General features: G+C 40.6%; 1 protein-coding gene across 2 annotated transcripts; it reads right to left on the bottom strand.

Annotated features, from left to right (window-relative positions):
• Positions 1–2,041: 2,041 nt before the first annotated feature.
• Positions 2,042–58,748, bottom strand: cdin1 (CDAN1 interacting nuclease 1). 2 transcript variants are annotated; one of them, XM_053335601.1, is made up of 12 exons: positions 58,709–58,742; positions 58,307–58,437; positions 48,552–48,597; positions 47,250–47,314; positions 46,365–46,425; positions 40,912–40,984; positions 33,922–34,001; positions 33,186–33,235; positions 31,355–31,422; positions 29,795–29,860; positions 29,455–29,560; positions 2,042–3,279 (listed from the first exon to the last, which is right to left on the bottom strand). In XM_053335601.1, exons 1-12 carry the CDS (start codon positions 58,709–58,711, stop codon positions 3,144–3,146), a joined length of 885 nt encoding a protein of 294 aa, XP_053191576.1. In that variant the 5' UTR covers positions 58,712–58,742; the 3' UTR covers positions 2,042–3,143. The 2 variants fall into 2 exon arrangements, with proteins under 2 accessions (XP_053191576.1, XP_053191577.1); XM_053335602.1 differs by lacking the exon at positions 48,552–48,597 and having other exon boundaries at positions 58,709–58,748.
• Between the last annotated feature and the right edge of the window lie 1,190 nt (positions 58,749–59,938).

The raw sequence follows: 59,938 nt of genomic DNA, 5'->3' as shown, positions 1-59,938 counted from the left end.
TGTACATCTGAGTCGGTAGTAGACTTCCAATAGCCTGCGGGCGTAGGCCAGACAGAGTAGATGCTGTGAACTGGATCAAACTAATCTGACACATGGGAGTCACAGATTTAAGAATTGTAAGACATATTACAATACTAGACAAATGTGTTACTAAATCGTTTTCAATGTAATTTCTTGGCAATATTGTAGCATAAAAATATCAATAGAGGCCTACACCATTTTTTTCTCCTTTACACAAAATGGAATGTCATTAATCCTCACATATTACATTATATCAAAAAAATACTGTATCTCAAATTCTTGCTGAATGCCTCTTACGGGTCAAATTTCTTCAGAACACTGGTGTTCCTGGCCCCAGGAAGTGACCTCTCCAAACAGGCCTTATTTGAGAGAGCACTTGAGTGCCCCATTGTTGTGACAAGAACAATGAATCTAAAAAGAGGTGGGAGACAAGGGCAAGGAAAACACAAAATAAAGACGTCTAGCTCTTAAAATCATCAGGTGGGAGCTATTTTTCTATATTTGCACTCACATCATGGAAATCTTGTCAGCTGACACTGATATCGGCACTCGCCTTTGAAGTGGGTTTAAAAAAAGCTGTATTTAGTTTGCATTGTGTGCAAAACCTAATTTATAGGAGTTGACCCTGGCTCCTCTTTTGTGCGACAGCCATCTTGGAAAACAATGGCAGGAAGGCTTGAAACTTGAGAGGAACTGAATCTGCTGTTTTCCATTTTTTTCTGTTCTTATTCAACAGAGAATTTTCCCTCCCAGAGTAAAATAGCTCTGTTTTTGTGTCCAACAGGAGCCATAAACTGATGTCTAAGCATTCCATGGCCAGGCAATAGGGCTGAGTTTAACTGGACACATGGGGACAGTTGTTTTGTACCACATGGAGCAGGGGGGCCTGATAGAGGAAGCCATGGCCGCCTGGCGACCCCACAGTGACCCAATGGCCTCCTCATGGAGGGATCAAGGCCTAGATGGGAGCCGGCTAAGGGTTAGAGGTTTAAGGGTAACAAATCAAGCAACACTTTAGTGGTATTTAACCCCCCACATACCATATCTTTCTAACTGCATGAGTGGTGCATGACTGTGTTGAACCAACATAGAAGTGCCTATTTTTAATCTATATGGGGGAGTTCTCTTTTGTAATAGAAATGGAATGGGTCAGGTTTGGGAGTGATTTCACCATAATGAAACAAGAGAACAGCTCTTCATTCGTATCATGCTGTACTTTCCACCCAAGGTCTTCTTGGATTCATCTCTGCAGAGCAACAGGTAAGTGCTGATGGTCAGTTATGAAGCCTCTGTACTGACAGGTCTGTGATATTGAGAAACAAATACAAATTCTCTTCTTTCCTCAGTTTTGATACTGCTACAGTTAAAATGAACAATACCTGTGTAAAGTGATTTTCTGAGGTGGCTCTTCATTCTTTCACTTTCTTACCTCTTATCATTTTGTGTGTCATAAAGAGGAGGACAGGACAGGGACCCCCTATAGGCAGTGCATATCTGCCTCTAAAAGCATCACTCAACTTTATGTCCACCTCTGGTTCCCGAAGCCTGGCTGTGTTTCTTCCATTAGTATCTGCTCATAAAAGAAACTGGGGTTGTAAAGATGTGCAACAGACAACTGCTGGACAGTCACACACCTTTACATGGAAATCAGGTGTTACTACAAACCTGCAATGGACATGGCTAAAGTTAAAGAAGTGTATCAGCAGCATGTAAAGTTTATGTTGTTGAAATTCATGACAAGAAAATATTCTTAACAATTCATCAAAATTTATTAATAATAAACATGTGTAAAAATACACTGTACAATACACAATGAAAGGCAGATGGAACATAACAAGGACTGAATGACTTTTTTTTTTTTTTTTTTTTACAGTTCCACAGTGCATGCAGGGGGTGACATAGACGTAATTAATTTGCATTTTATTTGACTGTGACCTCAGCTCTCTGGCTCAACAGACACCTCAGTCCCCTCTGTGGTGAAAACTGAAACTTCAAGCTTCGTTTGTTTGGGTTTTTTTTTTTTTGGTCAGAATTTGCATATTTTTCTTTATATAATTGTCAATTGAATATCTTTGGGTTTTGGAATGTTGGTCATGCATAATCAGCAATTTTAAAAGCTTCTGATACATTTTAATTGCGAGATTTTATAGACTAAATAATGCCAATAATTGTTTGTTGCAGCCCAAACTATAAATATGATTTAAAATATGTGTATTACTTAACCAAACTTAAGGTATATTTATCATCATAAAAAATAGCAGAGGAGAAAAACAGAAATTCATTGATGGTACTGCAAGTTAAGATATATTGTTAAATCATGTCTTAATAGTTTGATATTTAAAGTTTAGCTAATTAGAGTAATACATACAGCAGATAGCATTGCTAATAATTTTGTGATGAAATTTTAAAATGAAATTAAAAAAAAAATTAAACAAACAAAAGAACAAAAAACCCAAAACTCTTCAATAGATTAGTGAAGTGAATAAGGTCACTGTGAGGCCATCTGTAATCAGAAATGATCCTGTTTACCCCACTGGAGAGTGACTGAGAGGGCACTGAGTGACGCAGGTGAGAGACAGGCGTCCACCCAACCCCCGGACCGCACCTCTCTTATCTGCCTATGGAACGGAGGAGGAAGGAGTGACAAAGGCCAGGGCTCTGGGTGTGATAAGGAAGGGCCTTATGTCCTGCTTTGGCCCGGGCTCTCACCCTGGCTGGCCATTGCAAGAGGCCATCCAGGGGCCAGGAGTTGACCACAACTAGGAAAGCCTCCAAGATAATGTTTTCACACAGGTATGAATCTGACCCTTTGCTGTCAGATATACAAAATGTTGGTGTGTATTTACATGTGGTAGCTTTGCGGCAGAAAGAGTGGGAGAAAGGTAGAGACAGACAGAGAAAGAGGGTCAGCTGGAGTTCAGGGCAGAGCTGTGCCAGTAGTCTCACACTACAGGAAAGCCAAATTGCTTCCGGATCTAGGTATCCACCCCTGCACAGTTCACTGTTACTGTTCCTAACCTTCCCACCTCCTTGTGCTCTTCTCGCTTTCCTCCCATTCATCCGACCATCTTTAGTTTCTGTTTTTTCCTCACTCTTTGTCCCTCTTATGGCTCTCGTGGCATTCAGTCCTGCTGGGGAGCATGGCACAGGGTGACTATGTCTGTAGGAAAGCAGTCTTTCAGTAGGATTCCTCTGTCTCTCTGGCAGTCCAGCTCTCCAATGAAACCATACCAGTAGATGACAAGGCCTGGACCAAATCTGCAGTTCAAAACAAAAGAAACAAAGCCGGTCTTTTGTTAGTACATCATTGCTGTCATCTCAGAGCGTTCTGAAGTAGTCATCACTGAGTTATATTAGATGCTTTAAAATTCAGATCTGTAAAATGCTTATGGCTGTTGACTTTGGATTTGGAAAGCATAACACAAACGCAGACAGTAAGTGAAGTGATAGAAAGACGGGAGACTAGCAGGATTGATCTATGGGAGATAAGGTCAATTAGGTATTTTCCTTTGATCACCATCCAGGAAACTTGTGCTGAATCAAACAAAAACGCCGCCAGGAAGATTAAGATCTCTCTGACAGGGTGATACACACTTGATCACATTACAATGGCAGTGAAATAACAATAATCTGTGAAATAACAAAGCACTACCAAGGCCTCCGGAACCTGTCATCGGAAGCCTTTGGTACATAGCAGAGCACACAGAGTTCAACACAAAGTCTGAGACTTAAACACTGCATCTGGTGGTTAATGTTAGCCAGTCCAACAGCGTCCAGCTGTTTCATTCACATTCGCTTTGAAAGCCAAAGCAACTTTGCCTTAGTTGGCGAGCACTACAGTTCCCAAGAGCTATAAATAATGACTTTCCAAGCAACTTAGAAGTCAAGTTTAGACTATTTAAATGTTAGGTGTTTTTTTTTGTTGTTTTTTTCCTGCGGTCCCTCTTTTGTTCTCTCCCTTGCATATTTTTGCTGCTATTGTGTCTCATAGACACTGTAGCTACTGTATACCTGACGATCTCCTGAAAGGTGCAGAAACAATTAAAATGGAGGAATAGTTCAGCGGGAGTGTGCAATGTTATTTCACTACGTCTCCTCACAAAGACAATAAATCATCTTTCAAGCTATTTATTATGCCCCAAAGAGCCACCAGTGGCCTCTCTCTGCCTCATATAGATCATACCTTTTCTTTGAACATTAGCTGCCATACATAAAGACATGTCACAGTTGAACTCTGAACGGAGAGCATCTCAGCCCCCACGTGCAAAACTAGATTCAGGGGTCTGACAGTGCTCCGGTCCCAGACACTCTATCCTCAGACAGTTAACAATGTTGTGGGGCCTCTGGAGACCTTGACAGGAAGCTAGCCAAAGGGCCACAGAGAGCAGCAGAAGTTTAGCTTCAAGGTAAAGTGCATAAAAACCTCAACTTGTGACTAATTATTTCATATCAAAATAATGACTCAAGAATCCTGTGTGTGTTGTTTTAATAATAATGATGGGAATCTCCCTTTTGTATGGTTATTATTTATGATCTTATTACAAATACCTAGAAGGTCAACCTTACAACTTCAACAAGGTATTTTACACACATAAATTATAAATGCTAAAGCAAGAATCGGCTGTTGCTACATATGTATGTATATGTGAGCGCTGTGCTGTGCTGTGTTGACAAGGCCTTGGGGCAGTGCATGTTCTTCATACAGTACTTGTATGGAGCCAGAGACAGACACATGCACAAAAAAATATGTGACTATACACGTACACATCCCTCCCTTCAAGAGGCCCTTGCTGCAGTACCTGCTCCTGCACCCCATCCCTGCATTCTACATTTTACAGTATGTGATTTATGGTGCTGTATCTATGAGCAAACAGGCCAAATCTAACTGCCCTGGAGAAAGCCCGCAGATGCACACTGCAAGTTCACCACAGTGTCACACACATAGCTCAGCCTCTCAGCACTGTACAAAGCTCAAGCCCCAAACTCTCACCGTTTCCATGGTTGATGGCTGCGCATGGCCGCCAACTCTTAATATGGAAATGTTATGGAAACAAAACCTAAACATTTACATTAGATGACTTTGGAAAAGGGGTTATGTTCTTCTTTTTATTCTGCCGCCACACTGTATGTATTTCCTGTGTTCTGGATGGGGAGATGAGGCTGAAAAGGGGAGAAAAAGGGAGACCGGTCTAGGCAGAGTGGAGAGACACAACCTTCTGAAAAGGTTAAAACTGTACATCAACAGATAAGGCAGCGGTGCACGATACATCATGTCCTGGGTCTGTCAGGAGAGGCCGAGCACAAATTGAAACAAGCAAAATTATAAACACAGGGGAGCCATGTCACCAAGGCCTTTCCATACCGTAAAAAAAATAAATGGACTTTGAATCCTACTCAGAATTAATACAAGTCAATACTACAGGGACCTTGAGGTAAGAATCAGAGACTGGGAATAGAAACAATAACACTGGGGGGGGAAGGGTGCGTCAGGGGGCTAAGACTGAGCTTGATGGCTACAGTGGGAGATTCTCAAGAAAAAGTTCCAAGCAGAATCAGGGCAATTATAAATATACAGAATAAGATGCCTTATATACTTTACTTATAGGGTCCCTCTGAAGTTATGTGTGTTGCAGTGAGTATGTAAGTGAATGGAGGTTTGGTTTATATTTGTAGGCAAATTATGGTTTATTATGTGGGCTGGCTCACCTTAAACTGGTGTGTGCTTATTATATACACCTCGCCAGTGTGAGTCAGAGTCAGCCATCTTCCAATAAACACCTAACTATGTAACGAGTTGGTGAAATTGTTTGTGAAATGTAGCTAATTTCAGCAAGGGGCCACTTGACGAGCCTGGGTGTGGATTGCGGCTGCCAGCCACGCTTTCGTTAGTGTTAATGAGCGGGTGCTGGTCGCATTTAAAGCAGGTGCCAAGCAGCTTACTACGGCAGCTTAATGAGAGCAAGGCACTCAGGAACAAAAAAGCCTCGACTGGAGAAGAGGGTGCGTTATTAGTGCCTGCCTGCACACACAGCAAGTCATGTAGCCAAGTGTCACACAATGAAATGCACAACCTATACATACACAGAGCATGAGTAAAAAACACAAAATGCAAAAGCTGATGAAAATAAAATATAATACAAACTGTAAACCGTGCAAACTTGCTTTCTTGATTTTATTTCTGCCCTTCTCTATTTTTTGAGAAGTCTGAGGTTGCCGTAGGTCAGACAGTGTGGCCCCTGAAAAACTTAACATTTCTACTGAACACACAGATCAAGGTTAATTTGATCTGCCACGTTTGGTGAGAAAAAAAGCTTTTACAAAAACTGGAGGCCGAGCACTTCTGCCAAAACACATTATATGAAATGAGGAATTATCAATAAAATAAAGATGAATTTACATTCGACTTAAAAACACCCTCACTTCATTTTACATACCACACAGACCCATTTTAAACAAACGCCCCAGCAATGATTTAGACAGCGTAAGCCTCTACCTGAGGGTGAACTCTACGTCTCTGAGGTCTCCTCACAAAGGCCTCTTTGTTTTCAGCATCCATACATCAGGTCGCAAGGTAGGGCCACTGAAGCACTGCCAAACATTAGCTTTAGTCAGTCTTTGCTATGCTCCTTAAAATGCAGGTATGGAATATGCTCAACTTCTTTTAAAAACAGAGAGCATTGAGACTGATTCGTGTGAAAGGTATCAAGGAATAAAAGTTTGTGCGTGGGAGACAGAAGGACTGTGTACATAGAAAAAAACAAAGAGAAAGTGTGTGTGTTAGTGATTAATGGCTTGTTCATTTGTGGTCAGTCCATGGCAAAGGTAGCTGTTTATTGGAGTTTATTTACAGGGTCAGATAATAGTTATGTGGGGTATATGTGGGGTTTTAAAGGGAGGGCAGTGACCCAGGGACTGCATGCCAGGTTATATGGTTGTGCAACTGATCACTGTACACCCAAGCTTGCGTATTTTAATGGCCTTGCAATAGTTGTTTATGGAAAATCAGCCAGCCTAATGATGAAGACACCCCTGATAACACCAGCTTCCATGCACACAAATGGGATATTTAAAGGCTGACTCTGCCTACAGGGGTGTCCTCAACCATGGAGGTAAATAATCCCCTGCAACAAACTATACATCCTAGTGTCCATAAATAACAGGAGTTGAATGGAAGAGTTAACCTCCCACAGACAAGTTATTAACATGACTAGAGCTTAGAATCCCCCACCTCTCCCTTCCTCTTTATGGGCAAGGGAAATTTCAATTCTGCTCAGGTATGTAAAACACAAATACAAGGCAGCAGTAGCACACAACTGTACATTAAATGAGTCGCCCAAACCTACACAAGCACTGTAATTAAGGTGAAATAGAAAGCAATAAAGAATAAAACACACTTTTCCACAAGGTGTAACTCTCCTCGACATTTTTATGTTTTCTGTCGCTGGGGTATGGAAATGGAACGTGACACGGATGTGGTTCGTCTTTGTCACTGTTGGAGGTGGAGAGAGTGTTTTATGTGCAGGTATGTTTGGGTATTGTGGTCTTGGGTGGGTTAACACGAGGGAGTGGAAGTGTGATGTGTAAGTATGAGGGGAGTGGGAGGTCAGGTCGAGTGAATGTGCTGTGTTTCGCTGGGGTTAATTTACACTCACTGATGCAAGATACCAATACCAGAACAGAGATGAGAGGATTACAATGCTTTATCTCATAACCATAGCAACCATTGACCTCTGGGGCAGAACCCTTTGACCATTGCAAAATGATTCAAGCAATCTGATCTACCATAATCTTAGAAACACTAAGATATGATTTATTATCAAACACACCACCTCTGATATTTGCTGTGCTGTCATTTCGAAAATCATATAATCCAAACTGACACAGAAACACACAAATTAAATATGCTTGATATTTGTATTGAGAATGTAACAATATAAGGGAGATGGCTACTGGTGTTTTTAGAAGATATACTTAAGTAATGTTGATATGATGACTAAATAGGTATTCAATGTGACACTAAGAATGGTCAATTTAATTCAGAAACCCCCTTATGTGAGATAATTATGTTATGTGCATTACACCAATTTTAGTTAACATACATAAATAGAATGATCACCTTTCATATATACTCACTGCAATTTCCTACTTATGTGTTAAATGTATTCCATTTTTCAAGATATTGTATTGTTTGGTTTTGTTTAAGTTTTCAAAAACAGAGTTTCATACAGGTGTTGAAAAAAGTACAACTCATGTTTTTTTTTTTTTTAATATCTTACTAATAACCTTTAACTTTACCCTACATCAATGAGTAAAACCCTTCCCCAAAGCTGCTCTGCTCTTACAACACTGTACACGGGGACTGTCTAGTCTTTATCTTCCAATAACGACTTATCACTTTCTCTGACCTCAGCCCCCTGCACAACCTCCTATAACTTCTGCCACCTTCTCACATTAACCTAAAATCTTATCACCTTACACACACACACGTAATCTGACAGAGCCTGTTTCAATCAGCTGATTGATAACCTGGTCAACACATCACTGTGTAAATGAGTACATGAGCTAATAAGTGCCACGTAAAGAACAGCTTTATTTTTATTTTGACAATAGCAAGACACAGAGAGCCATGTTTCACAACGCCATTTGGTCCTAGTTAGGATCTGCAAACATCCTCCAGCTGAAGGGAGGAGTCTTAATCAGTGTTTGGAACTCGTTAAGTCCCTTAACTGAGCATGTCGCCTACCACATTAGCAACACATATCTGAGGGACTTGTGTGCGTTGTGTGTGTAATGTGTGCTGGTCCCCTCTCAGATCTATGGAGTCACGCTCCAACGCGCTTTGACACACTCTGGTCTGCTTTGGATGTGGAGCGAAACCAAACAAGGTGCGGTCTGGCTTTGGCTTTGTCTGTTTAGTGTTCAGAAGTTGGTCCAAACAGCACCGAGGACAATGCATACGACAAAACAACCTACTGACGACAGCTCCGCCATGACACCAGAATGACCGACATTATAGTCAGGTTGGAGTTACGGAACAACTTATACTATAACATCAGCAGCCCCCCAGCTGCATTTTAGACTGTTTGTGGATCATTTTATTTATTTTGTCTTTATAATATGAATGCACTAATAAGAATGTCCTATCTCTGTGTTACTCCCTGGCTGTATAAGGGTTAACATTCAGTTAGTCAGAGCTCACCTGATCTTTTCTCAGATATCGACTCCCTATCCTCTATAATGACCCTCTACATCATGAAAATGGCTTGATCGCTTCAGTTATGACACACTGAGTGGGTATTCATTAACACTTGATGCCGATATTACTAAATTCTATTATGGCAATGGCTTCAAATGGTGTCTCCTGTGGAAGTACCATACTGAAATCATGAGTAGGTAATAAGTGAGTCTTGATGTGTGTAAATACATTTCAAAAGCATGCACTGAATAAGATTGAGATCCAATCAATTATATATAATATGGGAAGTAAAAATAACAAAATGAAATATTTCTTTGAAGCTTTCACTGTTTTCAAATTAGGCTTATTAGTTTCCAAGGCCTGCTAATTTGGAGATATGTCCAGAGAGTCCCTCTGGCCTTTGATGAGTCCCCATGTCTCTAAGATCTGCATGGAGTCAGGAAGCTCCCCGTGGTGGCAGGCGAGCAGGCTGGGGGCTGGGAGGCTATGCAGACAGAGAAGACCACAGCGCCAGGGGGATACATGCTCCTTTAACCTGTTATTGTGAACTCCCAGCAGCCCTGGCCGATAATTGCCACCCGTCTCTGGGGAAACACAGTCAAAGGCAGGCAGAGGGTCGGCCATTTTGTGTCTGTTACTGCTCCTCGCCCCACACAGCCCTGGTCCTAATCCTGCCCTTAACCCTGGTGGCTAATGTGTTTTCAATTTAGGATGATCCCCCTCTACACCCATGGCCCTAATCAACAACAGTTTGTACTGTAACCCTATCTGCCCTTGTGAGGGCAGCGTCAGCCTGACCGGGCGCCTGCAAATCTGATGTGTCCAGCAGAGGAACAGTGTTATGTGTGTATATGTATGATATCATGTTTATATGTGAGGTCATAGGATGTGGGCCTGATACTTGCATGTTTGTTTTGCTCATCATGTTAGGGAATGGAAATATACATAAACATCCATACACACTGAACGCTCTTGCACACACAAGTCACATAGAAAGCTGCATATAATCAAAGACTTAATGATGAATGTATGTATAAAAAGTGAAAACCAGTGCTCTATTTTTAAATATATTTTGAGAATATCTAACATTACTTGAGAGCTGATTTTTTTTTCTTTCTAAATATCCCTTTTCCAACAACTGTGATAAGTTGTTATGGCCATGTTTAAATTTTACGTCACATTTTACAAAGTGGCAAAAGCACCTTATATATATCATTTTTCGTTCTTAAATTGTTTTTCATTTCAGGTTCAGCTATAAGTCACATATCTTAAAGTCTGCTGCTACTTCACTGAAGGCTGAATCAAAAATAAGGCATGGAAAGGCAGGTGTGAATGTTTGTTGTGTAAGGCCTGCTGGCCTCTGCATCCACAAGTAAAACCCTGCCCCAAAATTAGAGTGTGGCCTCTAATGTCTCCCTGGGAGAAAAAGAGGCCTGGCTTTCGTCCAAGTCAGCACCTTTGGAAGTGCAGTCGTGTTACCACCACTAAATCAACATGTCAGCGCCCGGCCCAGTGAACTTCTTCACCCAGACTCCACCACTTACAGCTACCCCACACACCTAATGAATTGGTGTGAACGTCCATCTGTCTGCTAAAATGAAAAGAGGAAAGGAGATATGAGGAGAAAGAAGAAAACAAGACTAGGTCAAAACTTAGTATATGGCTGGACCCTGTATGGTAAATGTGTGAAATTGTGGCCAGTTGCGGCCACAGGGGTAGTCAGTGGTAGTTTCTATAATGTGAATTCCTGGATGTTTAAATGTTCATCTGTAACTTTCTATAGTGGTCCCAGTAATATTTGTTGTCAGAGTGTGTTGAAGTAGTATATTGTATGACATGATTAAGCAACCTTTGAGTCAAAAAACAAAACAAAACACTTTCCACTCATATCTGTGGATGTTTGTGTTGAAAGAGAACACAAACACCATTAACACACCTGTCACCTGCCCAGCACAATGCTATTAAACCTAACTAGCTGATGGCTGTTGTGCAAGCTGATACAATGGATCCATCCCAAGTCTTTGTATCTGCTGGTTGGTTGCTCCTGTCAATGAAAGAGCGTCCATGTGAGATGCTTCAGTCAGTAATAAAGTGTTTTTAAAACTTCTTTCAAGACTTTGCGCTCACACCAAGTTCCACTGAGACTGAGCTGTTCTCGGGCCTCCACTGTAAACACCCCCTGAGGACGTAATACAAACTGTGCGTGCCAATTCATTTAAAAGAGTAATGGCCTATGGGGAAACTACAAGACTGGGCCCACTGACCAATAGTGTAACTCAGGGATTGACAGACTGGTTTGTAGCTCATCCAGCTTCCAGAGTTTTCATCCAGAGTTTACTTTTAAGTTGTTGCATAGACCATTTGCAATCCACCAATATGATTATCAGCATCAAACACAGAAGCACTATTAGTCCAATTGAGCAGAGAACTGCTGTGACAAAACAACCAAAGCCAGGTTATGGTATCCATCAGCCTTGGCCTCTGATTCCAAAATGGAACTGTCCCAGTTTGGGGGGTGAGTTTGGAGACGGACACAGGCGAAGGGCCGCAGAAAGCCGTGTGCTTACTCGGCAGTCTGTTTACATTCCTGAGGGTAATTTTAGCCCCCGGGGGGGAGCAGAGCAGGGGGGCCGACATGTCGTTGGGGCTTGTCAGTGGTCGACGGGCCAGCCGGCGGAGTGGCGGCACCTGGACATGTGGGTGGTAAATAAAACACACACATACACATATATATATAGACCTCAGGCAGACAAACCACTGGAATTTTTATCTTGTTTTGTATCTTGTTTGCAACTCCATTATTTATTAGTTTTATTCAATTTAAAAAGAGCTAGCTAGCATCTTCTACATAATATCAATAACTTCTTTGTAGCTGGACTGGACAACTAAACAGAGACACATGCCGACTATGAGGCAGAGTGGAAAATCACACAGGCGCAGGTGCAGTCTTAGTAGCAGGCCCACCACAGAGCAGCATTAGCTTTGGACACCACAGGATATCCCAAGTGTTTTCACTGATGATCTGGGGTGCAAATCTAATTTCATTGTAGTTTTTAAAAATTTGCTGTGCAAACAAAACAATAATCCTAGCTAGAATAGCTAACAGCTTCTGTGTGTGTGCTGGGATTTCTCTTTTTATTATTCCCAGCCCAGTGTCCCTTCAAAGGGCAAGAAAGCAAAATGTCCATGTGTGTTTGCCGTGTTCGTGTGTGAGTGCACATGTAAGAGAGAAGGGGAGACAGAGGGAGGGAGAGAGAGAGAGACTCAGAGCTTATCGAAACTAATTAGGCGAGGGATCAGGATGGAAGTTAAATACTGGGCTACATGTAATGAAAGAAGCAGAGTGGGGGACATCTAGGGGTCAGGCCCACACCAAACAGTGGTCCTCAGGCAATCTGGTATTGATTTTCACTCGTTTGGGGATGATGGTAGACGGGGGGGAGGGAGTCATGTAGTGTGAGAGAGAGAGAGAGAGAGAGAGAGAGAGAGAGAGAGACAGAGAGAGAGAGAGAGAGAGAGAGAGAGTCAGAGATAGGCAGTGGGGCAGAGTCTAAGGGTCTCATGAGTTGTCAACTTGACAGTTTAACCCCTTTTGGAGTAGAACAAACAAACAGAAGGATCTCCTGGGCTGACAGCGTTGATCTGTCATAGCGATGACACTGCAAAGCCCCACACAATGCCCACACAGGAGAGGAAAATGGTGGTGGGGGGTGGCTTGATACAGATATGCAGAGGCACATTCCTTAAGCCTTAGAAGATAGGACTGTGCTCTGCTTAAGCTGTGGCAACACTGATCTATAAATATTTGCACCTTAAAAATGTTCAGAAAAGACAAAAGAGACAGTTTAAGTAATCTACATTTCCACTGACAGATTAAATTAAAAGCAAACACAGACAGAATAGAAAAATCTACTAATATTTGTTACATTGTGGTGTTTCCCCAAGTCAGAAAGTTTGCAGGTCCCTGACAAAGCTGGATTGGTGACCGTCCACAACCACACAGACACACAGATGTCAGTGCTCCTCTCCTGTCACTCAATCTGTGAAGGCCGTCACCCCGAGCACCTTTCCTCTCATGTTCTTAAACACTTGAAGGCCCCTTTCACTTTTCCCCTCAGACTGCCTCATCGCTTTGTCAGATCGCCGATGGGGACTCCATTAGCCTGGCCAAGCACAGAGCCCCAACTCACTCCTATACTTAAAACACACACACACACACACACACACACACACAAACACACACACAGAGGGAGAATGATACGCACAGCTAAGACTGTCCACATCAAATTAGAGTGGCCCCTATTGTCCCTATTACGGCCTGGGAATGCTCCATCATGACGGATGCTACGGGGTCCCTCACTTGTCAGGAGTTGTCAGACAGATAGGGAGTCTGGGTACACACAGCTGACAGGTAATCTTAATGTCTTCAATTAGCCCAATTAGGCCTGTCATAAACAATTTGATAAGTGCTCGACCAACACAAACAGATAAACGCACGCACAAGCGCACACAGGCACACACACTCACACACCAAGGTCTGCGGGGTATTAATGAGAAGGGTAATGGGTATATCAGTGGACGGTTGACTTGTCTTTTGTTTCAAGGAGGGGTGTGTTCCCATCCCTTGCTCTCAGCTGTGCACTGCTGGCTGCTACCTGGTCAGTTCAAATTGTACTATCTCCTTTCATTAGTGCATCACTGGCTGAGAATCTGAAAGGCCGTGACAAAATTCATTTGAGACGAGTGGGAGCAGATTGCCTGAAGCAGGTGCTATAAGGGAGATAAAACAAAAGCAGCACCTTTGTGAAGCCCTCTGTGTGAGTGTATTTGTGTGTTTTCAATCTGTGTGTGTGTGAGAGGCTTTTCCCTGGTCTTCACATTCTGTTCTTTTCCTTGCTGTGGTAAATGGGCAATGACAGAAAAGTGCTTTTGAAAAAAAAAAAGAAAAAGAAGGAAGGAAGGAAGAACAGGGACTAGTGAGGAATCAGCCCAGCGTAGACTTGGAGCATTTACAAAGCTGTGGTGAAATCTAAATATTGTTTCTAGCGTGACTAAACAGGCCAACACCTTTCTCTGCTGAGGATGTGCGATAGCTAACATTGTTTGATATGGTCTCTCCTATATAATATCTTATCGCAGTGCAACGGTGACACCCACACTACATCCTCAGCTTTTGTTCTCTAACCGTTTCTTTAAATTCATCTATTTGCATTCACTATCAATTTCTTTTTGTCCAGGTAAGCAGGACACATTTCAGGAACTGTGAAGCACAAGCTAATGTTTAAAACAGAGATTCCACAGTTTGCAAACACAGGACCTGAGCAAAGTTAGCATCAATATTTGAACAAGAACTCCACATCAACACTGCCTTGATCTTATGTACAGAGGCCCTGAAATGCCCCACATCAAGCAGCAACACTGACACTTTCAATGCAGCGCTTATACACTTGTCTCTGGGCATTCAGGGCAATGTTGTACAAAAGCAAGGGGGAAAAAAAGAACAAAATACTATGAATACAGAAGAACTCAGATAAATCCAAGGTAATATGCTGAATGATGAAATCCCAAGGCACATTTTCATTCAAGGAGTCAAACTAGGACGAGAAGACAAACCAACCGCTATCAGCAAGATCTGTGATGGACCTCTAACTCTACTTCTGATCTTTACCTCAAGTGACGGCTGGAATGCCATCTGACGAAAAAAAAAAGAAAGACAGAAAGAAAGAGAAAAGCCGTCACCGGGAAGTTGTAATAGGAAATTGCTCTTGGCAACTATTTGTTCAAGCACCAGATTTTTTTCGTCTTTATGCCAACCCAGCGAGCCCCCATTGGAAAACAGGGCAGGTCCCCCTAATGAGTAATCTATTTCAAAGCAGTCGTGTCTGGGCATGACAGTTTACTGAGAGGCTTGAAGAACTGGTAATTACCAGTGTTACGGGGCAATTAATGCATATTACACTGCGGCACTCATGGCGGTGACTGTCAGCTCCCCAATAAAAATGAGCACTCTTCAGCTAAAGGGTGACATTAATTGGGCCCTTAATGACTATGCAGAGGAACCAAGCCAAATAGGAACAAAACAGGGGAATCGCTCTGACTCCAGCAGAGGGCTGGAAATTGGACTAAAAATGAGATTAATTGCTGTTTAGAAAAAAAAGAAGAGAAAAAATGTGGTGAAAGAAAGGGGGAGAAAGAGGCTGGAATTATAGGGTGCAGAGAGCAAGGGCTGCTCATACAGATGACAATTCAATTAATTATTTTATACTGTATTTTCTATACCTTACAGGGTGCAGACAGGCCTTAGGCCCATTTTGAGGGCTTTGTCTTGATATATTTCTTATTGCATAAACAGCTACTAATATAGTACATTTCCACAAAGCAACCACATCCAGTGTCATGGTGAATATGTTAAATATAATGAATACATAGAAAATCTTAATTTAAGAGAAAAGAGGCTTTCCCACATAACATGACAAAGACATGTACAGTCTTCTATAATTTACAACAGAATAAAATCATTAAAATGTGAGTACTTAAGAGTTTCTGGGTTACACACTTTTCTATGACGGCCTTAAATATGCCTTTCCACTTAAAACAGTCCATAAAAACATTAAGCAGAGCTTTAATTAAAAGTAAATCTGCCAAATTGCAGGCCTTCCACCCCCACAAATGTTTGTTTATAAGGAGATCAAGGATGGGGTGAAGACGTGAAGTAATTCTGATTAATGTTGCTAAAGCTAGGCACGTACTGAACACCACCTGAATATGCAAGCTCCAAATCATAAAAATATCAGCATGCAAAACATGCCATCATTTGCATAAATTTTTGATTTTGGATTTCCTTGCTATTTAAATATGCAGTTAGAAATAGTCCAGCACTGCCTCTTGCGCTGTCACGCTGCACACTCACACTGTCATTGGTCCTGATAGAACTCTAGCGCTTCAAAGGGAGCTTTGCAATGGAGAAGAGAATGAGCAAATATTTGAATTGCAAAAACACATCATCTTCCGAGGGGAGGAAATTCAAGACAACTTTTTAGAGTTAAAGACACCCCAACCCCCAGCAAGCTAACCCTCTGCACACAGCTCAAAAAAAGTCAACATATTCACAGCGTAAGCACTCTCCTCACTAATTTACCATATCCAAATTTGCGTAATGGGATATGACACATTTTAGAGGGATTGGGGAAAAAAACTTTAATTTGAGGAGAGAACCATAAAATGTTTTAAGCTGCCCTGGTATTTAACTGAAATCCACCACACAAATCCAGGTTCTCAGACAACCTGACATGGGTTTGATTACAGAATGAAGTGTAATTAGCTACTTAAGTTATCCTATGCAAGGCTGGAGTGATCACCACCACCATACTAGCTAGGTATTTCAGCATAACTAAAGTGATCTTTAAATTCAACAAGAATACCTTTCCCCTCAGGATTCAGCACAGCCAGTTTACAACCGTTTACACACAATCACTCCAGGAGAATCTCTGACAGCTTCCAACTTCTGCAGAAGTCAGAGAAAAAAAGTGCAATAAATAATCTTCATGACAAATCAATAATATGACTCATAGCATATTTGAAAGTATGGGCTCCCCAATTTGATGCCAGGATAAATAGAACATTTAAGCCAAAAGTTACAAGTCTAGCCACGAAGGCCATGAACAACATTAACAGCAATAAATACCCATCTTCAGACATCTGAAAAAATACCCCTGCAAAGAGGAAAACATTCATCTCCTGTGTTTATGATGTGTAAATTTATTTACCACAGGCTGAGACCTACCTTGAATTTTAAATAGGGGAAAATGTGAGCATCTCAAACACATACCAAGAAAATCTCTTGGACACACCGAGAATTAAGTGGTAAAATAAACTGTGGAAAGACAGGCAAATCTGCTACTGGTGAAAAAAATATATCAAGGAAAACGTCTACAGTTTTTTCAGAAGCATGTTAAACCTTTAAATGTAAGACCAATAGTTGGTGGATTACATTCAATAATTAAAGGATCAAGAGGAGTTTACACTATTACTTTAATTGCAAATTATAATGCAGCATCGTTCAAAAATATGAGTCAACCTATAATCAGCCTTAAAATGCTTAATTCTAGTCATCTTTTCACAAACAATACTACCCAGAGGACCTAAATGCACTGTCCAAATTGCATCTCCTACCACTCCTACCCTCCCGTGGCCTCTACCTACGTGTAGACAACTTGGAGACAGGTCTGAGCAGAAATCAAACTTGAATGATGTATAGCTTTACTGCACAATGACCTCTGTCACTGGGTTCTTGCCTAAATCAATGCTGGCGATAAGAGCCCTGCACCGGCGCTCACCTTGGTATGTTCACCAGTAGACCTTATCTATGGCAGGAGGAAGTATGAGTAATAACTAAAGACAAGCCACGACAAAACCACTAACCCCACCTTGTCAAACATAATTTACAATGTATATCCCTCTACCCCCCCTTTGCTGCTGTTTAAAACAGTAATTATGAGACCCAAAGAGATTTGGAACTGTGTGTTTGAAAGATTAACCTGTTATAGGTTGGTGGGAGAGTGGTCCAAGTTGGGTTTGTATTTTAACAAGGAGACTGAGAGATGGATTGTAGACTGAACACTGACATATCCTACTCCTCCACATAATGACGTGCACATTCATTCATAAAATTAGGAATAACATCCTTAAATTTCAGCGCCGTCAAGTCTGCGTGGAGTGGCCCAAGTTCCGGTGATGCATACAAGGAGAGGTTGGAGTTGAAGTTGAGAGAGGGGCTGACAGGGAATAGAAAAAGACACTATGAAGATTACAGCATTGAGAACTCTAAGACCTTTTAGCAGTTTCTCATTGAGTGTGTGTGATACAGTGTGTGTGTGACAGAGACCAGAGACAGAGAGAGAGAGACACAGAGACACAGAGAGAGAGAGAGAGAGAGAGAGAGAGAGAGAGAGAGAGAGAGAGAGAGAGAGAGAGAGAGAGAGAGAGAGAGAGAGAGAGAGAGAGAGAGAGAGAGAGAGAGAGAGAGAGAGAGAGAGAGAGAGAGAGAGAGAGAGAGAGAGAGAGAGAGAGAGAGAGAGAGAGAGAGAGAGAGAGAGAGAGAGAGAGAGAGAGAGAGAGAGCTTGCTTCCAGGCAGTCGCGTCAAAATGGAAAGAGAGACCAAACATGACATCAAACATTGCAATTAGCTGACCCCTTTCTCAAAGAGTCACAGTTTGAAAAACCCTGCCTTTAAAACCCTGATTAAAATATGTTTGCTTTCTTATTCAAAATGATATTTGACAAGGTTAGCAATATTTCAACTAACTGCAAAAACATTCTTGTGGCCATAATCCTTTTTTTCCATCAGTCTGCAGGGGCACAGGTAACCTCAGAGTGAGTTTCCCATGAACTCAGTGCTACAATTTGAAAACAAAACCGCTGGGGGAGAAAAAAAAAGAAAAAGCAGTTCAAAGTTTCACTAAGCGTGTTTTGTTTCACCCGGGCAGCTGAAGCTAAATGTTTTGCGATCATTATTCAGAGAATTTATCCCCATTCTAATTCAAACCACAACGAAGAGCCAGTAGTCTTTTCTTCGACCGCAAGCTCAATCCCAAGCACAGACTCGGGAGGGGTGGGGTGGGGGGGTGGTTGAGGACTGTCAGCAGCTCTGAGGATAGAGTTCCTCAAACTGTTAAACCCCCTCATCACCAAATTAGGAGAGGTCTAGTCCACTGGCCACTCCATTAGAAATGTATTAAGTCCTAAAAAGTAAAATGAAATTTAATGGTGCACAATAATATACATACAGCCGGGAGACAAATTAAAGGAAAACCCTGAATAAATAAATGAGTGGAGAAACATAACAATAGCAGATGCTTCCACACAGGTGCACTGCTTGATACAATTAAGCAATTAACACCCAATCATGCTCTGTAGTCTGTATAAAAATGCTGAGCAGGCCCAGTTGACTCTGATTTTGTATCAAGATGGCAAGAGGAAAAGATCTAAGTGACTTTGAAAGAGGTTTCATTGTTGGGGCACAGATGGCAGGAGCCTCAGTCACAAAAACTGCTCAACCGACACTAAAGTGACATCTGCATTTAGATATATGGAAAAGACATCACTGAAGATTTATGGGAGATTTTGGACCGATGTGTTAGACACCACCATCATCAAAATACGAAATGAGGGAATATCTTTTGGAAGAATGGTGTTCATCCCTCTAGTAGAGTTCAGAGACTTGTAGAATTAATGCCAAGGCATGTTGAAGCTGTTCTGGTGGCCTGTGGTGGCCCAACCCCTTACTAAGCCACTTTATATTACTTTTTCTTTTAATTTGTCACCCGTCTGTATATATGTATACAAATGTCAAAACTAAACTTGGAATTCATGCTGAGCCAACTTAACTAAAAAAAGGGCTACGAAGAGTCAGAAAATTTAAATTAACAAAATGTAAACGTTGTCCAAGATAGTCTTTGTCACTGTGCAGTCCTGACAAATCAAGATGAAGATAAGCAATGAATAAGGGGAAAGGATCAAAAATGGTCAGGCCAAAACTCTGTCTAAAGTTAATAGTTTTCACATCCATTCCAGGCGCAGGAGAAGAGAATGTGAAGTGTCGGGCCGGACAGTGAGCCAGGCCAGGCTTAACTGCAGCTGTGCTCAAATTGAAGTGGCACTTTCTATCAGAGGCCTTTCCCCAGACAGCTCTATTCTGCCCTTTCACTTGTAACCTCCATGACACACAGACGGCCATTACAAAAAATAAGAGTGGTCATTTAAAACACACAGCCGTCATTGAACAGACAGATTTGGAGTTTAACATGGGGGAAGATTCATGGTGTGAACATGCCAGCTGATGGAGATATCAGTCAAAATGAGAAATAGATTTCTCCGACATCTCCGTGGCGGCCATTCAAAGGGGCTGGCTCAAAGCCCCTAACTCTGCACGGAGTTTATATTTCACTTGTTCAGAAATGTATGCCTCTGTTATCTTGCATCAGTCCAAAAGGAAAGGATTGGGTATCGCCTGTTTCAACTTCCCGCATATGATGAAACGTTACATCGACAGTGGACAGGGTTGGAATTTGGATCATATCATTACTCTGTTAACTTCTTAGCCCAAATCACGAAGGCTTTCATTATGATGCACATTTAAAAGACATAATAGAAACAAAAAATATTAGAATATAACACAAAAGAGGGAAAAGAACAAATACGTTTTACTTGGGGTTCAGTGGCCAAGTGCATTTTTTAATCATTTATAGGCCTGACAGCTCTCGTGGAGACAAATCTGTTGACCTAATAGATCCTGTACATTAACCCCCAGAATTGATGAGCAAAATCAGAAGGTCAGCACTTGGACACAGGCTGCTCATGTGTCTTTGATTACACACTCCCACTAAGGGATAGGCAGGCAGAGATGTTTAAGCTATCAGGCAATCAGACCGCCGAGAGACGTGAAACTCAAACCAGAGACGGGAGAGGGAGAGAGCTGCCTGGGAACAATGATGGGGGAAGAGGGTCCTGACGAAGCTCTTTAACAAATGCCAGGCCAGTGAGGAAAGACTCTGATGTGCTTGTATCTCTTTCAGGGTTTCTGGCAACAGCGCCCTGAAATGAATTAATACTGAAATATCAAGCAAAGTTCACAAAAGCAAATACCTATTCATCTGGTATTTTAATTCAGTCACTTATGGTACATCAATCAAAATGACTGCCATGAGGTACAATCAGATATAGGTCTTACATACTGAAACAAACAATTCAAACCATATATCAACATTATTTTTCCTGAGTGATGAGGTCATATGATGAATGAAAAAAGTAAACATCTCCTCTTAACTAAAAAATTAAGAATGATGGGTGCAAATTCAAAACAGCATCCCAGACGTCATCTATTTTTTTGACGTAATTTATTGTGTAGACCACGCTGATTGGTGTTTGGGTGATGCAGGTTTGTACAGCTTTGTTTAAAATGTTTCTTATTTTTCCTATTGATTGCAATGCTTCAGAACCGTGCCGATAAAGAAGGGAGACAAAATGAAAAAAATAGTGTGGGTGGATGGGGGGGTGGGGGGAGGCTTGCTGTCTTGGTCCAGCTTTGTTCCAGGTATAAATCACCAAAAGCCTTTTATCAGGATCTTTTTGCCGTCTATACTCACATGGGGTCACCCTGAGCCAGGATTCCACTAAATAACAAAAACTAAAATAATACATATTCAAGTGTATGCACGTTTTTATACACTATATGTATGTGTTGGTCATTTATATGAGATTTAACTTTGCAGGTAATATATTTAATGTTTACATGGAAATTCATTCAGTACCTGTTTGGGAATTGAATGGAAAAAAAGTAAATATAGAGAAGGAAGCCTGAAATTGAAACAAGAAGGTGAAATCACTGTTAAAGAAAGAAAATAAGCATGGGTGGGGAAAAAAAACAAGGTTATGTGAGGGACAGTGGGCCTATAAAAAGAAGCCTACTGTCTAGGTTATCTATAAGGAACCACTTATCACAAGCAGCCAGCTCCACACAGTGACTGATGGGCCTCCACAGACCATGAGTACCAGCACATTATCTGGTACACACAGAGCTGCTCTTTAAACACAAAGGCAGAAATATGAAGCATTGTTTCCTTGGCTGTCAGTTGGTAAAAATATTCTATTTGCTGTATGAAATAGAAAGAGTGTGACTGTTTTTGAACCCGGGCATTGCCAACCAACACATAAACAAAAGCTAAAGATAAATTGGCTACCCTAACCATTCATTTGTAGCATGTAAAACATCACTGATTTAAACCTAAGTAGCTTTTTAAAAAAAAGGTTCAATTAAATCTTGACACATACCATTAAAAATGAGAATAAGTAACCTATACCACACGTGAAACAAAGCTACACATACTGTAGTGAGAGTCAACAAAACAAAATCAATGAATAAATGAATGAATGGCAATCACAATCCTCCACAAAAAGCTGTTAAACACTTGCCATGTCATGAAGTCGTACATTCAGAACTAAAATATGCAATCCTTGTCTATCCATCTGAATCATGGAAAAAATAAAAGCTCCCTTTCTTTATACTTAATACCATTCCTTAAAACAAAACATCAGGACCATATTGGCTAACAGAAACAAAAGACATAATGGTTTCCATTGAACTGGAAATTGTTTCACAGTAAATCCATGCCATGGCAAAGAATATGTTGTTTTTTTATGCACTATTCTTGGTCTCATTCTTTTCCTGTGACACGCCACACTACACATGGTCCAGCGCTCTCCTTAGGCCTTTGGAAGACACAGGGAATCATCTGATGACTGCTGGTCCCCAACATCCCTCCTATAGATAGGTTAAGATGCATTTAAGCCCTTTAGTTGGGCAGCATTCTTTTGAAACAGCTGTGGAAGTGCATGAAATTAAATACTTAAAAAGGCCTCATGAACCAAAGGTCCTCCAAAAAATATTGTTGTTATAGCTTTATATCTCTTGAACTTAAATGTGTGTATATATATGAAGATAACGTCCTCTTAAATTCCCTCCAGCCTTTGATGAATTCAGCAAGATACAAACGCTCACCCGTTGTGTGATAATAAATGTCCCTATAACTATCTTCCTTTTTTCAGTTATCTCTTTTGTACACACATGCTTTTGTGTGATGTGCAAAAAAACTCCCAACACAGTTTATAAAATCTATTTGTCTGGGCTGTCTTTATGTCAGGAAAATATCCCTATAAGCTTCATGTCACATTGGGTATAGTATGGACCTGAATGTTTTTTGGGGGTCAGGCAACCATGAAGATTCTCCTGTTAGAATGAGTTTTACAAAAGCCATTCTAATCCTTGCCCACTTACTCACTGTGCTTTTGACAAATGCTGCTGACTTCTCCTGGGAATGAAACCCAGAAGGTCACTGCAGAGGAAAAAAGAAGGGTGAAAAGGCAGAGAGACTGAGAAAATGGGGGGAAAAAAGTGTGTCTCCGTAAGTCTGACTACATACATCGTGAAAGCTGACAAAAGCATGTACGTTCATCTTTTAAAAAGTTCCATAGCAAAACAGGAATTCATGGCGTTGACATGCTTGCACCTCATTTTACTTGAGGCTTTCTTCTCCATCTCACAGTGTCGCAGGCAAGCAGAAAGACAGGAGGAGGGATATATATCGCTAGGGTGCCGCTTTCTGTCCCGCTCCTCGTTTATATACACAGCGGCCGTGTCAAAGCTGCTCTCACACTCAATGGTAAATGACAAATTTGGATAATGCACACATACAACCCTACTCAAATAAATAGGAGATGTGGAGGCTTAACCAAAGCTAAATCCTGAGGATGCTGGAGACCTGAGAGTGCGGATTACACCCCAGACGCCTTAAACAATGCACCCAAATGTGCATCCTTAAAAGCATGAAATCCTTGAAGCATCAGAGCTGACTTGTCATTTGCCATTAATATTCCAAGTTGCTTTTGCTTTGGGGGCCAGCATTGCACTTCTGTGTGCTGAGGTGCCCTAAAACAAACACTTGCAAAGCCCTAAAGGAACCACCATTGTGGATAGCTATTTTTCTAGCTGTGGAATATTCTACAAGAGGATGTCATAACAAAGGAAACAATAAAAGAGGCCACGTTCCTGCACTGCATGGGGTATCCATAACTATAAATAGGAGGAAGGCAATGTTCTAGGCACTACTGCACAAGCTTTACCAGGAAAACTCATATTTGCTCAAGCACTAACTCTACTTTTTTCCCTCGCATATTCAATTAATAGAAATGTCAAGACATTAAAACCCCATAGAACTGTGTGGAATAGGCAGTAATGCAGCTATCCAAATACTCATCAAACATTGTATCCATATGATTACATATATGGATATCAGTTATTTTTTAAAGGCTACTATTGAGACAGTTTTTTTCTTCTTTTTTCTGTTATGCACATCTATGACAGGAAGGTGAGGTAAGGCATGGCAGGGCACAGGTCTTGGAGGTGTCACATTGTCACCCTAGAAGCGCCAGTACCTGTCCTCGGGGACACCCTGTTATGTCCAGCCTCATTGGATTAGTAGCAGCCACGGCCTGTGGGCGCCCTCTCTCAGGTGACATCTCCTATCTGCTCTGGCTCTATGATGGCCCCGCTGCTGCTGAGGCTTATATTACTCATATGCTACAATTGAATTAAATGGGAACACATAACCTGGCTATTTGTAACACAAAGGCATGTATTCTAATGTAACCACTCATGCAAATGGAAGCAAACACCTAAGGATCTAGGAATAAAAGCTTTTCAAGCTTTATCAAGCAAATAGTGCATCAGTGAGGATTGTCTACAACACATTGCACCACACAATTCATTAATAACCACTGCTTTGGAAAAAGTTCAACAAAAAATGATGGACACGTCCATTTAAAAAAGGACGCCAGTGTACAATATCTTGAATCAAAAAATTAATTTGATGTCGCAAATGGATTGACGGTTCTCAGACTTTAACAGAATTACCATGCAATTTCAGCTGTAAAATCTACAGCATACAGTTCCACATATAATTGGAAAAAGTTCACAAAGAACCCAAGATGTCTAATTGCAGCTGTGTCAACTAATATCAAACATCACATAAATCAGATTGCTGTCCAGTCATTAGCCAATGTGTCAGCGAGCAGATTACTAATGTTATAGAAACAGTCTGGTGAGAGTCGTCAAAATCATGACTTCCTCATTTATTGTAGTTTTGCTTTCATTATGTACATCAAAAAAACATTACAACAAAGGACACACACTAATCTCATTTGCACAAAACAGATTTGAATGGAGATGGATATGCGCTTTTGGAGCATGAGAATTTTCTGCTGGTAATTATGGGCGGACATAAATTATCCACATTACAGCAGTGTATGACTTTAAAATTGCTAAAACAAAAGAGCCTGATAAAACATAATGCATGTGCGTGCATTCAAGTCTCAACAAATTTCCAAGTGGTCAAGACAGATGATGTATAATGGCAAACCCAAAAGTCTTAACCCCCGTTTCATATGAGGGAGAAATGAGGCATACTGTCCCATTATATTGCTATAAATCATTTTTTGTGGACGGCTGACAGCTTTTTATCAGATCTAACCTTTTCAAGCCTCCATTAAGAGAGCTAACATTTTCAACTCTGACACATTTGCAGTTTACGAATCTCACAGCTGATTGACTTTCGGAGGGGGGGGGGGGGGGCTGGTGTCCGTGCTCATTTCCACACAAGCTGTCCATTGTGTTGGCTTGGGTGGACTGGGGGAGGGAAAAGGGTGAACAGCAAAGAGATGAGGCTCTGAATATATTTATCTAACTCTACATTTAATGTTTTAATCTGTTATAATACAATGAAAAGTAGCTTGTATGCTGAAAAAGCTATTTTGTGGCAAATGGTACAGTATATTCTGACTTACTCTATTGTTTCTTTCATGGTACACAACTGCTGCATGCAGAGCAATTAAGTGGCACAAAGATCTCTCATAATCTGACCAATTAATAATGAGTGAACTTTGACTATGAGTGGAAAAGATGTTAACAAGCAACACTAGACAATCAAGATACAAAAGACAGGCACTATATATCAATTTAAGAGGAACCCTAGTAACCATTTTTGTCAGATTTTTGGCTTTGTTAATGCGCTTTGATGTGAAAGTCTGTATTGTTAATGTTTTGACTGATTTATTTTTTGAATTTTTTTGTCCAAGCCATGATACACTCATACACTCTCTCCTAACAATGAGGACTTATCATAGATCTATATACCCATCTATTTATCCATCCATCAAATATCAACACTTCTTTTCTCTGTATTTTGTCCACTGCTGCAGATACACAGCTTTTAAGTGACTTCACACACATATTCAGTGACTAAATCTCACAGTGACCACAAGCACAGATAATATTTGCAATGAACAATGGCAACAACCAAAATCCCTACTTCTACATAATTTTGGCAAATGCATCACAATAATTCAAGAGCAAAAATAATAAGGAAAGCAAATAACAGTCATTATGTAAATAGATTCTGAATTAAGCATTTAATAAACTAAACTAATTAGACAAATACAAGGCCAGAACTTAAGCGGATGCTAGTAGAGTAACGAGGGAACTTTGCCAACCATAATTGATTTAAGTACACCATAATCAAGGAGGGGCAGTTAAGGTGGTACCACACCAGAGTCCATATTTCATTACATGCTGTGTTTAACCTTACCCACTTCTCCTAAAACACACAAGAGGCTCATTATGTGTTTAATATTCACCAGCAGGTGAATAATTTTTATGCAACTCTGATAGTTGGGCGAGATGGATAACTCAATTATCTGAACATCCGTCAGAGCAGAGGGCTCGCTGGCTCTGGAACGCCACCAGCTAAGATTGATGGCTGGAAGACACCAATAGCTGCTGCTTCGCCATCTCATCCAGGCGCTGGCCCTGAACACGCCGTTTGATTCTACAGAAGACTGTTTTTCTCTCCATTTTTTTTCTCTTTTCTCTTTTTTCTTAGGAGCATTGTAGGTGAAGCGCCATTACCCCTCACTCCACTGAAGAGGGGTTCATTATGGGGTTAGTGTTTTGGCAAGACTATTGTTTGGATGATAAATGCAGTTGGTGAGGGCTTTGGAGGGAAAATTAGTTATGTTTTTTTCTTTCTGTCTGCAAAAACATGTCCCCATAGCTCATTCTGCAATGCTTGAGGGCAAACCAAGAACAATTAACACAAGCAATGGGTGAAGCAGCTCAGTTAAAGCAAAGAGGGAATTCATGAAAAATAAGCAAATCACTGGAAATGTCAATCAGGGGCAATGAAGTAATTACAAGCACTGCTGTGCAATTCCAAGGGCAGTCTACGAGAAACCCATAAGGTTTGGAGTCAAGCATTGAAATCTGAGTTTGAGGGATGAAGGAATGGACAAACACCCCAAACACCAGCCCTTAAGGGCTCGTCTCATAAACTAAAACCAACTAATGAGAAGCGACAGAAAGATGATGTCATCCCATCACTCTCTTGTCCCCTTGGTCTCTATTGGTTTATGCTTTTGTGTCTACAAAGCACTGACCCCAAATTCACTGCTTTTACTTTACACACAAACATGCACAAGCACGCATACACTTGTACCTCAGACAATGATGCATAAGGTCTAACAATAAGAGAAAGATGAGGCACATTTTGAAATGTCAACAGTAAATGTCAATTAAAAATTACAAGGGTGCTGGAAAAGGTAGGGTCTGAAGGGACTGACATTTTTTTCATTTTTGACACGACAATGTTTATCTGACCGGGCTGCTGGCTGACATGATGGGATCTACTTTGTCAGTTCCTTAATACACTCGGACAAGGCCGCCCCAGTGAATATCAATGAAACACACCCCTGGGCAAATATGTAAGGCTCAGACTAACCCTAACTGTCTGATCAGCCTGTTACTATTATGATATTTTGACCTACTGTAAACTAATGCCACTAGTACCAAAGAGGCAAACCAAAGACAGATTAATTCCATTTTCTTCAGTGCAAACAAAGAAAGCAAACTGACAATAAGGTATTTATGCGGACATCTGATTTTCCTGTCATGCTGCCTGTAATACTAATGATATGAACTCTCTTCACTGCTACATTATTTTAGATTTCGATAGACTGAGAAAGTAATCCTTTAAGTACGTTCTCATCAAACATGTTACATTTTTTATGGAGATTAAACAAATCCTTTCTCAGTCTCCAATTTTTTGAGGCATTTAATGAGGCCCAACAAAGACGAAATGAGCCCTTTTTAAATTCACACCTCAGTGACTTTTAGTTCCTGACATCAGCAATAGTTAAAAAAAAAGAAAAGACAGAGCTTTTCTCTCTGGAAGCAGGCCATCTCCAAATAAAACTATGAAAAAATAAAACACACCATTGATTATGACCTTGACATCATCTCCCACACTTCAACTGCTCAATGATATTGAATGAGTCATCTTCCCTGAAAATCAAATGATTGTTCTGCTGGCAGCTTCTGAGTGACATCAGCAGGTCAGTTGTCTATAGCCAGGGGTGAGATTTGCTAAATGTGGAGCCATTCTTTCCCTATATTTATTTTATTTGATTCAAAATAACCATCAATCTTTCGAATCTTAACATATTTTGAAAATTGTGGAAGTTATTTCTTCCTAAAACTGATTTGTTTTACATTAATTATAGGATATACATGAGTGTCCTCAGAACTGATGAATATGATTGAATTAGCAATTTCAAAAATGTCTGTTCCCATTTAGTTTTCATTGTTTGCCAAAATTGCAAGACCACAAACATAACAAGCTATTTTGAATAGAAATGTTATCTACAGCATATCAGGAAAACCCTGGTATGAATAATGTTTGCTATCTAATCTCTGATAGTTGGATAATGGTAGGATTGTTTCAGGTTTGGGAACAACATAATAAACTGTGCATACATCTTAATTTTGGAGGTAAACAGCTCCTTTCTATGCTTGGGTCTTGATAGATCACAACACTATTACTATAAATGAACAAAGAAACCAAAAACAAAGAGAGAGCCTGACTGTGCCTAGATTTTGGACACAGCATCAGGGGTTTAGAACCTCCTGGCACTCCACTACCATGTCACAACATGTCAGCTGGTCGTCACGGCTGAGGGGGGCCAAGGCCGTAACAATGCCAATGGAGGCAGTGGGGGACTTTTTAACTTGGTGACTGAAACCCATGCCAAAGGAAACAGGGATGTGAAGACCATGTGTGAGCAACCCTGACTCTTCTGTGCTATAACATGAAGAAAAAAAAATCTACCTGATTACTTAAGATTGAGTTAGCTGAATTTTTTTTTCAGGTTCTCACAGCCTTTTTTTTTTTTTGATTGACCTACCTAGCTAATTCTATGGCAGGGACACTGTAGGACATATACTGCTTTTTAAGCAAGAACTAGCATTTCAATGAATGAAAAAAAGGGACAAAAAAGTATTCGACATACAGTGCCATTATAAACCATGTTTTCAATACTGAGAGTATGATGAAAATAATAGAATAAACTTTGTGTTCTCCATGAGAAGACTTTGTAAATATCTAAAATATGCAGGAAAATTATGTTCTCTCAATTGACAAATTATTTAGCATTGAGACACAATTCCGTACATATTCACATACATAAACCTCTGTTCCCCAGGGTCCAAATGAAAACAGAATAATAACAATGCAATTAGGTAAGATTATGAATGAAACAGAATATAAAGAGCAGAGAATACAAAGAAAAGATTAACCTGTTCCAGTAGCTCCAGAACTGTTCATTGAGATAGTTGCGGTGGCTGTGGTCGTCTCCAAATGAGGCTTTGCTTTCAATCCAGTGTACAATGTGTCCCTCCACAGCTTTTCATAAACAGAAACACACAGCAACACTCAGACAACTGTTGACAAGAAAGCCACACAAACAAGATCCAGAGGGGACAAGAAACATTTTCCGTTCTTTTAATCCTATCATTCACAAATTAAAGATAATGCATTAACATGACAACATTTTGACAACCGCATAATCCTCGTTTTGAAATGGTACCAGGTAGTCATTTTAAATCAAATATTGACATTTTTAATGTGATTACTAACCAATTGGAACCTCCAAGATGATATCAGGTGTTTTGTCATAGCCCATGGCTCTCAGTTGGTTTTCATCTGCAGGAGATAAAGTGCAGAATTGTAGTTTTATTCTTCACTGAACATCTACTGTTAGTAATCAGCCTACTGTATGTACATTGTGTACATCAATCACAGACTTCTAACCTAACAGCATTCACCACGGTCCTGGTAACAAAGCTCCCTGGTGTGAGCAAAGCAGAAGAAATAATAATAGAGGACAGCAAGCACAGTAAAACCATTAACTACATCTGACACGTATTCGCTGTCTTTGCACAAAAGCCAGTAAAGTCGAGTTACAGAGCTGCTCTCCAGTTTGCAGTTTGGCAGAGCTTTATAAAATATACAGCAAGGGGACAAGGTTGGCATTATAGCCTCTGTAAGCCTGACCCCTGCCTACACAGGCTGCAGCCATTGTCCTTGACTTCTGGCGCGCTTCAGCTATTATCCTTACAACACCTGATTTCTCCATTAAATCTCAGGCTGACCAGGTCATTCGGTTCCAAGGGCCTGCCTCTTTGTCTCCAGCCAAGCTCAACTAATGGGGCATGGAAGAGAATTGAGGAGAGATGGAGGGTGGCGGTGTCAGTGGTGGTGAGGAGGCAGCATCAGCCAAGGATGGAGAAAGAGAACTGAGTGAGGTCAGAGAGGCTGCCAGAAGCCTCTGGTACAGAGGGGCATCCTGGATGTGGTAATGTGTGTGGAGTAGGATGGGGACCTCTGTTCGCACCTAGTGAGCTGCTGACATTGTCATGTGTCTCTGATCGCCTTTTTACATCACCTTTGATTAAAATTAATGGGCCATCCCTGCTGTTGGGTAGCTTATTTCCAATCCATTTATCAGATGGGGTGAGGCTGCCTTAGTGGCCCCTGTGCCCCCCGAACTCTGACAGTTTTAGGACAGTCCTCTGTACAGCCCTGAAGAAAGGTCAGCACTGCAGGTCCAAATAAATGATATGGTCTTAATGATAGAGGGAATGACTTTTATCCTTCATCACTCATCTGACCTAGAGGATTGTGATGGGATGGGGGTGGGAGAGGGCAAGGGGTTTAAAATTCAGTTTTACAATTTCACACGTGGATACCAAACCTTGATTTACAACACAATGGTGTTATAAATATATTATTATAACAAATACATAATTGGTTGACATTATAACCATGCTGCAGTTTGTTTTCACCTAAAACATTAAATGATTAAAAAAAGTATTGGAGGCAAAATGGACATGACATACATGTTCATGTAAACTGAAATGGGCCTATTTTATCAACTCTCAAGCAAAAAGAAAAAGAAAACCAAAAAATGGCAACTTGAGAGAGCCAAACCTTCAAGCCAATGACACATTAAAAGTTACCCTTTAAGATTACATTCTTTAGATATTCATTGTAGGCTGGTGCATAAACAGGATATTTGATAGCAGCTCCTGGTTGTTAGCAAATCAATAAGAGACAGCATCTACTGCATCAGTCGTGTCCATGTCTGCCTATATGTGACTTTAGAGGTTGTGATGAGATGGTTAAGAGATGGCTTACCTAGAAAGGAAAGGTTTCTCTCCTTCAGTTTGTCACGCAGCAGTACTTCATGCTCTTGGCCAATAGCACTGAGAACAAAGTCAAGGATTCCAACAAACCGCAACAGCAGCATTTTATACATCTACTAAATCACCAAAATGTTTCAGGTAGAGTGTGGGTTCATCATCAAACAGTCTCAAAAGTTCATAATTAATAGTTATGTGAAAACAAACAAGTAGCCTGCTAAAAATCCAGGAGGAAAATCATCAGTCATTTTACCTGTAAAATTTGTTACTGTAGAAACCACTAACCACTTTGCTTTGTTAAGACAGATGAGAGGTGATTTAAGCTTTACTGTGAATTTGTATATTTGAAGTCAATTAAGGAATCTGCCTTCTGTATAGACCTTTTTCACAAGCAAGGAAAGAGGTGGAACAAATCATGCATTAATCAGTTCCATTCAAGTGTCTTAAGAAGCTATAAGAACTATACCAGGGTCAAGAAAAATGAAGTGGAATACAGCCATTATTAATGTTATTAATCGCCCCTCTGCTTTGCTTTGACATGTCAAAATGTCTGCTGTGAAAAAGGTCTATTGGCTTACTATGCAAAGTGAAAGCTACTTCACTTCGTACCAATGTATAGTCAGAGCACAATCAGAGTTTTCAGGTCAAACTTAATCTGCTTTCACAACAAATCTCCAAAGTGCATTATCTAAATTAGGAAGACAGAACAAATGTCAATCTGGTAAAATGCATAGAGCGCCTGGCCTGGCTGCTCCACTCATGCTTCTAAAATTTTTGAAGAAAAATGCTTTTAGAATAAATGCCCTTTTGCATCGGGATGCATGCCGCTTGAGGTCACAGAAGGCATCCTGCACTTATGAAGTTCTTACAGCATAATATTACTCTCAACACTCACTAACTGGATTCTAATTACTACATACATTGTATTAATTCTTTAGCTCTTAATACACACGTGTACTCAGAGCTAATTGTCTCTCTTTCAAAGCACGTAGTGGAATAACTGACTCTAAGTTGACATTTCAGAGAGGACTGCCAAAGAAAGGTAAAAAGTGGGGATGTAGAAGGAGGGCAGGATGGGGCAAGGTTGACTGGCTATGAACATATCGATTCAGTCCCAGCACACAAATCTTGGACATACCATAACATACAGATATACACATACACCCTTCAAGTCCCCTCCTCCTGGAAATAGTTGGTCTGCTTCTCAGATGCTTGCCCCCAAATAGCCTATAATCTGTCTGTACAGTAGGCCAAGCCCTTACTAAACAGGGAAGGAAAACCCTTAATAAGGATTGCATAAAATGTGCAATAAAATACTAAATAAAACAGCTCAACTTGGACTAATGTGCCCAGAACTCTCCATGGTGCTGAATCACATCAAGATTTATCAGAACTAAATGCAATCAAATTCAAATTATTTTGAAATGATACTTGATATTTTTTCTAATTTACATAAAAAATTACATAATTTACATAAATACCAAACAAGCTGGGTTGAATAAACTACCAAACAAAAGAACACATTAAACACCAGACTTATGAATGTCATTTTTCCCCCCTTGTAGCATAGAACATTGGGTCCGATCCACAGTGTGCACATGGAGATGCATTTAGATCAGCCTATCCTCTCCTCCTCCTCCTCCTCCTCCTCCTCCTCTCCCCTCCATCGCCTTCCAGACCCTGTATCGGTGATAGTGGAATGGCAGGCAGGATGAAACACTTCCTCTGTGAAGCAGAACTTTTATGTCAGGTGAAGCCAGACACATCTCATCCCCTTCAATAGCTTCTCGTCAATTTCAGGCTTAAAATTTTATGGGATAGGATACTGTTTGATGCAGTCTACCAGCGGTCCATAACAGCAGTCATTTATTGTGCACTGAAAAGAGGGGGAAGAAATATTATGGCGTGCGAAAAGGGTGGGTAGGAGGAGGTGAGGAAAGGAAGCCCATACAGTGCTGGGAAAGGAGAAAACACAGGAGATGCTGGCAGATTGGCAGGCATGACCGCAGGCTCTCACGTGACTTCATCAGCAAACATGAGCGGCTGATGCTGTCTGTCAGGCAGGCGAATAAAGTAACATTTAAAAGCTCACTGTACATGAGTGGTAGATTTGTTACGTGGAAAAGAGTTGCACAATAAACTTTAGATATGACAGAACATTCAATATAATCAAGAAAACATTCCATTACACTAAATGATTTAAACTATTTCCTTAATTATATATATATATGTATATTGTGAAAACAGGACATTTACATATGAATTAATGTCCATTACATTCCAACTCTTGCCAGACTATCAACGCCAGATACATCTTATATTTCACAGTATACATAGCTTTTAAATCTGGTGTCTATGGCAACTTTTTGGCACTTGCTGGCACACAAGTAGTGATGAGTTTTATGTCAACCCACAATTATTGATTTTTCCATAGAGCATGTGCACCAGAGAGTAATGCTGGTCAAGCTGGCTAACTCATTAGTTTGACTATTTAACCGTTTACTTTCATTTACAGCCACAACAGGAAACAAAAGTTCCGCACTGCAGATTTAAAACACTTACTTGGTAGACGTTATTGGCCAAAGTCTGGTCTGGAATTAACGACGGCTCCTTAAGCATGCTGTTGAGGACTGTTTTAGAAGCTGAGAACAAAAGAGAAAAGCAAGACACAAACACAGAAATCACAAAAACATTCATATGCAAATGGAGGCAAATATTGTAGCATGTCTAAGCGACAAACATCTAATTGCTGCATTAAATGGAAAGTGAACAGTGAAAAAAAAAATAGACAAGACAGGCTTGACATACTGTATTTCACCATGCCACAGTTAGCGCAGTATTTCCATACTAGTCCATTAGATGGCTGCTTGGTGTCTATACAGATTTTCTATAGATAAATGTTTCAGTCCAGGGCACAGGAGCACCATGTAGTTTATCTATGTTATGAACGCTGACTATTCTGCATCTCTCATCCCCATTCTTGCTCTACTAACATTATAAATCAGAAGGGAAAGCTTTCTGGATTGATTCCCTGGCACTGCAACAGCAAAAAATTCCTTAAATCATTTCTTAAAAAGATTTGGATTAAATGGATTGTATCATTGTGTGACGAAATGGTTGAGGCACGCCATTTTAGTGATATATATACACATGGTCCTGACAGACTTGCATTACAGACAATACAAGGAATGTTTCTATCTACATTTCAGGCATGAATGGTGCCTGTACCAACACTGTGCAGAGATTCCCTCTCTCATCTACAAAACTGCACCGTATATAATGGTTTAAGACAAGACAGCTTATTTCGATTGAAGATTTATTAAGATTTATAAAAATGGGTAAAAAAGAAAGTTAACCCCCCCCCCCCAAAAAAAAAGACTGAAAAAGACTTGGGTTTAGATTTACAAACACTGACAAACACAATGGATCATTAAGTGTGTGGTAAATGAATTTCATAAATAGAAAAATACATGTAAAGGAGCAGTTAAAACCCCTATGATGCTAGTTTTCTGTCCTCCCGTCCCCTCATTGTTGCTCTTTCATAGGCATTGCTCCTTGAGAAAACAATCACAGAAAGGACAAACAGTGCTGTGATCACTCATCTACTCTACGCTATGATAAAATAATGAGGGAGGATGGTAGAGGAAGAACAAAGCCCATTCAGTACTCCCTCTTCTCCTTCAGTTTCTTCTTCTTCTTTGTCTCCATCTTTCTCTGCTACCTCTTTTTTTTTTTTTTTGCTATACCTCCTCTCTGTTTCAGTCTCTTCTAGCCACGGTACTCCCCCAGCCCACCCCATAACCCCACACTCCCCTCTTAGAGCTGCGAGGCACAGGGCTGTGCTTTATTTCTTTGCTCATTTTTCTCAGAGATTGGTACCTTCACACGCAGATCCATACCATGCTCTTGTGCAGTGCAGGCGGCAGTGAAAAAAGAGGGTTATATTTTCCCCTTGAGTTAGGACACCTCATGACAAATGATAATGGATAATCAATAAAGCGGGAAATATGAGGCAGCAAACTTTATGAAGCCAGGAGACATATTACTCTCCAACAACACTGGTTTCCCTTAACAAAGTCACTACTCGACTGTGCCTAATAATCTGAAGGAAAATCAAAGGACCTGCAACCACATCAGCAATATTGGCAACTTATTCCACTTTAATGGCATTTTGATTGATTTTTTCCCTCTTCCTAATGGTCGTTTTATAGATTTGACGCTGCTTCTGCAAAACAGTAGTGTGTAATAAACCTCCCCGAAGGCAAACGGTAGCCATTAAAGCTCTTGTCTTACTAGCGCTCATAATTGGAGGTTGACCACCACCACATTTTGGTCTCTCACATGACACACACAAACACACACTTCTAGGATAAGACTTCTCTCCCTTTCATTGTCTTTCCAGCCCTTGGATATTTTTGGTAAATGGTTATAATAAGTGATAGGGATCCCTTTCTCGTGCTCTTTTTGAGCGATGGGGTTAAAAATAGCCATAAAGAAGTGACCTTGGCGCTGACATTGTGGAATTTCAGCCAAGCATTGACCTGATGAAAATGGAAGGCCGGGGCGCTAATAAATCAGGATGCTTTTAAAATGAGTTTACCCTAATGCTCATTCATCATGGGCTGTAATGCCATTTGCAGGCCCAGGATTCGCTGCTGTGCACAAACACAGCAGTAAATAACAACAGGGCCCTCGCATCTCTCGCATCGTTGCAGCCTCCAACATCAGCATACATTTATTAAAGACGCCCCCGCCTTGCACGGCAGCACTCCTCTATGACACCCTGAGCTCCACTCTACCACACACACACATTATACACACACACACACACACACACACACACACACAGTGCTCTTTAAATACACACACTAAAGGCACACAGAGACACACACACATAAAAAACACATGCAGGAAATAAAAAGCATAATCTGAAGAACACCAGACACAGAGAACAAAGCCCTGCAGCACGACTTTGCACCTTGTAAACATTCACCAAATTTACTGTAATTGTCCCATGTTGGTATAAATTCTGACTAAGGCACCGTATCACACCGTCAACATCTGAACAGAAAGAACAGAGAAGAGGAGAATAATAGATGTGAAACGCTACGCCTCCATTGGGATTTGCTAAAGAAAACAGCCAGTGTAAACAAATCACAAGCCTGTTTTCATATGAAACTCCAAAAACAAGATACACCACGTAAAGAACGGCGGCATAACCTTGGCTTGATTTTTCATTTCTTACTCGCGTCATTTGTAAATACTCTTCCTTTCCCCACTAGGATGAAAAAGTCATTATCTCAAACACAAAAAAATGTTGAGAAACCTCATTAGATAGCAACATTTGTTAAGGGAGGACCATAATAAACAATAACGGATGACGATTGTTATTGCCCCTGACACTGATGAGCTCCTCTGCAAGTTTGTTTATTAATTAAAAAACCCACTTTTTCCGGGGGGGTGGAGGGAGGGGGGGGGGCACTTACCCATTTCCTCTATATGCCCACCCCCCCTACACACACTCCCCATGCACAAGCCACTGAGCTGTGGAGGGGCACTCGTTCATCAAACTTCATGGAGCAAGGGAGAGACAGGTCCTGATAATGTGCGCCGCTAAAGCTGATTTTCCATGATGAATCTCGGAGCATATAAATTGGCTAATATCTGAAAACATTTACAGATACTAGAGGAATTGACTACTTGTGGGACATGATGGATGAGCCTCTCCGACGCTGGCCGACAGCTCTGCAAATCTCTGCGGCTGCCTAAAGCCCTCATTTGATTTTCCAATTTACTCCTTTTAAATTTATCCTCCCGTATTGAAAAAAACAGAAGATGGGAAAGAGAGAGAGAGAGAGAGAGCGAGCGAGAGTGCGACACGGGAGGGAGGCAGAAAAAAAATGCAGGTTTTTTTTTTTTTTTAAGCTATCTGTGGTGGTGTGTTGGTGCTAGTTGATGATATAAGGTGGTATCTCCTGTGCAGGAGGAGCTCAGTCCCTGAAGAGGTTACTGGGGCAGAACTGATCTGCTTCCACCTGATTCTCCCTCATAGTGGTGAGATGAGACGATGAGACTCTACATTCTTGTGTGTGCGCGTGTGTGTGTGTGTGTGTGTGTGTGTGTGTGTGTGTGCACTCATGTCCGTGTGTGTAGCAGTAGTAATAGTAGATCTGGGGAGGCTCTGTCATAGAGAGAGGCTTCCTAGGTCAGGCCATTAGACTGTGGCAGAGGCTGACTGGAGCTCCTCTTCTGAAAAGGAGTAATTAGTATACTTGTCAAGTGAAGTGCCACGCTGCTGCTTACCTCCCTTGCACCCACCCCTTGCATGCATACACACACACACACACAGAAACACACACACACACACACACACACACACACACAGAAACACTCATCTTGCCTGCGCCTCCTTACTCCCTCCCTTCTTACTAATGAAGTGCCTTTGCTCTCATTATTTGGAAAAAGGCTGCATATACACACCAGCTCTGCCTTAGTGGAGAGGTGAGGGAGAGAAGAGAGGAGCACTTGAAGACAAGAGAGGAAGAACCATAATGATGATACTAGTGGATTCTAAGTTAAGATTTTACTGGATAGAACATAATACAATATTCTGCTATCATCACGTCTGATCTGCAAAACACTGAAGCTATTATGAATTCTGTCAAGGAACCAAAGGATCATAGTAGACGCTAACATTCTCACAGTGTTAACATCAAACACAGGACATTTATAACCTTGCATACAAGGCTTCTGTAAAGGAATGTGACAATAAATCTTAAAGGCGGTCGAATCACATAGTTACAAAACATGGAGCGGCAATCTAATCTGGAGCTGGGCCTTGGGAAAATGGAAAAGGTCAAATAGCTAGCAAAATTGCCTCCTCAAAAAAGTATGTCTAAATCTAGAGGCACATCAACTCCTGTCAAAGGCGAAATAGAGAGAAAAGATGAAGAGATAGCAGGAGGAGGGGAAAGAAAGAGCAGGAGCTCCCCCAATGTGCCTTCTTAGAGGTAGTGCCTACTGACAGATTTGGAATGTCAATACAGTTATATATAATTCAATAATTGGTTTCATGGTACTTACTGTCATCATCACATTGGTATAATAGTTTGTTTTTCTTAAATCAAGGAATTTGTTTTTGGATAAGTATGAAAAAACATTCTTCATGAAAATGAACGTTTTCACACCCAAAGTGTGTTGTAGTTTTCCCAAAAGTCCAATGTATTGCAGCTTCTTATGACCTACAAATAGTGGATATAAACTGTGTAAAAGTGCTCATGTGACCTTTCCTCCCCTACTGCCTAGTCTGTTTTCATGAGACAAGGAGCATTATGGATGTTGATATCATATTCAATACGTGATAAAACTGCTTTGAATGTATTGATTTATTTACAAGCGCCACCAGATAGTCTTTCACTCTGTGTGACTGATGCTCTCTCCAATACTTTGCTGCAAGGAGAGGGGGAGGCAGCTTGTTGGTGGTGTCGTCATATTGAAGTGTGGTGGTGGTGGTGTGGTGTATGTAGCTGGAGGAGGGAGGGGAGGGCAGGACAACAACAAGCGAGCAAAACAAAACAAGGAAAGGACAGAAAACAATTTAAAACTCTGTATTGATCCAGCAGTAGTGATTGTACATATATTCCACAGTCCCAAAGGCCCCATTCCTATGTCTCTTAAATGCAAAGGGAAAGAGAAGGGGAATAAAAAAAACGATGGTGCTAGGCAAAGGCAAGCCACTCACCCGGTTGGGGGTAATGTCCCTTAGATAGAACTCTATTGATCTTCGCAGGGCGCCTGCCCGCCCTCCCTCTGGAGTCCGACAAAAACACACAAAACACACACATGCACAAGAGCGCAGTCTGGGGCTAGAGGGGGGCATGACGGATATCCCTGCCAATAGCACTGAACCAACCTGTTAGCTAATTGCCAGCAAAGACAATTATCCTTGCATTGTTTCATAATGGAAACACATTACTAGAGTCTAATATACACAGAGGGAGATTGGAAGATTTGACCGTGCAGCCCATGGGGGCAGCGATTCATTTGCAAAGGCCAAGTAGGTCGTGGGGAGATAGCAGAGAAGCTCTGTCAAAACAGAAGTCACCCTCACTGCCACTACAGTTGGCAACAGTGGAAAGGTACACTATGATGACATTATCATTTGAAAATGCTTCATATTCATATAGCAGGTAGCAGTCAGACAGATAAAATAGTGGATATTAATCCGACCTAAATCATAGCTTTTGTCACAGCACTTAGGTTTAGTTAGGCTGATTCTGATATAAGATTATCCTGTAAAAGTCTCTGTGAAATCACTTTCAACAAGAAGAACCATGACCATGACATTACTCGCTAGCCCACAAACACTGAGATGTCACATGGTTACAGTACTGTTTTGAAATTAAACAACGATCATCCAGGAAGTTTCATCTGCTACAAATCTATTCTGAGCAATAATAAAGCATGTTTTCACTGTATGGAGATGGAGGGATGTAGTGTGCTATTATCTGAGACGGAGTGCTTCTCCTGGATGAATGCCCTGTTCTACAAGCTGCTCAGACTAGTATTTTGACAGGCAGTGGATAACGGTGGGTCCAAAGCAATCACATCTTTGACTTTGACAAATGGCTGTGCTGTGGCGAAGTTGAAAATAACACACATCCACTTTAATCTCTTTCTTGATTAAATTGGAAGCACGTCTTTTTGACATCATGCGATTCACTCTCAAAGCACTGACTACTGCACAGACATACACACACAGTGTCTTCACTGGGCCTATTGAAATAATACTGAACCATGTGTGCATGTGATATTGCGATTCCTAGACTGAAAGTATGAAGTGAAGGTAAAAAAAAAGAAACGTTATTTTTGTATAAATTAACAAAATGTCACATGCAAAACCTGCAAATTATCCCAGGAATTGTGCCAAAACATTTTTCTGACGATGACATATGACATTTCAATCCATAAGAAAGACAGAAAAAAGATATTATACAGAATGTACCACAACAATTATTCACACAATTTCTGGACAATCTCTGACACGTTCAACAAAAATATCTGGAATTTTGTTCTCCTGCAGTGTGCCCGTCAGCACTACCTACGAATGGTTTGCTTTTTCTGCCACACTTTTCTTCAACACAATTTCCTCAGTGGACCCCAGTGGGGACGGAGAAAGAGAGGGGAATGAGGGAAGAGGAGAGGGTGTAGTAGACGGAGGCATTGGGGGATGAAGGAGGGTGAGGGAAGAAATCAGGGGTGTTATAAATAACACTGATGAGGTGAGCTAGCATTGATCCACACTGCAGTTGAGAGGTGGGTGGTTCTCCTAGTGCTTAATTGCCAGTCATGTGCCCTGGGATGCCGCTACTACTAAATGTGGTCTGTCTCTCATTAGGCTTGGACAGGGTGAAAATACAGCAGCTAGCCGTGGCAATACAACTGAAATTGGGACTCAAACAGAAAGGGATTCAAAAGACAAAGTGTTACAATTAAGACTGATGGAGGGAATGATAGAAAGGACAGAGTGGGAAATGGAAAAGTGTTACTCACACATTCCACCCTCCAGGTCCTGAAGGAACCTGTCCAGGATGATACGAGCCATCAGTGCAGGAGACAAATCCACCTTAGCATAGATTGGACACAAAAAAAGAGAATTAGCCTTAATAAAAAACAGGCTAAAGCGTCAATGGGGAGTTAATGCTACTTCAATACGTAGGGATAGTGGAATTGTTATTCCCCTCTGGAGAATTACTTCATTTACAAACCTTCAGACTAAATCCAACGTATCCAGCTGGAAGTGTGAACATATTTCAAAGCAGAAACGCTGAAATTACACAGCTAGTCTACGTTCGGCTGATGTCACATTGATAATAATGATTGTAATGGCCCTAAATGATATTATTACCTTTCCAAACCTTGACCCAACTTTCGACAATCTGTGCAAATTGGTCTTTGAAAGCTTTGCTTTGCAATAACCTTTCCCACAGGAACAAGAGATCGACTATTACGCCAACATATCCAGCTGAATTGCCTTTGCCTCTGTCAAACGGAAAATAGTGGTCTCTCATCTCCTATGAAAAAGCTGCACATACTATACCCAGCCTAGAGACAAAAGAAAGCTTTAATCATAGGATGATCACCAAGACAAAAACTGCAGGAACCAACAGGACACACCGGAGGGACTGTGGGGATGCAGTCCTTAATAGGAAGGATAGAACCTATGGCTGCTGCACTCTTTGAACACAAAGACACCTTGAGAGATGTGAGTTGTTTTTGGTTTGGGTGCAAGCAGAAGCCCTGACAGGTAAGGGAGCACTAATGACTGATACTGAAGGTGTCTACCAGACCCCATTTCAGCACAATGCATTCGCACAAAATACAAATAAATATAAAGTGTGGGAATGATATGCACTGGAAACAAGCAGCTACTTTCAAGGCCAGCATAATGTGACAATTATTCAGCTCAATTAACAGGCATCAAACATAACGGGTCCAAAATTATACATACACAGATGCATGTATATGCTCTAAAAGGTAAATCAGGCATTAGGAATGAAATCATGTTTTAAAACATTGCATTAGACTTTTCTTTAAACAAAATAGATGCTGCAAATAAGACGACACACCAAGTCATTCATTACTAAATTTCACAGCATCTTCAGTATGGAGGGAATTAAAACATTGCTTGAAGACTTTGCCATTCCTAGCCAGCTCGTTATGAAACACAACTTACTTGCAGCCAAAGATCATTTTTTCTCTTGTTAACATAATTGGGGACCAAAAGTGAATTTGCCCTCAGCCTGTAGCGCGAATGGTGTGTTTTATCTTTTCTCTGATGCTTCCTGGTAACGCTGGGAGCAGAGAGGCTTCTGTCTAAACAATGTCTTTTTTTACCCGCAGTTGTATTTGCTAACATCTTCATAATACTGCATTAAGAAGGCAGCTTGTAAAAAAGGCCAAACATGTCTCTGATAATTAAGGGGTGAGCACAGAGTTTATATCTTCATTAAGACCTCTGATAGCATTTCAGTATTTGTAGCCTGCAGCTACAGTAGCGTTTTTTGCTCCCCATAATCCTTCTCATTTTCTCTCCCTTTCTTCTCCCTTCTCAGTCCTCCCTGTGCTTATTGGCCTTCTCCATTCACACCTTTAGATAACAAGAGAATATCAGATTCTGGTAACCTGTATAAGGGCTGACACATGAAAAATGGCTACATTACCAACGCTGGTCCAGCCTGAATAAGGACGACCTGATTAGTTCAGGTACTTGCATCCCCCTAATTTTTATATTAATCATGACTCCATATTCTCAAGCCAGCCAGCACTTCATGTGACTGAGAGTCCCGGGACCTCGAATTCCTGCTGAAAATAATTATTGTTCATTAAATTCTGGGTCTGATTTTATTATGCTCCAAAGCTAACGGGTGGCACATACAGTACAGCATAACTGCACCTGTTCTTAAGTCTGTGTGTTTAACTGACCTTTAAATAAAAGTCTATATAAAGCATATAACAGCAACTGCAGAGTTTAGAACCAATATTCATAGAAGACTTCTGGGGGCAAAAAAAATTCCATGAGTAGTTTTCATCATTGTTAATCATTTCCCTCTGTTGGAGATATATTGTCGCATAAAGGGATGAAACTACATCAATTAGCGGTGTGGGAGACCATGAGTGCTTGGTTTAAATGTTAAGTAGCATATTAAAATGACAGTTAAATGGTTCATAGACAGTTATCTCTGAGCTGAATTTAATCCTTTAAAGAAAAAAAAAATCACGTGTCAATTAAATGGAGAATGAATAATGGCAGTTAGCTTTGAGGTGCCACTGATGCATGTGAACTACTCTGATTTTAGATTAAGAAACCCTCAAAGCTCATTGACTGATGTAAGCACCAATAAAAATTTAAATGCGCATTTAAATATTTTAAAAGCTTAAACAGCCCATTTTAACAATAGACAATACATTCTATAAGGTCTGGATCTATCAAGTCACCTCTCCGTTGGCTCCACTAAATTTATGCTCTTAACATTTATTTTTTCAAAATTGTACTTTTTGTGAATATTGGATAATGATAACAGATGACTAACAAACACTCATCAGGATAGGAAATTTATGAACCCACCACTTTGTAAATTCTCCACCTGCCAATCCTGGAGTACTGGACACCGCCATTAAAACAGGTGACCCATTTCTGCATATCAATCTGACAAAACAGTTGACTCGGGCAAGGAAAAAGGAGGAGGCGTGTGCTTTATTGTGAATAAGACTTGATGTGACAGTGAGGATGTTAAAATGCTATCCCGTTCCTACACACCTGATCTGGAGTTACTGTCGATCAAATGTAGACCACATTTTCTCCTGAAGATATTTACCTCAGTCATCATCACAGTGGTTTAAATCCCACTACAGGCAAGTACAAAGGATGCCCTGTTGGAAGACTTGAACTGCACACCAGTAATCCTGATGCTGCACTCATTGTTGCTGTAGAGTTCCATTGGGCTAAACTTAAGAAGGTTATGCCTGATTTCCATCAACATATTGACTGCGCCACAAGGGAAATAAACACGCTGGATCGCAGCTACACACCATTCAAAAACAGCTACCATGTGGCCATCTTGCTGAGGTCAAAATATGTAAACAAACTAAGACACATGCCCCAAGTGATGTGAATGGTCAGGCCAGAGAGAGGTCTCCCTACAGTCTGCACTACACAATGCTGTCTGGAGCATGTTCCAGGACACCACCATCGACGCCACCAATGACATCAATTGATGCACGGAGTCTGCTGTGGATTTAATTTGTGAAACGGTAGAAGCAACTTTACCCAGAACTACAGTTTAATCATTCTACAATCAGAAGCCGTGGATTACCAGAACCATATAACCATCCATAAAAACACACTGCAGCCTACAACTTAGGCCTGCAGTCAGGAATATATGAACAATTATAAAGCAGCAGCCCACAAGATGAGCAGTAAAGGAGGCAAAAGGGCTTACAGGAAGAAAGTGGAACTACAATTCCAGGGGTACAATCACAGAACCATCTGGCAGATTACAAGCACACTCCCCCTACAATCTAATCCGTCTCTAGTAAGTGATTTAAACAACTCTTCAGCTTACTTTGAGGCCATCGGCAGCCAGAAAGGAAAAACAGCTGAAGAAGAGGTTAATGGGTAGGTGGGTGCAATCACACTGAGCATGATGTCAGGAGGACTTTCTAGCATGTGAACACCAAGCAAGCAGCAGGACCAGACGGTATCAGTTGGCAGGTTCTTATTATGTACTGACCAACTCGTGCCAACTTGTGTTCACAATGGCAGTCAACCTGTCCCTGACTCAGTCTGTCATATCGATGTGCTTCAAGAAGTCCACCATCATTCCTGTTCCCAAGAAAACAAGACCAGCCTGCCTCCCAGTGGGACTCACCTCTGTAGTGATGAAGTGCTTTGAACAGCTGGTTAAGGATTACATCTACTCCTCACTACCCAGCACACTGGACCCACTACAGTTTGTCTACCATCCCAACTAATAAACAGAAGACATCACAACACAAACACTCCACACCAACCTATCTCACCTGTACAAGAAAGGGAGCAATGTGAGATTACTGTTTATTGACTATAGTTCAGTGTTAAATACGATAGTTACTTCCAAGCTAGTCACGAAGCTCAAGGACTTGGGATTAAACACCTCATTGTACATGTGGATCGTTGCCTTCCTGACAAGCAGACCCTGAGTGGCTAGAAGTTAGTGGACACACCTCTTCTACCACCATCCGTAACACTGGAGGACCCCTGGGATGCGTATTGAGCCCCCTGCTGTACTTCCTTTACACCAGTAACACCACTGACACCAAAATAAGGCTAGGAGAATCATTAAGGATCCCAACCACCCGCATTACAACCTTTTCTTCCTGCTGCGGTCAGGAAAAAGGTACTGGATACACCAGGCCAGCACTGAGAGGCTCAGTAAGAGACTCTACCCTCAGGCTACAGCAATCCTAAATGAGGTCACTGCCTAAGACTGCCTGGCCAAACAACCACCCACACCCCCTCTCCCTCCAATCCTAAACATATATTTATAACTATTCCTATTCTGTTTGAATTATTTTTTTATTCACAAATTGAGGGACCATTTCACTATGGTTGTACCATATATGATTATAAATGAACTTACAATGTACACAACTGACAAATGAACAAATGCAAGAATTTCAGTGTCTGGCTTCAATCTGCCTGGTCAATTACATTTATAGTAATTTAGCCACATTAACTGCTTTTGCTGCATTTTGTTCACTGAGTAGGAACTGCTGATTGATTATTGGGTGCCACCCTAATGGAAATGATCATTTACTGAGTTGGTTCAAAATGTAAGAAAAAGTAGTGGCCACTGAGTAGATTAATAGCCATAAATGTTAAAAATGCAGAAAATTGGTGATGTGCATATTTTAAGTACTTAAACCATCAGAATATTTGATAACAAGCACACAAACACACACACCATACTATATTACCACTGAATAGCTTGGATTTAAGTTAACATATAACTCATATATATATATATATATATATATACATATACATATATACATATATATATATATATGTAATTGCTACTACATCAAACAAGCATGAAAATGCTATACTGAAAAAGTAAAGTAAACAAGTGATGAAGAGAGGAATTAACAGCTGACCCTGTCCTCACCTGTCCGCAGTTTGCAGCAACTGTGCCTGAACTGCAATTTGGACAATTACAAAATAAAACACAAAAAGTATTTTCACATCTGCTTAATGGAGGTGAGAGCTAATTACATCAAATAATTGATAATAGAGCAGACCATTTTACCAATTTTACTAATGACAAACAGATGAGAGAAAATCAAAAACTGCTGCCAACTTCTATCTATCCATCTATAGAAAAAAGCAGGCATCGATTGAGGAGATTTTTAAAAGTAAAAAAGACAGATGAAAAAAATAAAATAAATAAAGGTTATGACATTACCTCATTGGCCAACTCCAACAAGACAGGAGCAGTGGGATGTGCCTTGGCTTCACTCAGATACCTTCATTATAACAAAGAACAACAAAAGCAGTGAAAAAACATGGCCCACAAAGGCAGACAGAAGGGTAGAGGGGACTAGACCAGACTAGCCAAGACATGCTAATGTCCCTGATGACTTTGCCCTGGGTGGCATATGGCAGGCTCAATGCGGTTAAAACAGCACTGCTTGGAGGGCTTCAAATTTCCTTGAAACCAGACAAGCATATGATAGTTAGTTAACTCCTGCCGCCAAAAAGCCTTTTTTCCCTCGCCAGCTAGAACTGCAGCCCCCTTCAGATCTTACACAGATCGTCTCTGAGGTTTGTTGTTGTAAGTGGATTAGAAGTGCATTATCCAGTCTTGTTTTCCCAAGAACAATGGCTTAATAAGCTAGATAAAGGGTAATTGCAATATGCAAAGAAGCTTTTCCCCTTGTAGCCTGTGTGTGTGTTTTTTTTTAATCCGTATTCATTGAATTATAGATAATCAGCCCATCATAAGCCAGTGTAAGGGAAATGTCCAATAGTTGGTTATTTATTTATTTTTTCTGCTTTCAGTTTGACGTGGACAACAGAGCTTTAGCTTAGCAGGTGCAAGTGGAGGTCTGGAATGAATCCTGAGGGTGGTGATTTGTTTGGCGGAGATTATATCTGTCATGGTGGCCCACCTACTCTCATGTGACTTTGGCAAGTCCCTTTCTCGGTCAGAGAGAGGGGAAGACAAAGAGAGCATACAAGAGTGGGTGACAGATAAATAAAAGAAAAAAACAGTGATAGAGATGAGAGGAAGATAAAGAATGTGTGAGGGGAGAGAAGAGCAATAAAGTAATACAGAGTAATACAGTACCTCTGGTAGTGGCTCTCAATGACATCTGGTGCATGGTGTCTTGAGATTGTTCTTTTAGTTCGTTTCTGTCACAAAAAGAACACTGATGTAATATAAACAACAACAACAATACTACAATTAATAAATAATAAATAATAATAATACAATTATTACGATTAACATCACATTTTTATACAATTCCATTTGTTAAAAGGTAACATTACTATTATTATAATTATTATCAATAGCATTTTTATTAATAATAGTAGTTTTGTTAGTATTATTATCATCATCATTATTATTATTATTATTATTATTATTATTATTATTATTATCATTATTATCATTATTATTATTAGTAGTAGTAGTAGTAGTAGTAGTAGTAGTAGTATTAGTATTATTAATAGTATTAGTATTATTAATAGTATTATTATTAGTATTATAATACAATTTTCATATATTAAGAGGTAAAGGATTTCCATTCCAGGATAAAATACAGACCTTTTCAGCTTTGGCTCCTATTGTGTATGACTAAGCGCAAGAGATCTTGGGTCAAAGTGATTTAATTTCAATAAGTTTGCCGAGGGTCAGAGTGTGCCATGGCAAGCTTGTATTACCCCCCATCCTCCTCACTCAAACCTTGTATTAATTTCCCCTTTTTCGATCAAACAATGACCCTATTCCACATTCCACACCCTGACATTTTCATGCAATTCAATTGCCATCCTTGCCGGGAAGGAGGAGGACAGGGGATATAAGAGGAAGAGCATTGGTTAAAAAACAACTTATTTAAAAACTACTACACAAAAAAATGTAATTCCACAGAGACAAGCAGTGTGACTGACACCTGTCAGGGGGATGATAAATGACTCCATTTTCTGCCTGTGCTGCCTTCTGCCACTGGCGGCAGCGGCCATTTATCATCATCCGCTGTCAGCCGTGGAAAGCAGCAGTGACAGTGCGAGTCAGCAAACATTTAGCACACGCAGCCGCACTACACGGGGAAATTATTATTGTCAGAATAATAATGGTTTAGCATAATTTATTACAGGTCCACCAAATAAGCAGGGGCTAGATGTTATTAGACAGATGGATGGGAAGGCTTGGCAGACATCCACTGAGGCTCAGGCAGGCAAGGGCCCTCAACGTGAACGTGAGGAGGAGGAGGAAGGGGTGGGGGGCGGCTTGAAATAAACGGGGTATGGTGGGGGGGCATCCTCCAAACCAATCAGAGAGCTGGCAGTTCAATTACAAAGAAATAAAGGGACATTCATCATTCAATTAGGCACCTGTCAGGGCTCACAAAGGAAGAAAACTTCTAACCTGGTACTCCAGGGAGAAGATGCTCAGAAGAGTGGACTGCGAGTGACTGGAACAAATAAAAGAAGGACAAAGTTAATTACCAGAGTGCATTGCACAGAGACAAAGGGAGAGGGGGAGCTTCAAAGCTGGGGCCAGCTGCCCTGTAATCTAAAAGAACATGAAAACAAGTGTGGCAAAGTTGTTCCAGATGAACACCTCTGACAAAGGATTCCTGCCACGATGGCGTAGGGGTGGGAGAAAGGGGGAGGATGTGTGTGGTATGAGAGATGAGAAAAATATAGCCTGTTTTGTTTTGTTTTTTCACTCATTTCATACATACCATCTTCTTCTCCTATATTTAAATTTCCTGTATTTAAAGCTTTTTTAATTGTGCAGTGTAGGCTGTTGTAGAACTACACAGAGCAAAACCAAACAGAACAAAATCAGAAGGAAATAAATTTAATTCATGCAAATAATTGATAGGGTTCAAGTCCAATTACAACCCCTGGTTTAGTAGATGTCTCTTTGCTAATGCGGTGACCAGTCTGAGTGTCTACATTTGTTTGTATGAATGGTGTAGCAATGCACAGACAGGAGAAAGTTTTCCTGCTTCACTGTCAGCGCTGGCATATGGGCCATTCTGGAGCCCTCCCACTGCAACTGATGGGCTTTGAAAATGGAAACTTTCACTGCAGGAAGCTGGGACTCCCAGGAGTCGGTCAATTCCATGGGTTGCCATAAGCTACATTCATCTCCAGCTCCAGTCAATGTCAAACACCTGGCAGAGAGGCAAACCTGGAAAACAGGCAGCTCCAACAGGGATTCACAGCTCCTACCATACATCCTTCCCCAACCCCCACTGTATCCTTTGAGTTGAAGATATTTAAAGCAGTGACAGATATTATTCTAATTGGATGGTACATACCTCCACCCCTCATATCAACAGAAAACATATAAATGCAGTGGAATCATGCGCATGCATGCACACATACACAAAAACTGCTCTATGATTGTCTCCAATGGTTTTGTGACTCTATATACTGCTCTTGGTACACTTGATTGTTAAATTTAATGGACTTTTCATTACAAGTCACCTGAGGATGGTATGTAAATACTGACAAGAAGCCAAAGCTTCCAATCTGCATTGAAATATTGAGTCCACATAGGCTTTCAACATCAATCACAATAAACCATGAAGTAAACATGTGGCATATAAACAAAGCTAAAGGAATCACAAACATTGATTTCTGTCTGTAGTCTGAGTATGTGGCCACATCTTAATAAAAGCATTTCACACACTGGAATGGTTTAGCAGTTTATAATGACTAACTCCAACAAAGACATCATTTTGGGATCTCCAAATGCCAGTTTTGAAGAGTTTTACTACTCTGGCTGGAGAACAACATATTCTCAATAATTGGAAACTCTCTGGGGCTCAACCCATCACAGAGATCGTTCTCATCAACTATCAAGTACAGTTGCAAAAGAGAAAGACCAAATGATTGAAGTAGGGGAAACTCTAAGAAAAAAAACATTGCCATCTCAGCATTAATTTACAATGATGCCTGGGGACGAAGGGGCCACTGCAATTAAGTGGACCATTAAATGGTCAACTGTCAACATGAGGACACTTAAGGGAGGAAAAAGAAATTCTTCCACACTTCAACCTTGCACCTGAGCATTTCAACAACATTACAGCCTTATTGCTTCAGAACATCATGATCCCCCTGTTGGAACAGACATCTGTTAGGTTTTAAATGGATTACTCTCTATAATGAGCATGATTACTGCCTAATTGCTAAATCTATACCCTGTTAACTTAAAAGGGACATAAACTGCTCTTAATATCTGGGAAAACATATCTGTTTCAAAAAATACTAAAAACTTTGGGGACTTTTGTTTTTCTTTCTTACGTCAATCCATTTTTGCTGACATCAGAACTTGACAAAAGCACCACAAGCACAGAAACATGGTGTGTTTTTGAATGTGTTCTTGTTGGGTTTAAAGAGGAGAAAAAATTAGAGCAGTGAGAAGAGATGAGTGCATATACCTGGATCCAAACCAAGAGTTTGGGTTGGTTTTATAGTCTGTCAAGTTTTACACTGCACTCATATTGTATAATGCCCCTTTTTCCATTTAAAAGACATTAGTAGTAAGTTATTGCAGGCTTTACATTAATGTATATCCAACCTGTGCTCTCCTGGGCACAGTATGCTCACTTCATGTTAAAATATGGAGTGCAGTCTTACAATAGGGATCTGATCTGCCTGCTGAACAGTAGCATTACATTTTCACTGTAATTCATCCACCTTCTTGCCTCATAATGCCAGCATTCATGTGATACTATCCTTTCTCAGGGGTTATAAAACATAAACTGATACAAAACATTTCTGTGACTATTCCAAAACCAGATTCAGTACTTTATTTCTGCCTTTTAGCCTTAAACATGCTAGTAATTAGAGTTGTATGCAGATTTGTGCACAGATAGATTAGTTAGGTAACAAGATTTTAAACATTTTTCTTATATTGATACAGCTACCTGCCGATAATGAGGTTACAATGAGAAAGGAGATGCAAAAAAAGCAAAAAGGCTTGAATGAATGTCATTAAAATGATTATGATTAGAGTAAAAAAAAAACAGCCCCTTCGCTATAATAGAGGTGGGGAGGTTGGAGCACTAACTCTATCTGTGTATATACAGAGTTTAGTTTTTTTTCAACTGGTAATATGCAGTAAAGTAAAACACTGTTATTGTCAATCCCTGTCATACTTACGTAGTCTACTTAAAAGTATTTTATAAATTATGGTGAGGTTTGCCAGTGCGGTTTCAAATCAGTGTTCATTCATTGAAATTTATTTTTAACACATTTAGAAATACATTTTAAAAAGAGACTGTGACACTACGACACATCCTTACATTGACCTTTATAAGAAGAAGAAAAAACCTCCCTCTTGGATGTAATTTAGAACATGGGGAAACAGAAGGTTGGGAAACAGAAGAGTGGTTTGGGAGTCATTCACTCTCTACCTAATTACCCTTCCTTACAACATAAGACAGAGCATTAATATGCACTGGCACCCGAAATAGTAAAGCAGATTAAATTAAAAACAATTAGGGAGTTTCACTTTGTCACTGAGCTGGTATGCCTGTCTGGTCAGTGCTTTAGGCTCTATTAAGTTACCCTATCCACCGCTTATGAATCTGACAAATTCAACTTTGAGTGTTGTATTGCCTTATCCTCTTATGCATTCAGAAAACAGCAGTGAAAACACTAGAAATTCCCCTCACCCTAATTAATAGGAGATGGGGGGAAATTCATGCTATCAATTATATTCAGAATCTTCCTATTTACAAATAATTAATTATAAACAATAGCTGTAATTTAGGTAATGAAAGCCACCTGGCTAATGGCATTGGTATCATATGCTGCGAGAGTACTTAGCATTTGGTGGATCTGCATGCAGTGAGTGTTGCATGGTGCGACTCTTCAGGGCATGGAACTGGCTAATTGAGGTATAGCACATATTTTTACTAATGGCGATGAAGCTATTTTGAGAGGGGGATGACATGGATGAAATGATTCGCTCTTAGACAGTGCATGGAAATACTGCTTTTTTTGAACACCTCATTTTGTTGCTACCCACACCTCTTTTACTTTTATTATTACGTAACGTTTTCCAAGCATAGTCAGAATGTATAACTTATCTTAAGACTTTACTCATGCAAAAGTGCCGACAATAATATATTAAGCATTTACTTTCTTATATATCAATATTGTATAAAGTGAAAAACAGCTGAATGTGGGTTAAACACTCTGGATATGCAAATGCTACTAATTACACATGCTGATAGGCAAAATGCTAACATCTGTTTCTCAGCTAAGCCTACCGTCATCTGCAGTGAAACAAATGTGTAGAAAAAAAAAATCTTCATGCGTTAATGTATAAATGTGATATATTTTGACAAGGGATAGAAACAAACACAAATCTCAGTGTCATGCAGCTTCAAACAAATACTTGCACAATGAGCACACGTGTTTACAGTTTAAATTAGTTTTACGTGTCTGTTTGGTTTCCTGTAAAACAACTCAATAGCCTTCTTTCAATTCCCATTGTTAACTTGAGTTACGAAAATGTATTGTTGTTGTTTTCATTATCAGGTTCAGGTGTCCAACAAACAGAATTTGCGGTAAAAAAGAAAAAAAAAGAAAATCAGTTTCAAGTTTGTTACTTACATTACTGCAGGAATATTTTCCCAAAGCTTGACTCAAATACATTCTACAAGATTTAAAAGTTAGCGACCCCCCCCCCCCCCATCCCCCCTCAACGTCTCTCTGAGGAGGCCACAGAAAACTTGCCAGCCTGCGGGGTATACTGTGGACAGAAATTGCTTTAGCAGAGGCACAACGGGGCATCTCATTGCCTACTGTTGTCCTAATAGACGGAAAATATGACCCTTGCGTGGCCCTCTTCACTTTATTACAATCTTTCAAAAAGTCTCTCTACTGAGGTGCCTGGAGATGTCAGAACTGTTTTATAATGCTGGCCAAAAAAAGCGGGAAAGTTCCCACAATCACCACCCTAATTGTGATTCCTCCTGAAAGCGAAGGATCTTCATGACTCTGTCTGTGACAAAACATGTTATGGCTATTATGGTATGTTGCCATTGTTATACTATAATTATTGTCACAACCGCTGCAAACTCCCGTGAAAAACTGAAAATGAGGTCCATGTTATATGTCAAGTGGCAAATGTCCACTGGTCTGGCAAGGAAACCATTACACTGACCAATTGCTTACTCCCCCAAGCATGGCTGGGAAACTTGTACCATTCTGCGCAATTTGTTTCATTCTTCTTTTGCAATTGATCGCAGTATGCAAAGAGAACCTGGAGCAATAGACTACCATAGCTGCCCAGCTGAACTGTGATACTCTGCTGTAGGTTACCACCACTGTATGGCTTAGGGGTTGAGGGACAGTACTGATGCTACTGCCAAGTAGAACACACAATACTTGCTTTTACCATTATCATATTCCTAAGGTGAGCATTTGTCTCTATAAATATTTACATTTTATTTTGTATGGCAACCCAATACTTTTTAAGACAGTGTCCTTTATAATTGCTATAAGCCACAACTTGTGCTATGGGCTGCTTACCTCAGTGTTTTTAGCCCAATGAGCCGAAAAGGCAGTGCAATCTATAGAATGTGCTTGGACAACATCCCTACGATATGAAGAGGAAGTAGTCATTCCTGTGCTTCCTAATCAAGTAATTGATTGCATCTATTATTCATGAACTCCTTAGCCTGACATGAAGTTGTAAACTCAGCACAGCTTCTCTTCTTTCTACATCTCTCCTCTCTGCTTACACTTCATTCATCCCCTCACCCTTCCAATGCTCATCTAACCACATAAAGCTGTGGAATTAGTTTGCCAGTCTCTCAGCCTTCAAGGGTTGTACCCCTAAGCCCCAACTGCCAGTTTGTGTTTTGTTCAATATGGGCAGCCAGAAGTGTGAGGCCATGCACCGGAGGCTGCCGGGGCTGCCCTCACAAGCTCTGCACTAGATCAGCCTCTCATTGCCACTTCCAGGCTACAAAATAGCTGGGGAATTCTAACTTCACAAGAGCTACAACAGAGCAACTCGGCTGATTCCACAGAGACAATAATGGAATTTGCAGTTAAAGCCAGAAACAATCCAACTGGGGCCATTAAAAAAATATAAAATGTATTTTACTGTACTATGTCTTTAGATGCACCCTCAACTTTTCTGTTGACTAAATTGGGAAATATAATGTAGTTTGATGATGAATGCTGAATCATTTTCTGATTTGAAAAATGTTAATTGATTTCTAATTAAGATATTTAACAAAATTCCTTAACTTGTGTTTGAATAATTTTGCCCAAACAATGCCCTAACTTAATGGTTACCAAAAAGTAAAAAGGCTCTCAAAGTCTTAATCAGCGTTTGAATTAAACAATGTCTACACTGCAAATAAATGGAAACTAATAACACTAGGCTGGTACAGAGTAATAATACAAGGTATAAATATCAATTTTGCTAATGAGTCCTCCAAAAAAAAAATAATAATAATAATAATTGATTATTCAAACCATGTCAATTTCTTGAGCCATAAAGTTAATCTAAATGTATAAAGAGTCTGCCAGTTTAATGCATCATGCCCATTATCAAATCTGTGGATTTAACCAGCATGTAAAAAAAAAGAGATAAACACTACAGCCACAATAAATAATCAATGAGCAAGTCCCTAAGCTTCATCCTCCTGAGCCTAGATATTACCATCAAAAACAAAGTGTCTGGAGCCAAGAAATCACCATATCAATGGCACATGCCACAACAACCCTGCCCTGCGCTTTCCTTCCAAAGATCATGCTAGATAAACCCCAAATAACAGAGAAATTAACAAATGCTTGACATTTGCTCAACATCCATTATTCTGACACTTCTTCAGAATTTCAAAAGGCTGAACGCATGCTTAATCAACATTCATATTCCCAGAGCGAGCCCCAGCACCATATTGCAGCCCGCCTCAGTGCTGATGAAAACGGCACATTAGGGCCCGATTCAAAAAACGTTCAGGGACTCCTCACCAGGGAACCCTGTGTGTGTGTGTGTTTGTGTGTGCGTGTGTGAGCGAGAGAGAGACAGAGAGAGAGAGAGAGTAAAGCAGAGGAAGAAGGAGAGAGAGGCACTGGCTGTGTTTAGTGGGGAGGGATGCTTCGCGCTTTACTTTTTAAGCATTTTCCAAAACAGAGGCATCTGCCCCTTTCTGCAAACCCTCCCACTTCTACAACTGTGAAAGCCATATGAGGAGTGAGCTGAATGGCATTTTAAAGAGGGGGGTAATCATTACATCCAAATTCATTCATAATATAGCACAGAAGGACACAGAGGACTCTCACATTCCCTCCCTCCTTTTCTCGCCCTCCTTGCACAGACTCTCTCGGGGGACAAAGGGTGGAAGGACTGGGGTCCCCTCTGGACCCAGGGGAAGCCAGGCAAGGCCTCAGAGAGCAGCCCATCATTTCCAATTCTAATATGTGGCAAGAGAAGGACCTGATGGGACTGATGTCACATTTTTTCCTGCACCGGCCTGCGATGAGCCCTCCCGCCACACGGCCCCCACCCACCCCCCTTGCTGCCTTGCCGTGGTCCAGATTCTAGGCAGGACACCAGGGCTGGCTAAGAGGAGGGCAAGGAAGAGAGGGCAAGAATGGGGGTTGATATTTGCATGTCCCTCCATTGTGAGTGGGGGTAAAAAGTGACAGCACCGTGTCCAATTCTTTTCCCCCCAGAGCAGCTCGGGCCCGGCAAGAGAGGCCAGGCTGACAGATGACTCCCAACATCTGTGTTATGCAGCCGTTACAGATGAGGGACTCCACATCGCAATCTCTCTCTTTCTATCTGTCTATGGGACCCTCCCTCTCTCCTCCCACTATACTCATAGTACAACAGAGAGAATGACAGACCTTCCATGGAAATTACCTTGAAATTATCTATAGCTATCATATTGTTCAAAGTTTAAATTGTCCTCCCTTTGAGACCCAAATCAAAAGCAATGATTATGAAATGAATTTATACACAATGCAGAATTCAGAGACTTGAGCTTAATGGCTGTTGCTATTGATCTGCATCACTGAAACTCAAATATAATGTTGTTTTCTAATTAATGTTTTAATTCCACAAAAGACTGGACAATATAATGCTTTTTTGTTTTGTATGTTAAAGTCAATATAAGGATATTAATCAGAGTATTTCCTATGATATTAATATTTATCATGATTATCATGTGCACATCACTTGTAAAATGTCATATGATGATAAAATATGTTCCAATGCGCTGCTTCACACCAGACACGTTTTTTCACATTTAATATGAACACTTCAGTAAACGCCTTTTATTACTTTTTAATTACAATTTGCTCAGAAACATTCATTTAGTAATCTGAATTTTGTAAAAATGATAATACAGTACCATCATATCATCACAATATGATTTCACTTGGTCGGTAGGGTGGCTGATAATATTGAATTACAGTCCAACGATAACAATTCAATATATTGAATACTTAGATATTTGAATAAAAAAGGAAAGGATAAAAATCTAAAACATTTGTATGATAAAATTATCACTTCATGAAAAAATAAGCATATAAAAAATATGCCCTGCCAAAAAAGAACTAGCACAGTCTCCAATATTAAACTGGCAAACAACATGTGAATCTAGTCCCCACACCATTGCTTCCATAATTTAGAAATCATCCGATGCCATGTGAAATGATTTGATGTCCAGATACCTGTCTTTTCTATCTCTGACTATTATAATCCAAATAATCTTCTGCCTACCCATTCAGTGCAGGCCAGTTCACAACAAACCCCTAACCCCCCTCCAGCCCCCACTGCCAGCCCCAGCCTAGCCAATATTTACGCAGTGGCAGGGCTCCCACACAGTCCGAGGGGACAGGAGGGGTGTGGGGTGGGGGTGGCGGACTGCCGTGCCTGAGCGCATGCTAAGAGATGATGGATGGCCTAGTCGATATGTTATGTCTTAAGAGCCTGATTTCCTGCCAGTCCAATCACTAACCCTCCAGAGCCCAGCTCAGCTGATTGGACAACCAGAATAATTTCACAGGCTGTGAAAACACTGCTGCCGTGCCTGTCTGTCAGGCCCAGTGACGAGACTCAGGGCTTTTAAAGAGCAAGGGCCTCCCCAAGATTGGTTATGGTGAGCGAAATAATAACAATAACCAGCAAGACTAAACAAAAGAGCCAGCACCTAACGGAGGGAGAGATCGTGCAGAATTATTGGAATGAAAACGGTCCAATGTTTTCCTTTAATTATTACACCCACCAGTACCACTTTTCTAAAAACTGGCATTTGGACTGTTTGTTGAAGACAGTTTGGATTAGGAAACCGAAAGGTTAAAAGGAACTCAAAATAAACATGAGAAGGACCTCCTAGTGTTGGTGCCTAAACATACAGGATATTAGATGCACTTTATACGCATGACATAGTCCATAAAATGCTAACAGTGAGAACAAAGACAGACTCAAGCTCAGTTGCGTCCCCTTTGGGGACCTGATACCTTCTTCTAGATTGGTGATTAGGTCACAATGGAAGTAGGAAGCTCCAAATACATGCGACTTTGTAAGTGACCTCGACGGGATCTGTCATGGTGTCCTGGTGGCCTTGGGGGATTACACATGTTACGTTCAATAAAGTGAGGGTCCTCAGTGTCAAGGAGAAAGGCAAACACAACCATTAACCTCTCTCTTCGATTTCTGGATGTGCAGGTGATGCATGGCAAAACACTGGCTAATGCTGTGGTGGAAGTCTATACAAGAATCTGTGTGGATTTAATTAGTGGCCATAACTAGTGAATTTAATGGGATTATAAATATTTAATAATGGAACAAGAGACACAAGAACAAATAATGTTGCTAGGGGGATTGATAAATAGACAGTGATCATTTAATTTGAAGTGTAATTAAGACCAGACTTGTGTGCAGACCTACAGATCATTTTCCCATCATTTAATGCATCTTATATCACACAATATTTGTTGTTTTACAATATATACTAAGTGTGGCTCATGCACAGCAGTTTGTTGTTTTCACCCTCACATGAAAACACACATAGCCTACACCTACAATAACAACACCATGTAGAAAGCACAGGTAAAAAAAAAAAAAAAAAAAAAAAGGAAAAAAAAGTGACTCGACTCCCAAAATGAACAGAGCGACTGACCACTTACTTTGGAAATCTTTCTTTCAGCATCTTCATACACTGACGGGTAGGTCTCAGCGGCTCTGTCCATTTCGCTATCCCTTTATATTCAGCTCGAGACAGTCTCATCTTTCTTTTTTCTTCAGCCACTGTATCCATCTGTACAAACAGGTGAGGGTTTGATTAACTAATGCTACAGAAGCAATCTGGTTTTGAGAAATAAACAAGGTGTCAGGTGACTTCACAGCTGTCAAAAACAGCTGTACCTTCATTGCTAACCGAGCCTAGCTTTATGTTATGGCTAACGCTGCGCACTGAAAGCATGTGGCGACACACAACTACATGTCTCATCTTTGAGAGATTACAACACAGCTCATGTTGTCACTTAAGACCGCAGACCAATAAATACCATACAAAGTGGCTTGTTTACCATTGATTTCTGCTGCCTGTGGACAGTTCCCCGACCGTCGCTTCCCGCTAGGAAGTTGAAGATATGACTTTTATGTGAGAAGCGCGTTGATTGGTCGAGACGTCCACGAGTGCTGAGTATACTGGTATATGATTGGTTATTTTTGCAGCACAGGGGCGGGATCTAGCTATGACGTGCTGCTCACACACTGCCGATCTGATGCATCTCTCAATCCCCGTAAAATGTTTAGCGATACCCACGAAGGCAAGTTATTAAAGTAAATTGACGTAGGCTGCCCTGCGACACTTGTCAAGTACTCTTAAAATCCGACAGCACAAAAAAAATCTTAAAAAACACATACGGGTAAATCGTATTTGAGGGACAGAGCGAAGGAGAGATTGAGGAACCCGCAGAGGGGGAAAGGAGGGAGCCTTTCCCAGTGTAAAGGTGTTGCTGTGTCACTGATTTCACACTTTAATGACCATATTGGTCCAGCGCCTGCATGGATTTTTGATGAGAAGGACTAAAACAATACACGCTGCTTTTGTGTCTAAAGTCTATTAAAAAGATGCTGCCTCCTTCATTGATTCCTTGCACGGATCTGCTTTGACCATGTTCTCATTTGTGATACTGTAGCCTACTGTCTGATGTAACTTAAAACGTAGGATTTTGACATAGCCTAGGTTAGATGAACAAATTAAATATTTAAGTATTAAAAATATAATTAATATATATTTTTCAGGACTGAAGCTTGTCACACAAATTCAAATTTCAGCATCTTAAACAGCAAACTCCAACAACTAAGACAAAATTAGTTTCATAATGGAGTGCAGTGATTAAAAAAAAAAAAAAGTAATCAAGGACTTCACCTAGTTGCACTGCAGTGAGATATGAATGATGTTTATGCTGTATTCTTTCACCTTGAAGTGGTTGAATTAGGGGCATATACAAGGAGTTCTACCCCCTGAGAGAATATTGGTCTGGGCTTTTCTTAATTAACTTGCAGAAATTTTCATGGGCCAACTCCAACCATGGGCCCCCAGAATCATCAGCACCTTTCACCTCACCAGTGAAGGTACTGCTTTAAATGCCTCTGGCACAAATGTGTAAATGACACCAAGAATGATGATATGCCCATAGACTAATGCAGTAGAAAAAAAACTGAAAGTTTGTAAAACATGCAGATATCATTTAAAGGAAAAGAGAAATAGCCAGATATGCAAACTGATGTGTAAAAAAAGAAAAAGAGAA

The sequence above is a fragment of the Scomber japonicus genome, chromosome 16 (assembly GCF_027409825.1).
Source record: "Scomber japonicus isolate fScoJap1 chromosome 16, fScoJap1.pri, whole genome shotgun sequence".
NCBI classification, from domain to species: domain Eukaryota; kingdom Metazoa; phylum Chordata; class Actinopteri; order Scombriformes; family Scombridae; genus Scomber; species Scomber japonicus.
This window is presented reverse-complemented; position numbering and strand designations above follow the sequence as displayed.

Bases quoted from the DNA above. Each gene is read 5' to 3' on its own strand.
- cdin1 (XM_053335601.1), bottom strand. The intron at 46,426-47,249 runs GTACTGTATTAC...GTTATAATGAAG, and splicing joins ATTGAGAGCCACTACCAGAG to GTATCTGAGTGAAGCCAAGG. The intron at 34,002-40,911 runs GTGAGTAACACT...TTTTGTTCTCAG, and splicing joins GGACCTGGAGGGTGGAATGT to CTTCTAAAACAGTCCTCAAC.